The sequence below is a fragment of the Corylus avellana genome, chromosome 11 (assembly GCF_965113065.1).
Source record: "Corylus avellana chromosome 11, dhCorAvel1.hap1.2, whole genome shotgun sequence".
Taxonomy (NCBI): Eukaryota; Viridiplantae; Streptophyta; class Magnoliopsida; order Fagales; family Betulaceae; genus Corylus; species Corylus avellana.
Window position 1 is genome coordinate 5,250,077 of NC_142500.1, and position 72,089 is coordinate 5,322,165.

The 72,089-nt window shown below is 35.1% G+C and overlaps 4 protein-coding genes and 3 pseudogenes across 4 annotated transcripts; 5 read left to right on the forward strand and 2 right to left on the reverse strand.

Annotated features, from left to right (window-relative positions):
* The first annotated feature begins 15,668 nt into the window (after positions 1-15,668).
* LOC132165148 (umecyanin pseudogene) lies at positions 15,669-17,925 on the forward strand (annotated as a pseudogene).
* An 866-nt stretch (positions 17,926-18,791) lies between these two features.
* LOC132165143 (umecyanin-like) lies at positions 18,792-20,830 on the forward strand (annotated as a pseudogene).
* A 1,155-nt stretch (positions 20,831-21,985) lies between these two features.
* On the reverse strand, positions 21,986-22,719 carry LOC132164901 (umecyanin-like). The gene is made up of 2 exons (XM_059575413.2): positions 22,491-22,719; positions 21,986-22,391 (listed from the first exon to the last, which is right to left on the reverse strand). The coding sequence occupies exons 1-2, from the start codon at positions 22,675-22,677 to the stop codon at positions 22,075-22,077; spliced, it is 504 nt and encodes a 167-aa protein (XP_059431396.2). The 5' UTR covers positions 22,678-22,719; the 3' UTR covers positions 21,986-22,074.
* Positions 22,720-24,119: 1,400 nt separating this feature from the next.
* Positions 24,120-24,861, forward strand: LOC132165141 (umecyanin). The gene is made up of 2 exons (XM_059575636.2): positions 24,120-24,403; positions 24,503-24,861. Exons 1-2 carry the CDS (start codon positions 24,220-24,222, stop codon positions 24,817-24,819), a joined length of 501 nt encoding a protein of 166 aa, XP_059431619.1. The 5' UTR covers positions 24,120-24,219; the 3' UTR covers positions 24,820-24,861.
* A 684-nt stretch (positions 24,862-25,545) lies between these two features.
* LOC148583026 (uncharacterized) lies at positions 25,546-32,359 on the forward strand. The gene is made up of 3 exons (XM_088511783.1): positions 25,546-25,585; positions 31,402-32,217; positions 32,325-32,359. The coding sequence occupies exons 1-3, from the start codon at positions 25,546-25,548 to the stop codon at positions 32,357-32,359; spliced, it is 891 nt and encodes a 296-aa protein (XP_088367909.1).
* An 8,826-nt stretch (positions 32,360-41,185) lies between these two features.
* Positions 41,186-42,407, reverse strand: LOC148583027 (uncharacterized; annotated as a pseudogene).
* Positions 42,408-55,765: 13,358 nt separating this feature from the next.
* LOC132165144 (uncharacterized) lies at positions 55,766-56,787 on the forward strand. The gene is made up of 5 exons (XM_059575639.2): positions 55,766-55,843; positions 55,922-56,014; positions 56,092-56,193; positions 56,280-56,640; positions 56,744-56,787. The coding sequence occupies exons 1-5, from the start codon at positions 55,799-55,801 to the stop codon at positions 56,785-56,787; spliced, it is 645 nt and encodes a 214-aa protein (XP_059431622.2). The 5' UTR covers positions 55,766-55,798.
* The last annotated feature ends 15,302 nt before the right edge of the window (positions 56,788-72,089 follow it).

The following is a 72,089-nucleotide window of genomic DNA, read 5'->3' on the forward strand; positions in this document are numbered from 1 at the left end:
CAATCGATTAAAAATCATACTTCATGAAGCGGAGGTCACTAGTTCGAATCCTTATTTTTTCTTTTATGTGGATATGTAAAAAAAAAAAAAACAAGGTTTTTATGTTATTTATTTATTTTTGGTTCTTATACTTTTTTTTTTTAAGGACAAACCTTTTTTAAAAACTCTATAAGGGGTTATATATAAGATACATTTTTACCGTTCGACCATTTAATTTACTCCTAAACCCTATCGATTAGGGTATGATCAAATTAATTTACCCATAAACCCTAATTAAAAAGGAAAAATTGTTAGAATACGTCCCAGTAAATTTTTAAATTTGAAAGTGATAATTGCAAATGCACCCATACTTTGAGGGAAAAAAAAAAAAACAACAAAGACATATTTTCAACCACCACTTACCTATCATATAGACTTTTTCTTGTCGTATTATGGTGGCCGGTATGGGATGAGAAAATTGCAGCATCTTTTAGGTTTCACACGGGTGAGTTGGTTTGACTGGAACACTTGAATGAACAAGAAATTGTTCGGTTTGATGGAGCATCTACTTCTTCCATGAACTGACACGTGGAAGCCTTTATTAAATAGAGGCGTTAATAAGATCGTGATTATCCCACTGTGAGGACGTACTTACGTCACTAATTTGTAGGAATTATAATTCTGATCAACCGGGGAAATAGAAAAATTAAATAATAAAAAAAAGTTGATTAAACCTTCATTAAAATTAGAGAAATTAGAACAAAACCCACCACTCTAATTGTGGGACGGAAGGTTTATAAGAAGTAGTTTAATTGATTTGAACTATATATAATAAAGTAGAAGTTATTAGTTTATATTTTTTTTTTCCAATTGGTATTAGGCTTTGCAGGAAATTATTATTTAAAATTTTCATTTCTTTTTACTATATTTAAAAATATTTGGTAGGGTCGTGATTTATAACACGCCAGACAATTTTTTTTTTTAAATATTTTAATGAAAAATAAAAATTCCCGGCGTGTTGATTATCTTCACCTGATTTGGTAAGGTTTGGTTGTAAGAAAGGGACATTAATTATTCCCCGTTCAACCGTTACAACAAAAATGGTCATATAATGACACGGGATGTGAACAGGGAAATTAGAAGACTTTTTAGCCCGTGACTACTACCGTACGGATCTCAGAATGTTCTGGATTTTTTTTTTAATATATATTTTTTTAAAAAAAATCATGAATATAATAGGTGAAAACAATGAGTCGCAGCTTATTAAATAAATATTAACTAACCAAATACAATGTGTGACGTAAATCATTCTTTCCGAAATCTATCTTTCTCTCTGAACAAATATTTTCTTCAAAACTGATGCAGAGTTTTTACTTTTTATAAGACTTTCTTAAAATGTGTTTTAACGTTGTAAATGCATTTTAACTCTGAGAAAGACTTATCATAATGGGTTCTAAATAGAAAAATGTTAAACATCTCAAATTTAATCGTATAAAATAATATTATTGAGTATTTAACCTCTTCTCAACTATGGGTCAGAATGTCCTCAAGAAGGTAGTCCAATCGGTTGAGACCACACCTAATGAAACGAAGGTCACTAGTTTAAATTTCTTCTTCCCTCTTGTGCGGACATATCACCAAAAAAAAAAAAAAAAAAAGCCTATGAGTCAAAATCCAATAGTGTTTAACCTCCAATCATCACTAGATCAAAATTGATAAGCATTTAACGCCTACTCATCACTAGATTAACATCGATATGTGTTTAAATGTCATTCACTCCCTCCATCTCATCACCATATCAGAATGGATAAGTGAACTCACACTCAAAACAAAATAATGAATAAATGATTAACCCTGCTACTTATGGAAAAAGATCCTCTCCATTTTAAAATTTCTCTATTTCTTTTATTTAGTGCATTTTGAAGGGTAGTGTTGTCCAAAAGTTTTAATAATGGTAGTGCATTAAATGCAATACCCTTCAAAATGCACTAAATGGAGGAAATTGATGAATTTTGAAATGGAGAGGATCCTATTCCGCTAATCATTGGATCAAAATTGATAAGCATTTAAACCCCACTTATTCATGGGCCAGATTTAGATTGAAATAATTTTCCAAAATCTTTAAACCCGATCTTTCATTTTTTCGAAATTCATACTTTCTTTAAAACTCATTTTCCTTTAAACAATTTTCTCTGAAATTCCTCTTTCCTTAAATAATGTAAATTTCAATATAATATACTGTGCACATATGAACATACTATAAATCGTAGGGCCAATAGTCAGTAAATATGTATGCCAATTCATGGCATGTAAATCAAATTTCAATATGGTTGAAAATTTATACTTACAACTTTTACTTCAAAAATCCTTCTACAGTGTTCCCAATTCATAAGCTATAAAAATTTGCATTCACGTTATGACTATACATTAGAATTTATACTTCTTCATAGTCCTAAGATTTTATCGGACTTTTAAATGTCCTTTACTTTCAAGAAAAGTCACAAATTTTCATTATCGAAGGAGCTTGTCCGGACGAGGTCCAAACGAGATACCGACGGGGCTCCTTAGATCTCAACCTTATCTGAACATGGTCCAAACAATCCTTCCAACTAAGCCTTTTTGGTTCTCAATCCGTCATATAAACATCTTGTCTAGAAGAGGTCCAAACGAGGGCAACAAACCCTAGGCTACCATGCACCTCGTTTAAACGGAACTTAAAAGTCGTCCAGATGATCACCATGTATAACCTTTTTCTCCCTAAGAAATATATCCCAACTCAACTTCTAACACATCAAAACATCTTTCTTCACACATATTCAATTTATTAAAATCAAACATGCATGTAAAAACATCAAATTTTACTTGACAATTCTCCATTTTTGAGAAAACCCTAATTTTTCTTATTTCCAACAACAACAACATGATTATCACTACTATACCAACAATTAATTTATTTATCATGATTATACCACAATTGGCATAATGATTTGATCAAAAAAGATTCAAAGAGAGTATAACAAAAATGTGGGTTATTCAAAATATATATATATATATGGGTTAAATTCACTTTACCTTCTAAAGTTTCAAGGGTTTTTCAATTCAAACCTCAATGTTTAAAAATTGGCAATGTACACCCCTAATGTTTCAAAATTTTTTAATTCAAACCCTCCATTACTAATTTTCGTCTAATTGGACGAAAATCATCCCACGTGCGTTCCACGTGAGAATTTGATGCCCTCTATTCCAATTTTACCCACATTAAAACCTATAAAATTACGTAATTACCTTCAATTTCATAGGTTTTAATGAGGGTAATTATGTAATTTCATAGGTTTTAATGAGAATAAAATTAGAATAGAGGGCATCAAAATTCTACGTGAGACGCACGTAGGATGATTTCCGTCTAATTAGACGAAAATTAGTATTGAAGGGTTTGAATTGACAATTTTTGAAACATTATAGGGGTACATTGTCAATTTTTAAACATTGAGGTTCAAATTAAAAAACTTTTGAAATTTCATAGGGGTAAAGTAAATTTTTCCCAAAAAATATATATATCTCTTGCAATCTTCTTTAAAAGCTTCATTTTCTAGAACCTAAATTAATCACTCAAACTCTAAAACTCTTAAGTACCCTTGGAAACTCAATAACCCTAAATTAATCCTAATAAGATCGCAGTACTATCGCTCATCCCATCTGTCAACTCCGCAGGTGACTTGATCATTCCTTGTCTGAACAAAATATCTTCCTTGTCCAGATGTGACTTGGTAAATTCATGCTCCCAAGTTTCCTCTAGCCTCGTTCGAACGGGGCCTATGGCTCTTTTGGATGGGGCTCTTTAATTTACAATATTTTTAAGTCCTAAGGCCAAGGTTTTAACTCCTAATTAATCAACCTAAGATCATCAGTCAAGTCATGCTTAACCTATTATTACGTATTCATGGAGCGTTGCAATTTTATTAACCTTAGTGACGTTTGCCTATTGCAATTAGTTTTATTTTTCCCTTTAGATTCAAACGATTAGTTGATTTTTTTTTTTTTTTTTTTCAACACACACTAAAATAAGAAGTAAAAATTGATTGGTAGCATATTCGATCAAACAGGCTTTTACCCGATATGGGAAGCGGCTTCCATCCTAGAGCTAGGGTCAAAGATCAGTCCAAGCTAGGATCAGCTCTCGAAAGTCCAATGAGTGGATACCTAAATGCCAAGTATGGCTTGTTGTTTCTATCTACTATTATCTAAAAATAATCAAGCCAACAGTTCATCACAAAAGAAAGGACTCACTGAGCCGAGCATGTCACAAGAGCGAGGCGAGGTTTGGAACCCTATTGCGAGAGGGACAGCTCGTGAGCCAGGCTTCTAGAGATGAGGCCTTTTGGCGAAGCCAAGTCAATTTCGGGCCCAAAGATTCTAGACTTTAGTAAATGAGCTTGGGATTGGCACTTGAAACACAACACTGGTTGCGAAGCAGATCAACCTTGTCTGAACCTAGAAGTCCTTTTATTGGATTTGAATTTTATCCTGAATCGGTTAAAAACTTGCCTTTTCATCGGTCGATCTTGTTCATAATCAGCTGTTGAGTCTGTTTCATTGCCTTACTATAACGGAACCGATGGAGCGGTAAAATGAGTAGAGATCGAAAAGAACACCAACACTTTATATTTATTGGGAGAGCCCAAGTACTCTCTTTCGGATCTAGGAAACAGTTGGACAAAATAAAATAAAAAAGTATTGGGCGTTGCTCTACTATGCGCCGAAAATACAAGCCTATTTAAAGGTGCTAATGTAGGCATTAGAGCTCACTCTCTTGATCTCATAATTAGAATTGATGAGAAGGTTTAGAAGTTTCAAAATGTAACCTCCACTTGTGGATTGAAGGAGTTCCAAGAGGAATCAAATCAGCCCCTAGAAAGCTAGCTGATTTCAGGTATGGCTCTCATGCCTGTGCAATGTTTTGCTATGCTTTCATGATATTTGTCCATGAGTTTTTTCAATGAATCTTTGAGTTATATTCCTAACAGTTCTCATTACAAAGTTGAAAATAATACTACAAAAATAATAAGAGTGAAATTATATGATTATATACAAGTTTTACATGAGTTTAAAGCCTAAATTCCTGTTTAACTTCGATTTACTTAATAAATGAACCGAACTCAAGTTGTTCATCAATAGTTCAATTCATTTGTCACCCTAACTAGAAACAATGACTATATGTTCCCAAACAAGTCAATTCATTACAATAATACTCTTTTGTGGGGACAAAAACTAAAATAAAAATAGTAAGAGAGGCTCTGCCTAATTCTCTCTAGAATTCTTCTCTCTTTTCTTTTAGATAACACCAAGAAGAATTTTAAGAGGAGGAAAGATTTAGATTTAGATCTTTTCTCATCCCCTTTTATGGTAGCAGTGCTATGTGTCTTCTCTGTAGGTTCATCCGGTCTCAATTTCTAGCAGGTTGCTTTAAATCTAGTTTGTAGATCTGGATCTAGATCCAGATCTAGTGTCTTCAGCCTTAGATCTGATTGTCTTCTTCGGCTAAGGTGTGTCTTTCGAAGGGATGTCTACGATGTCGTGCTCTTCTGCTGCTGCTTGAAGGGTTTTTATTTTTTACTTTTTTGTTTGTCCTGGCCTTCAGGTTGAGGATGGATTTATTGTCCTGTCATTCGGGTTGAGGATGAAGTAGATCGATGTGGGGGCTTAACTCTCACAGCTGAATTTTTAGTGTCTAGTTATTTTTTATTTTTGTTTTGTATTTGAGTTACCTATGTCCTAAATCTAGTCTCTACGAAGCAGATCTGTTCCTTAAATGTAATTGTACATGGGTTAGCAGAAGCTTGAAGTCATTTTTATGACTTTGTAACCTTCATAGCTATTAGCTATGATTTTTCAGTGTTGTATGCTCAGTGATATAAGAGCTTTATGCTCGTGAAATTTCTTCAATGAAAGTTCCATATTTTTCAAAAAAAAGAAAAAAAGAACTTGTTTGTGGGAAATCATCAAAAAAGACACCCTCCATGGTGTCCATTTTACTTGTTTAATAGTTAAATAAAGTTTTTCTATGATCGAGAGAAAAAGAAGAGAGAGAAAGAGAACAAACATGTCCAATAAATGATTAATAGGAAAAATATCTAAAACAAAGTCTTCTTGCTTTAGTTTAAGCATAAGCATGTTATTTAAAAGCACTAGTACGGATTTTTCTTAGGCTTCCTTTACTTCGACGCAAAGTGGTTTCTTGAAAATGATTTTTGTATTTTATAGTGTTTACTTCACTTCCACGCGAAGTGGTTTCTTGAAAATGATTTTTGTATTTTATGATGTTTACTTCAACGTAAAATAGTGGTCAACGGAAAATATTTTCCTTTTGACCGAAAATTCTTCTTTATTTTTTCGACTTTCAGCATCTCATTCTCAAATCGACGGACCTTGCCAAGACCCGTTCAGAACCTCTCCGGGACTTGCCCGGGACCCACTCGGGACTTGACTGGAACTCACCCAAGACCCGCTCAGGACCCCACCAGGACCTGCTCGGGACTCAATCGGACTTGAATAGGACCCGACCGAACCTGCCCAAGACACGTCCAAGACTCGGTCGAGACCCGACCGGGACCCATTCGGGACCCCACCAGGACCTGTCCGAGACTTGACTAAGACCCGCCTGGGACTTGACCTGGAATGGGCCAGACTTGCCCAGGACATGACCCGGGACCTTGTCGAGACTTGCCCAGGACCCCGACGAGACCCTACCTAGACCTACCTGGGACCCGCACTGGGCTTGCCCGGGACCCCGACGGGACCCACCCGGGACTTGACTGGGACTTGACCAAGACAGAACCGAGACCCACCCGAGACTTGACTGTGACCCACCTAGGACCCCACCAGGACTTGATCGGGACTCTCTCGGGACTTGCTCGGGACATAACCGAGACCCAGTCAGGACCCACCCGGGACTTGACCGGGACCCACCTAGGAGGCTAGGACTTACCCGGGACCCGCTTGGGACTTGACCGGGACCCCGCCAAGACCTACCCGAGATTCAATTGGGACCCTGTTGAGGACTTAGCCGGGACTTGACTGAGACCCGGGCCGGTCCCGATGGAAAATATTTTTAAGGAAGTCATTTTCGCTGTCGAAAATATTTTATAGTGTTTACCGTGCGCACGGAAAATATATATATATATATATATTTATTTTCCAATAAAGTCCCGAGTGGCTCTTAGGTAGCTCCCGGCGGGATCCTGAGCATGTACTGGGTAGGTCATAGTCAAGTTCAAGTGGGGTCTCGGGCTGGTCCCGACAGGGTCTCGGGCAAGTCCCAGGCAGGTCCGGTCAAGTCCCGGTCAAGTCTTGGGTGGGTCCCGGCGAGGTCCTAGCGGAGTCCCAGGCAAGTCTCAGGCAGGTCCAGATGTCGTCCCGGTCGGGTCCTAGTGAGGTCTCAGTCAAGTTTCGGTCAAGTCCTGGGCGGGTCCCGGGCTGGTCCCGTGCGAGTCTCGGTCAAGTCCTAGCGGGGTCCCGAACAAGTCCCGGCAATGACCTTATTAGAAAGAAAAAAAAAAAAAAAAAAAACTATTCTCCATACATGCGGTAAACACTATAAAATGTTTTCGACAGAAAATATTTTCAGGAAAAATGATTTTCCTTAAAATATTTTTCGACGAAAACCATTTTATGTTGAAGTAAATTGAGCTTTAGATTTTCCTTAAATTTAAGAAATTAAACTGCTTTTTGCTTCCCTATTTAAATAAAGTTCACAGTAGCTTTCATTATACTTTTCCTATGCCATTTAAATATTCTTTCAAGTAAATGTTATGATGGAAAAAGTGAGAGGAAAGAGAAACAATTTAAATATTATTTTAAATCAATTTTAGAACAAAGAGAGATGAGTTAGAGAAAGCCTTTTTATATTAAAATAATGTTAAGAAAAACACACCAAGAGAGTCTATTACAGATAATTTTTTAAGTGTTTTTCTTACATTTAGAAAATAAAATAAAATTTAAGGAAGCTGCTCCTAATATTCTAAACAGAGACCCTCCAATATCACATGGAGTGATTAGTAGTACTGTGGAGCCATGCATTATTCCAATTAGCTGCCTTGCTTAACAACTTCTAGTTATATCCTGATGCCTAGGTAAATAACATGAGAAAGTGGAAAGTAGGGCTCACAAGATCCACTCTTGCTCTCTGAGCTCCTCTAGAAACTTTATTTCTTCTTCTTTCCTTAAGCTTCTCAGTCTGCTCCCAACCCTGTTCCCTCCTTCTTGGATCCCCCACAAACAGAAATGGGATCTCTCATTGCCCAAACAGAAGCTTTATCCTGGGAGGACCCTTCCCCCTAGTTAGAAACTCTACCCCTTGAGCAAGTTAAAGATGAATATCTTCCCCTTGTAGGGCATATCATTTCTCAGAAAACTCATAACAATCAATCTATCAATGCTTCTCTCATCAAAGCCTGGCCCTTTGCCGTTCCCTTCCCCTTTATTGTGCTAGGACCAAACCTATTCCTTTTCAAATTTTCAAAACAGGAACACATCACCAGGATACTCGACCAGACTACCTGGGATGTCAATGGTTCACTTCTTGCTCTTCAAATATGGTCTCCAACTGCTATCGTAGGAGAACTTTCCCTGAAAGATGTCCCTTTCTGGATACAAGTGCATGGGCTGCCTCTGTGCAATAGGACTTCCAGAAATGTTGTAGCCATTGGGAAAGGCTTGGGTCATCTCCTGAAAGTAGATGAGGTCAATGGTGCTTCCTCCACCTTTCGTAGCTACCTTAGAATCCTGGTAGAGATTGATTCTTCGAAGCCTTTGAAGCCTGGCTTCTCTTTTGGTAGACCTGATTGTGAAATTACATGGGTGAGCCTTAAGTATGAAAGGCTCGATGTTTATTGCACTGATTGTGGTTTGATTGGGCACAAACAGTTCTTCTGCCTAACAACTCAAGCTGCTAGATTTCCTGCCAGGTACAAATCCTCCCTCAAAGTCAATATACTCTCCAATCTTCTTCCCACTCAACCCTTTGATCATCGTATAGTAAACACACCCCAACCTGGTTCTTCTCACGAGTTAAACCGAGGCCATGAGTCAACCCAGCTCCAAATATCTAGCACCCCTCCCAATGCTAGCAAACCTGAATATTCCCTCAAACCTATCTCTAACCTGACATCCCAATACCCCAAGCCTTCCCCAAACACGCCAAAGTCAGCTCACCACCTTTCATAAATTGCTCATCCTACCAAACATGTCAGCAATCCCACCTCCCCTACCACCAAAAACATGGACACACCCCTCCACATTCCATTAAATGCTCTTTCACTTTTTCAGAAACCCATTCCCCTCCTTGCCAACAACTCGTTGGATTCCAACCAACCACCTGATCCCTCCATAATGAATCTAACTCCTCTTAGGCCCATAATCGCCCACTTAGACTTCTCAGCCCAAAATCTTCAGCCCAAGACTACTTAAAACTCCTCTTCTATCCCAACGGTTTTAACAGCAGCAGCACTTTTGGTCACTCCCGCCAAAAAACTCCTCTCTTCCTTCAGAAAAGCTTCCCGTTCCCCTAAAATACCCTCTCTCACCATCATTGATGAAACCCAGCTCTGTAACCCCAGTTTCCCTACTTCCTCCCCCAGCTCTCCCTCTTCCTCTCCAAAGAACAAGAAAAGAATGAGAACCTTTGACCTGCTCACCCCCTCAAAAAAGGTCTTGGGTTTCCCTCTGAGCAAGAAACTCTCACACCTCAACCAAAAGACTTTTCTTTGCCCTTTGCTCCAGGTCTTTCTGGAAAGACCTCAGCTAGAGCAATGTTCAAAGTAGCTCGAAAAGGTAAAAATAAAATGGTTACAGTAGTGGAGGCTGCTGAAATTGATGTCAAGTTGAAGGGAGGTTGTGTCAAGCCTCTCCAACACCAATGAAGATCTTATCTTGGAACTGCAGGGGGCTCTCCAGGCATGCTGCAATTCGAAGCTTGAGGGTGCTGATCCGTGATCACTCCCCAGATGTTCTCTTTCTTTCCGAAACCAAATCTCCCCCCCCCCCCCCTCATTCCCAAGTCTCTACTACTTTGAACAGACTTGGATTCTTTCTTATGTCTCAAGTTGCTGCTTGCGGTGCTAGTGGTGGTCTAGTTGTTACCTGGCGGCCAGGTGTGGATCTTGATTGCTTCATCACAAACAAGAACAACATCTCAGCATGGTGTTACTCAGATCCCCCACACTCTCCATGGATTCTCTCTTGTGTCTACGGCCCCCCAGACAGAAATGACAAACAGGCATTTTGGGATTCTTTCACCTCTGTTGGTGAATTTTTTTAGGCCCCCTGGCTGTGTATAGGAGACTTCAACTCTATTTTGAATCAGTGAGAAAAATTTGGTGGTAGGCCTGTTGTCAATTCTAGTAATTGCTATTTCAGAAATTTTATTAATCAGTTTGGTTTGATTGATCTTGGGTTTGCTGGAAACCCCTACACCTGGTGTAACCATAGACAAGGACCTGCTATCATTAAAGAAAGACTAGACAGAGGCCTGGCCTCCCCAAATTGGATTCACTTACACCCTAAATCCTCCCTCCTTCATATCCCTGCTTTCAACTCAGATCACAGCCCCATTTCCCTAAACACAAACAACCACTCCTTTTTCCTCCCAAGACCTTTCAGGTTTGAGGAGTTTTGGTCCAAAGACCCCTCTTGTGGTAAAGTGATTGACACTGCTTGGAAATCTCCTGTTTATGGTAATCCAGCCATCTATCTTCCCAAAAAGCTCAAACATACCAAAAATTCTCTACTGAAATGGAATGCTTCTGACTTTGGAAACATTCAGAAAAACATAAAGGCCACTCTTCTTCAGCTTGATCTAATTCAACAATCTCCTCCTTGTAAATTCTCTTTTGATAAGGAAAATCAATTGAAGCTTGAATTAGAGCAGCTTCTCAAGCATGAAGAGACTCTTTGGCGTTCAAAATCCAGGGACTCTTGGTTGACTTGTAAGGATCTTAACACCAAATACTTCCACACCTCTACTCTCATCAGAAGGAGATCTAATGCTGTTAACTTTCTCAAGTTAGATTTTGGTGCCTGGGTGTCCTCAAGTGCAGATATTGTGAGAACTTTCACCAATCATTTCACCACTCTATTTTCCACCTCTAACCCCATTATTGAAGTAGAAATGCTGGACCTCTTTTCTCATGTTGTCACTGAGGAGGATAATTCTTCCATCTGCTCCATTCCCACTGAATTGGAAGTTATTCAAGCTCTGGCCAGCCTTGGTCCTGATGGTTTCCCTGCTCTCTTCTACAAGAAATACTGGAGCTATGTCAAGGAAGATGTGCTGAACTTTATTTGGAACTTCTTCAAGAATAATCACCTTCCTAGGGAGCAAAATCACACTTTCTTATCCCTCATTCCAAAGGTTAGTGGGTCTCACTCTGCTCATCAATTTAGACCCATTAGTCTTTGTAACATTGTCTACAAAATCATCTCAAAAATCCTGGCCAACAGATTAAAACCTCTTCTCCATAAATTTATCTCCCCTACTCAGTCGGCCTTTATCCCCAATAGGAATATTCAGGATAACACTATACTGGCTCATGAACTCATTCATACTTTTAAGAGCAAGAAAGGTAGAGGCGCTTTTTGTTTCTCAAAATGGACATGGAGAAGACCTTTGATAGAATGGAATGGAGTTTTCTTCTTGCTATCATGGAGAAACTTGGTTTCTGTTCTATTTGGATTAATTGGATAAGAGCCTGCATCTCATCTGCCTCTTTCTCCATTCTCTTGAATGGCAGCCCCTTTGGTTTCTTATCCTCTGAGAGAGGTTTGAGACAAGGAGATCCTCTTTCTCCTTTCCTCTTTACCCTTGGCTCAGAGGTTTTCTTAAGACTGATGTTTAGAGAGGAAAGAGCTGGTTCTATAAGAGGCTTGAAGATATCTTGAAACAATACTGCTATACACCATTTGCTTTTTGCTGACAACCTGCTTATTTTTGGTAGAGCTAACCTCTCTGAAGCCACATGCATAAATTCTTGCCTTGAGAAGTATTGTACATGGTCTGGTCAGTTGATTAACACAACCAAGTCCTCCATTCGGTTTAGCAAAAATTCTAACCCCTCTACCATCTCCTCCATCTCAACCATCTTTCCATACACTTCCAACCCCACTAAATCTCTTTACCTTGGCCTACCTATTCTGTTGGGAAACTCGAAAAGAGGTGCTTTCAATTATATCCTTGATAAGGTGTTAAGTAGGATGGAGGACTGGAAAGCCAAAACCCTTTCCCAAGCAGGCAGATTGGTTCTTATTAAATTAGTTGCTACTACCATTCCCTCCTATGCAATGAGTACCTTCTTGCTTCCCTCTTTCTTCTGCTCTCAGTTGGATAGAAGTTTCAAAAAATTTTGGTGGGGTTTCCCTCCTACAAAGTCCTGAAATCTTTCTCTAAAAGCATAGGATTCCTTATGCCTCTCTAAAGACGTAGGAGGATTGGGAATCAGGAAGATGAGAGAGGTCAATTTAGCATTTGTTTCAAAGATTGGTTGGAAGCTCCTATGCAATGCAGACACGATGTGGGTGGCCCAGCTCAGAGGTAAGTGTCTTCACTCTAACTCTCTCCTCACCCCCTCATCCCTTTCTACTTCCTCTTGGCTGTGGAAAGGCATCACAAATTCCATCTCTATCATTTCAAAAGGTGTTTGTCTCAAAATCCACAGACAATCCTCTCTCCCCATTTGGAGCTCCCCTTGGATCCCCACTCTTTCTTCTTATATCCCCATTCCCTCTCCTCATCTAGTTCAGCCTCTCCCTAATCTATTGATCACTGACCTCTTTTCCTACACCCTTAATTCCTCTGAAGCCTCTTGGAACATTCCCTTGTTGAATTGCCTTTTTGATTCCTCTAGTGCTAGGGAGATACAGAAAATCAGGATTTCTCATTCTTCTTCTGAAGATTACATATGGACTCCTTCCCCCTCTGGTCTGTTCACTTCTAAGTCTGCTTACAAGCTCATAACTACCCCTAGGATCTCCACAGCCTCCTCTCCTTTAACCCCCACCCAATGGAAAGCCCTATGGAAGCTTAGGCTGATGGATAGACTAAAATTATTCCTCTGGAAAGTTGCTTGGGACATTGTCCCCTCCAAGACTAGGATCAATGTTGTGTTTCCCATTCCCCAAGCAGACTTAATCTGCCCCTTATGCAAAGTGGAAGAGGACTCCCTTCATCACCTCCTTTTCATATGCTTTTTTGCTAGAATTTCTTGGAGATCTTCCCATTGGCCTCTTGATTCTATGAAATGGTCAGCTCTTACTTTGCCTAATTGGATCAGCGGAATTCTATCTCTTAACAAATATTTTGGTATCCCTTTAGTTGACACTGGTCTTTTTCAAATTTTTGCTACTATGCTATGTAATACTCTTTGGTTTTCTAGGAATCAAGCTATCCACAATGGAGTTTTCCCCAAAGCTTCTAAGCTTGCTGACAAAATCATGAGGTTATTCTTAGATCACTATGCAGCTTGGAAAACAACTTCTCAACCTATGAGAGAAAGTTGGTCTCCCCCTCATCTAGGTAGCTTCAGGATCAACTTCGACACTACTACAAGAGACCAATTTTCTATCCAAGTTGCTGTATGCAGAGATACTAATGGTTACATCACCAAGAGTTTGTATCAATTCAGCCCCCCTTGTGAGCCCACCTATGGTGAAGCACAAGCAGCCCTGCTGGTTGCAATTCTGGCTAACTCTTAGAAGCTAGGAAAATTTGTATTAGAAGGAGTTTCTACCATTGTTATTTCCTTTTTACAGTAACCTTCCACTGTTTTGGATTGGCAAATAGATGGTGTAATTTCTGATGTTTTATCTCTTCTTCCTTCCTCTTCTTAATGGGAGGCTAGGAAAGTTAACAGAAGTGCTAACTTCTGTGCCCATTATGTGGCTTATTGGGCCGCGGCTAGAGTTTTCTCTGACTGCATTCCCACATTTTTTTCTCATCTTTCTCCCCCCTTTCCATCCCCATATGTAGTGGAAACGATCTACCCCCCACCCTCCCCTCTTAGTGAGGGATGTGTTTTGTTGTCTGTTTGTTTGTTTTTCTATGAAGCAGTTTGTTAGCAATAAAAAATAAAAAAATAAAAAGAAACATGAGAAAGTGGGGTGGCATAACATGATTGAAAAGAAGTTGATTTTGAATTTTGAAAAATTGAATCATAGTATATATCTAAGAGTATTTTTTGTAAAATATTTTGTTATTAAGCCTAGTTTCAATTGATTATGCTGCATTTTATTCTAATCTTACATCTTAATATTTAATTAATGGAACCCATGCATGTTCTACTAGGAAGTCAATCGTCATGATTCCTTTACCAATGAGTGCAATAATTTAGAGTTCATACGTTTTGTGTTTTTTAAAGGAGGTGGGTCCAATCACTTTTTTCTTTCCTTTTTCTTTTTAAACGAACGCAATTTATTCAATGGAGTCAGTAAAACTTCAAGTCTCACTTGGAGTTTAAAGAAGGGGTCATCTAATTTCACCCCCAATGACGTCTTTCCTGGAAGATTACATGGTCTTTGGTTGGAAAACGAGTAAATATAAAAGTAAATAAAATCAAAGCATTCACCGTCTGTCAAAGTTTGGTGCCGGTCGCCAATTTTGAAAGAGAGGCTTTGTTGCGCACAATTTCTAAAGGTGACGAAGACCCCATGCATCCATTAAACTACTCTCGTTGCTTCATCAGGTCCTATCACTCCCAATAATCCTCGCATCAATTTTAGTGATTAAAAAAAAAGAAAAAAAAAGAGAGAGATCAGTGCATATATATAACACGTGAATAATACAATTTTTTTTGATATATATATATAACAAGCTAACAAACGAGTGGACCTTCATACGAGCTTGTTCGTGAACATTAACCGATCGAGTTGAATCGAGTTTTGTATATACATTTAACGCCTCACCCCAATAACATAATATTGTCCGCTTTTAGCTCTCTCGAACTATACTTCTCAAGAGGTCACACATCCTGGTACTAGTCTCGCAGAAGCTTAACTGTGGAGGTAGCACCCCACATTGCCTGGGAATAAAAATGTACTTATAGGTATACTTACACAATTCTTGACAACAACACATTTTAAAGTCGTAATGACCATGCATGAATCTATCAGAACTCCACAGTTAAGTGTACTTCTGCAAAAGTAGTATCAGGATGAGTACGTAACCTCATGAGAAGTCTGATTTGAATAAGCCAAAACAAATGATATTGTATTATTGAAGTGGAGTGTTACAATATTATAAGCGTGCAAGTATTGTTTACTAATTGAGCATAATTTCTTCTTCATAATCGACCCGTTTAATAATCGAGTTAAGTTATTCATTTATATATAGCCTTTGCGATCAAATAAGCAAAAACGATTAAAATACCCCTATCTGCAACGTGACTAGAAGGTACATGAATGTGGCAAAACCTAGTTCCATCAATTGTCATGGGGATGGAAACTCATACCTAACTGACCTTTGCAGGGTGAGCTTTGACTGAGGGGAAAGATATAGCGATGACCATACGCAACTGCACACGTATATATATATATGTGATCGCTCTCTTCTATCCATATCCAAAAGCTTTCCTCATCTCCCATAGACAGTTCTAGAGAATCTTTCAGAGAGGGAGTGTCAGGGACGACTTGTGGAACACAGCAACATGGGCAGCCGGATGGGTTTGATCGGGTGGTTGGTCATAGTGGTAGCTATACTACAACTGAGGGGTGCAACTGCTGAGACAGTTTATACGGTTGGGGACAGCCTCGGCTGGGCTGTTCCCCCAAACACCTCCTACTACTCCACCTGGGCTACAACAAATTTACAGACATTCCTTCTTGGCGACTCACTTGGTAAGCAATCAATTAAGCACGAAACTTTTTTCTTTTCGAACAACTTTTTACAGAATTTATAGTCTCTAGCTAGTTCGAATACATTTTGTAGTTTGTTGCATCCTCAATTCTATTATTCAAAATTAGCAATTTGACAAGTTTTATTTGGTGAAGTAGTGAAAATAATAATAATAATAATAATAACTTGAATATTTATGGTATAAATCCAAACCAAAATTTATTAGATTTTATGAAGGATACAAAATCTATCAAAGATCACGGTTGCTTTGAGTTGAGGCTTTGTCCTTTCCTCTAATGGGATGATGCTCAAGAAAGTTTCACAATCAATGATCTTGCATGTAGAGGAAAGCAAACATGACATGTTTGTAAAGTGTATTTTGAGAAGCCATCAATAATTAGATAGTGACTTGGGTAATTTGAGTATTGAGCAGTACGTACCCCTAAATAATATCTTGATCCATATGACATGTTGAAGTCTGTGGATATTGTGAAAAATAACTAAATAATACATATATTTAAAAAATTAAAAAAGGGTGTGTGTATATATATATTAAAGAAGAATAAAAAAAATAGATAATTTTATTAATTATATAAAAAGAATTAACATTTTCTATAGGTTTTAATTTTTTTAGAAAAATATTTTAATAGGCTAATATGATTCTAGTTTTTTACTTTTTACTTAAGAAAGACACCAAGTTCGATGCGTTTTTTATTTTAATTTTTTTAAATTAGGGTCAATAGTTTCAACTCAAAAGTTGACGCTAAACATATTATCAGCATAGACAGACCCTAAATGTTGACGTTGATGTGTTTTATATTACTCGTTTTTTTTTGTTTTTTTTTTATTTTTTTTTATTTTTACTTAGGGTGAATAGCCTTGACTCAAAAGTCAATGCTATTAACTTGTTATCAAGGTCGAATTTTTTGGGCCAACGTTGACTTGTGTTTTGTTTAGGCCCAATAGTGTCGACTTCTATTGACCTATTAGCGTCGAATCTTGAATGTTGACACTAATAATGTCATTAGAGTTGGCTTTGGGGGTTAACGCTTATGTCCTTTCAATTTATTTATTTTTTTGTAATTTTGTTATAACATTAGCGTCAACATTTTGATATGTTATTATTAGCGGCAACTACACTAATAGCTTACTGCTTCAATTCATGCATGGTAAAAAATTCTCGCCAGGTTATTAGTAGCGACATATCGATGTTGACAAAAAGTTGACAATAACATTTTTTTTTAAAAAAAAACATTAGCGTCAATGCTAAAAGTTAACCATTAGCAGTGACTTTTGAAAGTCAGCACTAATAGTGTCGAAACTAATGGCATAATTTCTTGTAGTGTGTTCTAAGAAAATGAGGGTTTAAACCAAATGTTCAAACTCATGCTATAGTTTTGATCAACCAAGCATGCATGAAACTTTTCAAACAACTTTTTACTTAATTTAAAAGTCTCTTGTTCGAATGATGTCTAAGTTTGTTGAATCCTCAGTTTTTTATAATTATTTATATATAATAGGTGATACTTAATTAACCTAAGTTTTTTCAAAATTTGCTGTCTCTCGGACACATTTTGTTAGGTGAATAAGTTGTGAAAAATATATATATACACACGAGTTAACAGTTAGCGGGCAGTTAATAACATGCCTTTTCACATGGAAATGAGTTGGTTTTCTATAAACTTTAAATATCCAGGATTGACATCATGTTATATGAACAAAATAGAGAGATTGACGGATATTGTTTTCTGGCCATCTAATGACCAGAATTCAACTGGACGGGGACGCACATTGTGGCAGAAGTATCAAAGGCTGATTACGATAACTGCACGAAGGTATCATCTGGCTCTGCCAGCCCATTTAAATTTACTCCTCCAACTGTCGGCTCTTACTACATCATCTGCACTGTGGACGACCACTGCGAACGAGGTCAAAAGTTTTCTTTCACCGTTAATGGATCGTCGGCTGAACCGCCCACCTCTGCCGCTTCATCTCTAACCCTCAGTGCCTTATTTGCAGTGATGTCGACCACTTTCATCTATCTTTTTCTTGGCTTATCTTTAAATTAATTAATGTCCCCAAACTATAACGGTTGTTGATTATTATTTATATGTCTTCTTGTTGCTTTAGTGCTTACGTACATATATGCATGTTACATGTACTCTATTATGTAATATGTTACAATAAAAACAATTTATTATTAGTACTGTTTATTGATTGCAAAAATATATATTGCAAATTTATTAAGACTATCATGGCATTGTTTAGAACTTCAGAAGATTATGGAGTTTACCTGTATTGCAAAAATATTTTTGATTAATAAAATTAAGGGAAAAGTCTACATACCCTCTAAAACTATCATTCAATTAACAATATCCTTAAACTTGATTGCATCGATCGTTTTTAAATAAAGCGTCCATACAGGAAAATAGAATTTGATTCTATATATGTATGAGTTGAGGGACTTGGGCTAAGAGGAGACAATATTTTCTACAATTATTCCTGCCATAATTGCAAATTGGTGAACAGTTATCAAGTTTACGAAATGGATTTGTAAGATTAAGACAATATCCCCGTACTCAGTTTTCAGCCAACCTGTACTCCAGCCAGCATTAAAATCTGGGAATAACTTGATTTAAAGTGATCGGATTGCCAAGTGCCCTGTTGGAGGGCAGTCTACCACAAGATATTTCTTTTATTTTTGTAAAGACATTTATTCTAAAAAAAAATCAAAAGATAGTTTTTGAGCTAAAGAATCTGATAAAAATATATTCAGTTCTCAAATGTAACATGTCACATTTTAATAGATGTCATTTTTTAAGCGTTTCGATATCTAAAAATGACTTGCAATTTCATAATACGTGAGGGCAACTGGAGACAGCTTCACAAATATATATATATATATATATATATATATATATATATATATATCAACATGGGCTTGAGCAGGTGGTCGGTGGTTGTGGTAGTTATAGTGATGATGGGTACTGCAACTACTGCAACACTTTGTGAGATTGGGGACAGTGCAGGCTGGGCTGTTCCACCGAGGAACTCCTGCTACGCCATCTGGGCTACCAAAAAGACATTCTTTCTTGGTGCTTCTCTTGGTAATTAAGCTCTATCAACTCCATCAATTTTGGTCATGCATGCATGTAGTTTTGCTCAATCAAGCACAGTTTTATTTTATTTTATTTTTCTTTTCCTTTCAAACAACTTCTTACAAAATTTAATGTCTCAATTCTTGTATTTATAATAGGTAATTAAGCCTTAGAGTAATGCTATGTACCATCTTTTTATTCTCTTAAAATCCTCCTAAAACTTATATGACTTTTAAAACCACCTTTAAGTTTTAGATAAATCATATTTGAATTTTGATTACCACATGTCAGAAATGCATAATTAATTCATTTAACTCAACGGCTTTGGTTTGATCCTTTGAGACTCAACCTCCTAAAAATGCTTACCACATGTCAAAAATACATTTAACTCTAAAAATTTTAACAAACAACCTAAAATAAAAAGTATATAATTAAATTTTTTTTTTCACCTTTATGTCATATCAAAATATTGAAAAAAAAAATTATAAAAAAAAAACACTCTGTAGAAAGTATTAACAAACGGAACTTTTTTTTTTTTTTCTTCAATTTCCATGATGATTACAAAGGAAATTTGTGCTCCTCGGTTCCTCACATATATAGCTATATATACTGAAAGCAATCAACTTCAGTGATATCAAAGACCTTACTTTCATCAATCAATCGGCTACTAGTCGCTCTAAAAACAAATTCACTTTCATGAGTTTGAACATTTGATTTGAAGTCTCGTTGTTCTCACAACATTTTGATAGATTTTGTATAATTAATTCCTAAAATCTAATGAATTTTGGTTAGATTTTATACCATAAATATTCTAGTTAATTTTTTTTTTTTTTTTTTTTTACAACTTATTAACGAAACAAAACTCAAGTATGATTCATCTAAAATTTAATGGTGATTTTAAAAGTCACATCAGCTTTATGATGATTTTAGGAGGATAAAAAGATGGTACTTAACATTATTCTTAAACCATAGCTATTTCTGATATGAAATGGCACCTACAATGAAGTGGCCGGTTCATCTTTTCTTCGGCTAGTGTTTTCTCGATCAGTTCATAGAGCTTAATTTGGCAGTACTTTCTTGCAAAGATCTGACACATGAGACCATTCCATTTCATATTCCATATATCACAAATTGCACATGTAATATCTATTTTAGGACAAAACTCAAGGAATTATGAAATAATTTCTTTTATTTTATATATAGTAAACTATGTAATACTAAGAGCATTTCTTTGTCCCACGTCTCTTTCCAAAAGATAATGCACACAACTATGAACTATATATATCTTATTTCAAATAAAATATGATATTGTAAAAAATAATTGAATAAAGTGAAGAAATTTGTGAGTCTAACTCATCTCATAAAACCAATCCAATAAGAGAGAGTTGCTCATTCCTTATAACATGTCCAAGATCTTGTCCACAGGCAATATGAGACTATTTCTCAACATAAAGAATGGTAGCAAAAGATTGAATTTTTATTTTTATTTTTTTTTCCAAACTTGGGAAGAACTCTAGCCTTTTCTTATTAATAGTTTTTTTTCTTTCTTTTTTTCTTTTTTTACTCTTTTTCATTCTTCTGGTGTTCAAATGGAATGGGACACAAGACGTTGTTGAAGTGACAGAAGACAAATACAATAACTGCAGTACCACTACTCCCATCGGTGCCATAAAAAAAAACCAGCCCCGCAAATTTCACCCTCACTTCCAACGCTACCCGCTATTTCATCTGCACCGTTGATAACCACTGCAAACTTGGCCAGAAGGTGACCATCAGAATTGGAGAGGAGACGGCCTCTGCTTCATCTCTGAGAGTTGATGCCTTGTCTGCAGTTCTCTACGGTGCCATAGCCATCTCTTTCTTTACATTTTTCTGAACTTCTCTATACCATGCATGTATGTTAATTAAAATATATGGAGAATAGAATAACTTATGTACGTGAATACTGTATTGCTGTTTGTTGTAATTTTGTACAAAAAGACCTATTTATGGTTGAATAAAGCCAATTAAAATAGGAAATGCAATTAGAGAATTAATGAAAAATATTGTAGAAGAAATTCACTCTATACAAGGAAATAATCAACCTATATATAAAAGAGGGACATGATTTGGTGAACACATAACCCAATTGATCAACACATACAATAAGGACAAAGGCGGAGAGTATCTGCAAGAGATAGTGACACATAAAATGACAATTGATCTCAATGTGTTTAATACATTCATGAAAAACATCATTATGTATAATTTTAACTGTACTCCAATTGTCCCATAATATATGAAAGCTAGATGTTTGAGGAACACTCATATCCCGTAGAATCCAATGTAGTTAGAGTAGCTTAAAGGTGGTGTTAGCAATGACATGGTACTTAACTTTAGTTATATTGTTTCTTGCTACGCCAAGAGAAAAGGAAATCACCCACTAAAAACCATTAACCGCGCACTAAAGAACCATAACATGTAAAACAAATAGGAAGTTGTTCTTTCCCTTCATTGTTTTTATATTTAAAATATTCGTTGACAAGGGTACAACAGTGCTAACATTCTCGACATTATTATTTCTAAATTATTATCCTCGTACATACAATTAATGTTGATTGCTTTTCTCATTATAAAGTCAATTCACAGATTTTTATTTTCGCTGTAAAAAAAAAAAAAAAAAAAAAAAAATCCAACAAAAGTTGCCTTGTACACGGAATGGACCATTTTTTCCCTTTGGAAAATCTCTGTTACGTGCTGCACTTGGACTCACATAAATAGACGACGTGGCTAAAAACTCCATAGAATAGCTGGAGAAAGAAAAAATCCAACAAAAGTTGCATTGGATACACGGCATGGGATTCCAACTGCTGTCGTAACGTCATTTGCACCATCCGCAACCATTGATATAACGTACGTACGTTGACATGGGACACCCCACAACATTAAAAACGATGAAACGACAAGATAATCAATTGTTTTATTGTAACATATTACAAAATACAGTACATGTATATGTGTAAAAGCACTAAAGCAGAAAGAAGATCACAGATATTATTTTCGTTGCTAGCTAGCTAGTAGAACAATGAGCTAGACAGAAATAAATAATCAACTACATATTATTAATTAATAAATTTAGACTTAAAAGCCAAGGAATAGATAGATGACTGAGGTGGACAGCACTGCAAATAAGGCACCGACGCTGAGAGATGAAGCGGAGGAGAACGTGGGTGATTCAGCAGGCGGTGATCCAACGGTTGGTGTTGAAACGACGGTGAAAGCCAACTTTTGACCTCGTGTGCAGTGGTCATCAACGGTGCAGATGAAGTAGTAAGAATCGGTTGATGGAGGAGTGAATATGACAGGGCTGCCTATATAAGATGATACCTTGGTGCAGCTGTCGTATTCATCCTTTGAGACTTCGGCCACAGTGTGCGTCCCCGTTGTCCAGTTGAAGGCTGGTGATCATCAATATAAAACAATATATTATGTCCATAAAAAAATTGATGTCAAAAAGGAAAAAAAGAAAAGAATATTTGTTGGAGTTGATAGCTTACAAAGTTTGTCGCCGAGAAAGAAAGTCTTGGTGGAAGCCCAGGTGGAGTAGAAGGAGGTGTTTGGGGGAACAGTCCAGCCGACGCTGTCGCCAACCTCGTAAACTGTTGCAGCAGTTGCACCCCTGAGTAATATTATAGCTGCTACCACAATGCCAAACCACCCGATCAAACCAGTGCGGCTGCCCATGTTGCTGTGTGGTGTTCTCGACAACTCCCTGATCTAAATCAAAAAAAGATACAGAGAAACGGTTTATTTGGATATGGATAGAAGAGAGCTGATATATATACATACTTGTGAAGTTGCGTATGGTTATTAACCTTTTACCAAAGATAGAAATTTAAAAAGAGAGAAGCTGCCGTATGGTTTGGCCCATTCAATTCTCCGTCTGGGCACCATTACGCGCTGCTGAAGAATTCAAAGTGACGAAGAGAATAGTTTGTATATTCAAACAAGCAAGTTCAAGTACCCGGCCACCATCTGCGGCTCTTAATTGAATATATATATTCTGGCCGACATATGTAGATCATTCAACGGCCCAACAATGGTGACCGGGTTAATTTTAATGATAATCGTGAAGGGTGGTCGATCGATCACGTGGCAAGCATCTAGCCCAGCCAGCTTAGTAAGATCAGCCTAACCTGAAAAGAACGGAGTTATGTCCTGGGCTGTCGCCCATTGTTTGAAATGGACTGGGCTGGATTATTGCTCCTCAAACAACATCTATTCAAAGTGACGAAGAGAATAGATTGTCAATGATGGGATTCAACATTGATTCCATCTATAAGGCTATAAACATACCAATTCTGAAATAAATGTGAACTCAAATAACATTGTGAGAACACTACTTTATATATGAAATCTACAATCGTTTTGATTGGAATTAAAGAGATATGACATATCCCTCTGCGATAGGTTCAATGGAATGAATTATTCTACGATAGCTTCAATGGGAATGAATTATATATTCTAAGTTTCGTGTTTGAGTATTTTAGTAAATTAAGAGTTACTAAAATGGGTAATGCTAAAGGGAACGTGCACGCCAGTGTTCCCTATATCATGACCCTACTAAAATAAGATAGGCTCATTGAAATATAATTTCAAGAGTATAAGATCGATCACAATAGAGAAATTAAACCCGAGAACTCAAGGATTAAGAAATAGTGAATAAAGTGATGAAAAATTTATAACCGACTTTAATTTCTTTATGGATATTTCATTGAGGTGTCAAGTGCAATTATAAGAAATCAATAAAGCTGTTGATGAATCAAAATAAACACTAGAGTCATAGTAGAATAAATTATAATTAATGATAACAAAAAAACATACAAGTCAAGAAATGACAGGTATCCTAAACTCATTTTAGCTGCATGGGCTAGATGATTGCCACGTGACGTGACCATCCTTCACGATTATCGATCATTAGAACCCGGTCACAATTGTTGGGCTGTTGAATCTGTTCTGGGCGAGAATATTCAAGTAAAAGCCGCCGCAGCTGCTGGCCGGGTTGAACCGAGTACGGAGTACCAATTATATATATATATTGTCTCTCTCTTTTTAAATTTCTATCTTTGGTAAAAGGTTCATAACCATACGCAACTTCACAATATGTATAAATATTAATACAATCGCTCTCTTGTATCCATATCCAAATAAACCATTCCACTGCATCTCGCATAGACAAGTTTAGAGAAAAGTATATACATCTTTTTGATTTAGATACACAGCAATATGGGCAGCCGCACGGGTTTGATCGGGTGGTTTGGCATTGTGGTAGCTATAATATTACTCAGGGGTGCAACTGCTGCAACAGTTTACGAGGTTGGCGACAGCCTCGGCTGGACTGTTCCCCCAAACACCTCCTACTACTCCACCTGGGCTTCCACCAAGACTTTCTTTCTCGGCGACAAACTTTGTAAGCTATCAACTCCATCAAATATTCTTTTCTTTTTTTCCTTTTTGTCGTCATTTTTTTTATGGACATAATATATTGTTTTATATTGATGATCACCAGCATTCAACTGGACAACGGGGACGCACACTGTGGCGGAAGTCTCGAAGGATGAATACGACAACTGCACCAAGGTATCATCTTATATAGGCAGCCCTGTCATATTCACTCCTCCATCAACCGGTTCTTACTACTTCATCTGCACCGTTGATGACCACTGCACCCGAGGTCAAAAGTTGGCTTTCACCGTCGTTTCAACACCAACCGTTGGATCACCGCCTGATGAATCACCCACGTCCTCCTCCGCTTCATCTCTCAGCGTCGGTGCCTTATTTGCAGTGCTGTCCACCTCAGTCATCTATATATTCCTTGGCTTTTAAGTCTAAATTTATTAATTAATATGTAGTTGATTATTTGTTTGTCTGTCTAGCCCATTGTTTTCTATGTGTGTGTAATCTATTTAATTTGTAATGTGATACAATAAAACAATTGGTTACTATTTATCGTTATTGGAGTCAAAACGACCGCGTCTCAATTTTTTTTTTTTTTAGTTGATCAACTAATCGTCAATTTCCCAAAATCATATAATTTCATGGATTATAAGTTTTCGGACACTAAATTATAGTGCTTATACGAGTCGACAGTGTGGTGTACGTTGGAGCCAAGAACTAAGACATAATATTAAAATAAATAAAATGGTTTTTTCTTGGCAATCTAATCGATCTGTTGGGAGACAATTAAAAAGATGATTCAATATATTTTAGAAACAATTTTTTTCTCCTCACAGTTAAATAATGGATTTTATTGTAAATTGCACCTTTAAACTATATACTCATCAGAGGGAAAAACATTATTCTTGAAATAATGAATAATTACTCACTGGGACAATCATACAGGACCTATGCTGAATTAGCTTATAACTCTTCAATTGGATAATGATACTTTTTTAAATAAATATTAAAATATATACTACTTTCGGCCAATTGGTCTTTACATTTCAGAATTTTCCTAGAATTACATTCAAGATAAGTAGAGTACAAATGCTTTAATTTTGTGATTAGATGTAATTGAAGAAAGACAAGATAATAGTGGAGAGAACCGCAGTCATGAAGGCACCAACGGTAAAAGATGAAGCAGAGCTAGAAGGTGCATGTGTCAAAACAGTAATACCGAATTTCTGGCCACGTTTATAGTGGTCGACATCTAGGGAGAATAGTAAGAACCGTAGGTTTCCAATGGTATGATTACTGGAGTCAAAGCAAAAACTGTTCCAGCTGCCTCTTTTGTGCAGTTAAAACCCAATTTGTTTTTAGCGACATTTTCTTCCAAGTAGTAAAGCTTTTATATATTTTTTGAGAACGGTTAGAACATTTGAAATGTCCCGGTCCTACCCCTAGTTAAGGGACATAGTAATATGGACCCTAAGGTTAGTTGGGATTGAGTTGAGCTGGAGCAGGACGGGTTTCGAACCCAAAAGGACCTTTGGGCCAATTTCTAGCGTGGAGCATCGATCCTTAGCCCTAGATGATCGACCCTCTTGTGACCAGATGCAATTTTAGGGTATTCTGAAGCTCTAGTGCGACCATGAAGTCTTCATATTACATGTCCATCGAGATAATGTAAACGCTACCAAGAATCAAGAATATGTAATATCTCGGGTAAACCACATGGAGTTGAACTATGACATGATTCTCATATTACAGCATCTATTATATATATATGTTGTTATAGATATTTTAGCAGAAGACGGATCCCGAAAACCATCTGATTGTTGTGAGGGATTTGATCCGGATCATTTTTTAGGATTTGGACCCCGTGTGGCTCAAGTTCATATGGGATGCTAATGGATCTACCCGCCAGGATATGATAGATATTATCGATCTTTATGTTGTACCTTGTTAAATGTAGGCTTTAATTATGTTTTCAAAACAGTAAATGTGGTATGTAACATATTTTAATGATTGGTCTTTGACCGTGGCATTTGGGAGCTAATCTATGTTATAATGCTTTAAGCTCACTCATGTGATTTATTGTGATTGTGAGTTTAAATTGTAGTTATCTCTACCATCGGTGAAAAGTCTTCTGCTACAGACTCTCTAAGGAGATAATGAGATCCTTAAGTTTCTTCGTGGAATAAGATCAACTGAAAGGCAAACCATTGAGCCAATTATTACTACTTATTTGATTTCATTGGGGCGAAATTAGCTCATTAGAAAGAAAAAAAAATAATAATAATAAAAATTGACAACACGCTTTTGCCTGGCTATTGTATTATCATATAACAATACAATACAAAAAAAAAAATAAATAAATAAAGAAGGTATAGTTGTTAATGTGCTTTTTTTTTCTTTTTTTCCTTTTTTTAAGTGTTATGAAATGTTATAAATGGTGAAAAAGAATTTGGAGTATTTTATGTTTGAAGTTATTTACTAATATCTTTATTTTGAAAAAAATAAAAAATAAAAAATAAAACCAAAATCAAAATTTTAGTTTTATTTTTTATTTTTTTCATCTTGTGCAAATATTTTTGTCATTTTAAGTCGCGAAGTGGAGACACTATAACCCCTATGATAAATTGGCGGGAACATTACAAAATTAAAAGATAGGGGATATAGCAATTAAACATGGTGGTAAATTGAGAGAAATATGTGAAAAATGGACTGCAAAATATATGCATCGTGGTCCCATATTAAGATTTGGCAATCCACAAAATTCTATCATGCAAGGTACGTGTATATATATATATACCGATAATGGTCCAATTTCTAGCATGGAGGATCGATCCTTAGCCCTAGATGATCGACCCTCTTGTGACCAAATGCAATTTTAGGGTATTCTGAAGCTCTAGTGTGACCATGAAGTCTTTATATTACAGGTTCATCGGGATAGGAGTTGAACGATGACATGATTCTCATATTACAGCATCTACTATATTTATATTGCATTCATAATTAAATTAATAAATTATGACTCACATTAATGTTACATGTCATTTATAAACTAAGATCACCATATAATGGCATGTACGTCATGTACATTTATACTCACTAAGTCGTCAGACTTACTCTTATATCTATTTCCCTATATATATATATATATATATATATATATATATATATATATATATGTTGTTATAAATATTTTAGTAGAAGATGGATCTTGAAAACCATCTAGTTGTTGTGAGGGATTTGATCCGGATCATTTTTTAGGATTTGGACCCCGTATGGCTCAAGTTCATATATGATGCTAATGTAGCTACCCGCTAGGATATGATAGATATTATCGATCTTTATGTTGTACCTTGTTAAATGTAGGCTTTAATTATGTTTTCAGAACAATAAATGTGGTATGTAACATATTTTAATTATTGGTCTTTGACCGTGGCATTTGGGAGCTAATCTATGTTATAATGCTTTAAGCTCACTCATGTTATTTATTGTGATTGTAAGTTTAAATTATAGTTATCTCTATCCATTAGTGAAAAGTCTTCCGCTGCAGACTCTTTTAAGAGATAATGAGATCCTTGAGTTTTGTTCTTCGTGGAATAAGATCGACTGAAAGGCAAACCATTGAGCCAATTACCACTTAATTGATTTTATTGGAAAGTTACATATTGTGTTTAAGAAAAGTAATAAAATAGCTAAGATGATAGCTCTCAACAAAGTTGGTGATTACAGCGGGGGATTATGGCAAGCTAGTGGACTAAAAATTGTAGTCGAAAGGTCTTATAATAAATGACTAAGTTAGGAGCAAAATGACTCCAGGCAAACAGGTAAACTTTATATGGTGGGGGAGGTCAAACAGTCGCTAAGATGGGCTGAGAAGAGCCTTGATATGAGAGGAGTGAAAAGAAGATAAAATCTAAGACTCAAACCAAAAGGACAACTACGATGCATATTCATTCATTCACTATTAATTGTTATTGCTTTAATAAATCGACAATTCTTTTATATTATTGAATCAATTGACTTATTTGTTTGCCTGTGTGATTGTGGTAACCTTACAATTACATAGATATTGTTGTAGTGCTTACAGGTTTGGATGATTTGGGTAATCTAATGGGTGTGCTTAGATGTCTTTTCTTGAAGTGCTCAAGGATCTCAAGCTTGTGGAGTTTTGACTTGAGTTAAGTTTGTCAGTTAGATTTTTATTAATGCCTTGTTTGGCATGTTTTAGTACTTTTGTATAAACGATAATGTTTTAATTGTAAATAATTTATATAATGAATTAGAAGCTTCGGTACATTCTTTTGAAGTTTATGTTGTCTTTTAGAAGAACAAATTTAGTATTGTATTTTCCGTTGCAAAATTTATATCTATAATGTTGTAACATCACGTGGAAATTAAACTGGTGATTTTTGCTTACTGTTTTTCTGGTTCAAATATCGGGGCATCAAAAAATGTTTGAAAGCATGCTAGGGTTTTTCTGTTTTCTTAGTTGCAGTGTTTAAACAGTGTACCACAGGGCCTTTGACTTATAATCTTGGATCTACTTCTATAAACACCATGGTTGAACATTATTCGACCGCGACCAAACATCTCTTTGGCTCCTTGTGTAACACTTTCATTCGAACTAGCTTTGACCGAGATAATAACTAAGGCCCTTTGAGGTATTTTGTAAAACTCAGTTATTCAACCTTGTTTGAATTTTTTTCAACCACCCTTGCGAATGAGCCTCTCGGAAGCTTGAATTTTAACATACTTAAATTCCTCGTTCGACCGTCCTTTGACCACCATTGTGACTAAGCCTCTCGGGAACTTAGATCTTTTAGATGTACCAAGTTGCACTCGAACTCCTTTGACCGGTAGTCTCTGATCTTTAGTTTTCACCACAATTTGGACTCCAAATCAAGAACCAACTTGACAGCCTTAATTAGACTCATAATCAAACTAGCTTTGACAATGAATTTGAGTCAAACTTTATTTTCGATGCTAATTCAGTTGCAAATTTGCCAGCTAAAAGACCTAGCAGTGTTGAATCAAAATCGGTGCAAATTGGAATTTTCTGTCACCCCTGTCAGTGTTCGCAATATCTACGGCAACTTAGTACTATGGCATAAAGCTGAAGTCAGTCTTCACCTTCTCTAAGTATACCCTGTAAGAATTTAATATCCCACATGACATGGCACATATGAGTATTTATTAGGCTTCTTAAGTTATGAGATTATTTAATCCTAATCCTTAATAAACTGTTGGTTAATTAATTAAGAGAAGTGGTTTCCTATTAAATTAACTCTTACTTTGATGGGAAGTTGAGTTATAAAGGAATAAAGGAAACCGGTCCTCTCTCTGCCCTATAAATGTACGCAATTTCCATCATCTTCGTGTACCTTAAGTGGGTCAAGTGAGAGAAACTGATTTCTAGTATTTAGGCTTTTAAAGAAGAATTAAAGAAGCAATGGATTCTGGTATGTTTTCTTTTATCAATTTATTGTGAAATTCATGATAGTTAAGATCTTGAAGTTATAGTATGTTATGTCTATTTTATGTTTTACATGTGGTATCAGAGCCTTAGTTGTAACTTTCATGATTTTCCATTAAGAAATATGTTAAATATTAATAGTTAACCTCTTAATTAAATCCGTATCTATCGTAATTTATTTTTGCATATGCCAATGTGATGTTTTTGTATTTGTCACTTGTGTATGCAAAACTAAAACGACTAGATGCTAAATTGAGGTTTCTATAATTATAGTACATTGAATTTGGAATCTATATTTATTTATGCATGTCATGTACACCTATTTCGTAATTATGATTTATGACATGTGACTGATTAATGATACTCTTCATGAAACGTCCCAACATATAGGTATATTGGTGATCTCTTTTAGGTTATCATTTCTAAAAGAGTTATTGCGTGGACAATAAAGAATTGGGACCCTACTACACGAATTGCACTTGCTATTAATTGTTTGTATTATTATGGTATAAAATAAATATTTTGCTGTTACGGTTTATGTCATTTTGCTAATATATTCAGAAGCCATTTTGGTACGTGTTTGGCATATATGATTCTGAGTTTGGCATAAAGTGCATAATTACAAAACATATGCACCATTAAAAGCATGAACTCGTGGATGTTATGTGCAATAAAGGCTAGTTCAGTCTTTATTATGTACGTATGAACGATAAACCTTCTCAATGTTTATTGTGTACACATGTATGTCTTTATTTCTATATGATTAATCGAGCTCTTTCTTTTATTATGCAAAACTCTTAGTGCACAGTTTAGAAATATCATTTAATGCAAATTATAAATATTGACAGATGCAAAAGTTTTATGTAAATATATTTGCTATTCGCAAAATTCATTGCTCCAAATTTACTGTTGCTTTAAAGAATTGAATTAATGTTATGACAGTAAATGTTGTCTTTAAGAGATTGATTATTTTATTTCATGTATTACTTTTGTTATCTATAAACATGAATATTTATGTGAATCAATGTTAAAAAGGCATATTATGACTATTCGGTTTGCATTGTCATTATTTCGAATTGAGATCTATATTATGAAATAGTTTGGTGATCACCAAAGTGACCCAACTAAAAGGATACATAGATTTCAAGTCGTATGTTAGAAACTTAATACCCATATCCCAGGTATTAAGATAATGGCATTGCAAATTTTTGACGGTTTTTCTAATCACATGAATATTTTGGATAGGCCCAAAGGTGCACCACCTTTCAAGTGATTGATAAACTAAGATGGGATAATTAATGTGCATCCTTAATTGAGAGTTGGAACCGGATACCCAAAGGTAACGGACCTATCGAATTACGGATGCATTATTAATTATTCCTATAGGTGAAAGGGAATCACCATAATGATCATATATATATTTTTAGTATATCGTAATTTCCACCCAAAGGTGAATTGCGGTAGTACTACTTAAAATATTATTTTATTTTTGATAACTCATAGCATTAATATAGTGAGCATTTATTTTATTGCTGTGTCAGTTCCTATTTCGCTACATTCGCATGCTTCATCTGTTCCGATTCTTAATGGAACAAATTTCTCTAACTGGTCTGAACAAGTTCAGTTTCACCTTGGTGTTCTGGATCTTGATTTGGCACTCCGGACTGAGAAACCGCCTGCTATTACTGATTCAAGCAGTGCGGAAGAAGAGGCATTATACATGTCTTGGGAAAGATCGAACAGATTGAGCATTATGTTTATGCGAATGAGCATAGCGAATAATATTAAGTCAACACTTCCTAAATGTGATAGTGCTAAAGAATTCTTTACAACTGTGGAAGAACGTTTCCGTTCAGCTGACAAGTCTCTTGCTGGGACATTGATGGCTGAACTTACCACCATGAAATTTGATGGTACACGTGGGATGCATGAGCATATCCTTGAAATGACAAATCGAGCTGCTAAATTAAAGGCTCTTGGGATGAATGTGGATGAATTTTTTCTTGTACAATTTATCTTGAATTCCTTGCCTTCTCAATATGGGCCATTTCAAATTCATTACAACACTATTAAAGATAAGTGGAATGTAAATGAATTGGCCAGTATGCTTGTTCAAGAAGAGGCAAGACTTAAGCAACAAGGATATCATTCTGTTCATCTTGTAAGTCATGGAGCCAAAAAGAAGTGGAAGAAACCTAAGAAGGGCAAAAAGATAGAGTCACCTAAAGTTAATGGACCTCCTCAAGTAATTGAGGTTCATCAAAAGGGACTAAACAGTGTTAAGTGCCATTTCTGCAGAAAGTTTGGGCATGTTCAGAAAGATTGCCTCAAACGTAAGGCATGGTTCGAAAAGAAAGGTAAGCCTTTAGCTTGCGTATGTTTCGAATCAAATCTTACTGTTGTTCCTTCCAATACTTGGTGGATTGACTCAGGTTCTACTGTTCATGTTTCTAATTCGATGCAGGGCTTCCTTACAATCCAGAATTTAAACCCAAATGAAAATTTCATAGTCATGGGAAATGGGGTTAAAGTTCAAGTTGTTGCCATCGGAACCTTTCGTTTGTTTCTAGATACTGGTTGTTATCTAGATTTGTTTCAGACTCTTTATGTTCCTTTTATTTCTCGAAATTTGGTTTCTTTATCTAAACTTGATCTTGATGGTTATTCCTTTACATTCCGCAATAAAAGATTCAATTTATTTAAAAACACCTCTTTTGTTGGTTCAGGGAATTTATGTGATGGTCTTTATAAATTGAATCTTAATAGCCATTTTGCTGAAAGCCTTCTAACTCTGCATCATAATGTTGGAACTAAACGTAGCCTGATTAATGAAAATTCTTCCATCTTGTGGCATAAAAGACTGGGTCATATATCCAGAGAAAGATTAGAAAGATTAGTAAAAGATGAGATTCTTCCGAATCTAGATTTTTCTGATTTTGGTGTGTGTGTGGATTGTATTAAGGGAAAACAAACCAAACACACAAAGAAAGGTGCTACAAGAAGTGGAGGACTTCTTGAAATTGTCCATACAGACATTTGTGGACCTTTTGACTCACCATCTTTTAGTAGAGAAAAATATTTTATCACCTTTATTGATGATTTTTCACGTTATTGTTATATCTATTTGTTGCATGAAAAATCTCAAGCAGTAAATGCTTTGGAGGTATACATTACTGAGGCTGAAAGACAATTAGATAGAAAAGTGAAAGTTGTCAGATCAGACAGAGGTGGCGAGTATTATGGAAGGTATGATGGATTGGGTCAATGCCCTGGCCCATTTGCTAAACTCCTTGAAAAGCATGGCATTTGTGCACAATACACTATGCCAGGTACGCCTCAGCAGAATGGAGTAGCTGAAAGGCGTAATCGTACTCTAATGGATATGGTTAGGAGTATGTTAAGTAATTCCTCTTTACCCATTTCATTGTGGATGGAAGCCCTTAAGACCGCTGTATATTTATTGAATAGAGTCCCTTCTAAAGCAGTTCCAAATACTCCTTTTGAACTGTGGACTGGAAGGAAACCAAGTTTAAGACACCTGCATGTTTGGGGTTGTCCTGCGGAGGCTAGAATTTACAATCCACATGAAAAGAAATTGGATTTGAAAACCATTAGTGGTTACTTTATTGGTTATCCAGAAAAATCCAAAGGGTATAGGTTTTACTGTCCTACACATAGTACGAAAATTGTTGAAACCGGTAATGCCAGATTCCTTGAGAATGGTGAAATCAGTGGGAGTGATAAATCACAAAATGTGGTTATTCAAGAAGTTAGGGTAAAAGTCCCACTACCCATAACTTCTAAAGAAGCTGTTGTTCCTACAGTTGTACAATCATTTGACATTGTTGAACAACAAGTTATTGATCAATCACTCCATGATGAGATTATCACCAATGAACCAATTATAGAAGAATCACAAGGAATAGCATTAAGAAGGTCTCAAAGAGAACGAAGATCTGCTATTTCAGGTGATTATGTTGTTTATTTACAAGAATCTGATATTGATATAGGGACAAGTAAGGATCCGGTTTCATTTTCACAAGCCATTGAAAGTAATGATTCTGTTAAATGGATTGATGCCATGAATGATGAGTTGAAATCAATGGACCAAAATAAAGTTTGGGATCTCGTTGAATTGCCTGAAGGATTTAAGACAGTCGGGTGTAAATGGGTCTTCAAGACCAAGTGCGACTCACATGGCAATATTGAACGATATAAAGCCAGGCTTGTGGCCAAAGGTTTTACTCAGAAAGGAGGCATTGATTATAAGGAGACATTCTCTCCTGTGTCTAAGAAGGACTCACTTAGAATCATTATGGCTTTGGTAGCTCATTATGATTTAGAGTTGCATCAAATGGACGTGAAAACTGCATTTTTGAATGGGAGTTTAGAGGAGGAAGTCTATATGGACCAACCTGAAGGTTTCTTAATAAAGGAAAAAGAGCACATGGTTTGCAAATTAAATAAGTCAATATATGGACTTAAACAAGCTTCCAGACAATGGTATCTTAAGTTCAATGATACCATTACTTCCTTCGGTTTTAAGGAAAACACTGTTGATCGGTGTATATACTTGAAGGTTAGTGGGAGCAAGTTTATGTTCCTAATTCTATATGTTGACGACATATTGCTTGCTAGTAGTGATCTTGGTTTATTGCACGAAACCAAGGAATTTCTCTCTAAGAACTTTGAAATGAAAGATATGGGTGAGGCAACCTATGTGATAGGAATAGAAATATTCCGAGATCGATCACGTGGATTGTTAGGGTTGTCTCAAAAACAATATATTGAAAGAGTTTTAGAGAGATTTGGCATGGAGAACTGTTCATCTAGTGTTGCTCCAATTCAAAAGGGGGATAAGTTTAGTCTCATGCAATGTCCACAGAATGAATGGGAACGTAAACAAATGGAAAGAATTCATTATGCTTCAGCGGTAGGAAGCTTGATGTATGCACAGACATGCACTAGGCCAGACATCAGTTTTGCAGTTGGTATGCTGGGGAGATACCAAAGCAATCCTGGAATGGATCATTGGAAAGCTGCAAAGAAAGTGATGAGGTACTTACGAGGAACAAAAGACTACATGCTCACTTTTAAGAGATCTAATCACTTAGAGGTGATTGGCTACTCCGATTCAGACTTTGCCGGATGTGTTGATAGTAGAAAATCAACTTTTGGTTATCTATTTTTGTTAGCTGGAGGAGCAATCTCATGGAAAAGTGCAAAACAGACCATCATTGCTTCATCCACAATGGAAGCTGAATTTGTGGCATGCTTTGAGGCCACTATTCATGGCTTATGGTTGCGGAACTTTATTTCAGGACTTGGAATTGTCGACACTATTGCCAAGCCACTGAAAATTTATTGTGATAATTCTGCAGCTGTGTTTTTCTCCAGGAACGACAGATATTCTAATGGTGCTAAACATATGGAGATTAAATATTTTGTCGTTAAGGAGGAAGTTCAGAAACAAAGAGTGTCTATAGAACATATTAATACAGAGCTCATGATTGCAGATCCATTAACAAAAGGGTTACCACCAAAGACATTTAAGGAACACGTTAACAGAATGGGTCTTAATTGTAACCCGTTGTGCCCATAATGTTTATGGATTGCATAATGTTTGTTTATGTTATTAGACATTTTTAAGATCTCATTAAATATGTTTCTGATTTTCCTGTTTTCCATTTTGTACGTACATATAAGATTGGATGAATGACAACAGGGATAGTCTTTAAAAAAAAAAGACATTTTTGTGGACCATTTTTTAGACACTTCTCATTTATGAACCATGATTGAACAGGTTGCTAGTGTTGTGGTACATGGAAGGGACTATGTCGCCTTTTGATGTACAACCGCCATGACTCACACTAGTAGGTTGTTTGATTGTGGTATTTATGATGACCAAATTAAAGTAAGGATGGATTAGATTTTTGCGCACCTAACGTTAATCTCATTGAGTCTAAAACAATATTAGTCATATGGGCCAAGTGGGAGAATGTAAGAATTTAATGTCCCACATGACATGGCACATATGAGTATTTATTAGGCTTCTTAAGTTATGAGATTATTTAATCCTAATCCTTAATAAACTGTTGGTTAATTAATTAAGAGAAGTGGTTTCCTATTAAATTAACTCTTACTTTGATGGGAAGTTGAGTTATAAAGGAATAAAGGAAACCGGTCCTCTCTCTGGCCTATAAATGTACGCAATTTCCATCATCTTCGTGTACCTTAAGTGGGTCAAGTGAGAGAAACCGATTTCTGGTATTTAGGCTTTTAAAGAAGAATTAAAGAAGCAATGGATTCTGGTATGTTTTCTTTTATCAATTTATTGTGAAATTCATGATAATTAAGATCTTGAAGTTATAGTATGTTATGTCTATTTTATGTTTTACATACCCCTCCCCCCCCTCCCCCCTTTTTTTTTTTTTTTTTTCAATAGGTCTAATAAAATTACTACTTTATATCACCATTATCAATTTCGTCCACATTAATTCAAAACATTTCGTATTGATGGGGCAGTTGGGTAATCATGCATCCTCATATTTATTTTCTATTGGGTACAATTTTCTTATATTACTTTTAACTTTTTCTAAGGACTTTAGAGGTTACTTTCTTCAAAATAAAGCCTCAATTGATTTTCTACACATTCTCTTAGTAATTAGCTCATTAGAAAGAAAAAAGATAATAATAATAAAAATTGACAACACGCTTCTGGCTAGCTATTGTATTATTATATAACAAAACAAAAAAAACAAAAAAAACAAAAAAACAAAAAAAAAAGAAGAAGAAGAAGAAGGTATAGTTAATTGTTAATGTGCTTTTTTTTTTTTAAGCGTTATGAAATGTTATAAATGTAAAAAAGAATTCGGAGTATTTTATGTTTGGAGTTATTTACTAATATCTTTATTTTGAGAAAAAAAAAAGAAAAAAAAAACCAAAATCAATTTTGAGTTGTTGTTGTTTTTATTTTAAAAAAAAAAAAAAAAAAAAAAAAATTCTCTTTTTTTTTCGTAATTTTTCATCTTGTGCAGATATTTTTGTCATTTTAAGTCGCGAAATGGAGACACTGTAACCCCGATGATAAATTGGCGGGAACATTACAAAATTAAAAGATAGGGGATTATAGCAATTAAATATGGTAGTAAATTGAGAGAAATATGTGAAAAATGGACTGTAAAATATATGCATCGTGGTCCCATTAAGATTTGGCAATCCACAAAATTCTATCATGCAAGGTATATATATATATATATATATACCGATAATGGGCCAATTTCTTATTGACGAAGTTATGATATTTGTGGAGCTTTTTTTTTTTTTATAGGTTAAATGTCAAAAAATTGTAATATTCTCTATAAGGAAATGCTAGGTGTTCTTCTAGTGTTCTCCTGATGTCATTCCAACTGTGATTTGACTTTTAAAATCATCAATAAATTAAAAGTAAATAATAATAATCTCAAACTCAACGATAATTTTAAAAGCTACATCATAGTTGAGAGAATACCTAGCATTTCCCTTCTCTATATATCCCCGATCTATTTTATTGTGTTGCATTTAACAATGTACATGATATTACGTCATTTAAAAATTTCAAATGAAGTGGCACTATATTTATTGTGATCCTCTCAATTTCAAGTGAAATAGAGATGAACCATTTTATCATCCAAATTAGACTTCATACCATGTAACGGTGTATATATTGCCTATGTTGCCACGTCATTTAAAAAGTTTAAATAATGTAATACTATATACACCATTAGATATTCACCATGTAATAACATATACAATACCATTAAATTTTGTAAAATCTAATTTTGATAACGAAATAGATCTTTCCATTAATTCATTCTTATCTCTATTACAAACTTTGGATTTTGAACCTTAGCCACCTCTATAAAGCAACATACGATGTGCAAACACTTGTATTAAATAGTTGGACAAAAGCCAAAATGACATTTACTCCCTAATACACTGGGAGATTTCTAAATTTTCTACCTTCGTCCATGGTTGCCCCTTCCGGCCACTGGAGGACTTGGAGGCGGGTTTGCCGGAACTCGATCTAGTTCAAAGATTGTTCGTTGTTTCACAAAGACAGCTTTGGGCAATTCTTTCTCATCTCTTGCTGCATAAGCCAACTCCGGCATCTTCTCACCTAAGTGTTGCACCAAAGTAATTATATACCACGAAATATTCATAGAAGAGAAAAATAAATAAATAAAAGAAACTAGCAATTGGCCTTAAAATTAAGATGAAAACACACAGTTCAATTAATTGGAAGTAGACACATGAAATAGACCGCGGGTGACGGGTTCATTAGTGTTGATCGGGAAGGAAGTAAGTGAGTCTGTTTGGCCCTGCGATTTTGTGGGTAAAAAGAGTATTTTTATACAAAATCGCAAGAAGGATGTGTACTCTTACCAGCGGCAGACTTGTTCCATGCAAGATGTAGGATAATAAATACCAGAAAACCAAGCAAGAGGTGTCCCTTCATCTCAGGCCTCATGTTGCTGCTATATGGGGAAAGCTGTGAATAATGCAATAATATATACTAGTTTGTTCATCTTTGTGCAGCATATATACTGCAGCCTTCCCGTCGCCTAGTCTTTCACGGTACCGGCCGGTCAAATTTGGAGGGCTTGATGGTCCTTTTCAGTGACTTCTTTGACACAATTTTATTTTATTTTATTATTTTTTTTTTTTTTTGCACAAAACAGAGAGATGAGATTCAAACTAGTGACCAGCTCTTTATAAAGCATAGTCTCAGCTGATTGAATTACCTCTTAGACTTAACACATAATTAAGATGATAAACATAGTTCAATTGATTTTTATTTTTTTTTTACTTGTTCGCAATAAACGGGGAGAAGAGATTCAAACTAGTGATCACCTCTTTATGAAATATAGTTCCCAACTGATTGAGTTACCCCTTGCGACTTGACACATATAATTAAGATGATAAACACAGTTCAATTGATTTTTTTTCTTTCCTTTTTTTACAAATATATATAAGTCCCTTGCATGTGTTGCTGGTCCTTGAAGACCAGATGTTTTGTCTTTGGTGTGGATATCCTATACCTAAAGATGAACTGGATCATACAATTCAAGACTTACCAACTTGGTCTTTAATGGAGACTCAAGGATGAGAATGGAATATATATGTGTTGCTGCTCCTTGAAGACCAGATGTTTTTTCTTTGGTGTGGAATTCCTATACCTAAAGAATAACGGGTCATACACTTCAAGACTTACCAACTTGGTCTTTAATGGAGACTTAAGGATGAGGACGGAATATATATATATATATATATATAGGGAATTCACTGGGGGGAATGTTCCGATACTGGATCCTCTTCCTATGCTAAAGTTAGTTCCTTTCTATTCTTTTGTAAACATTGGGGGGCAAACAAACTTGAAAATGACTTTCTCCAATTTGTATTTTTTTTTTTTTTTTTAATTATAAGGACATAGTTGAAATAAATTTTATTTAAAAAATATATGCTTCTCACATGCTATTTAATAATAATAATAATAAAAAATAAAAAAAAAATAAAAAAAACATGTATTTTTACATGAAAAATGACACATGTCATTTTTATAGAATATGTTTGATAAATTTTCTCTAACCTATTCTATAAAAATAACATGTGTCACTTTGATCATTTAAATCAATCAAGGTGTTATTTCTTTTCAATTTAAGACCATCCCTCATTTTCTTCCTTTCCTTTTACTGAGCCAAGTTGAAAAATCATCTAAATTAAGTTCCAACTACAAAAATCATACGACAAGAGTTTTTATTTCAAACTTCATTTAATATGTCAAGTCGAATAATCTAATAGAAATCTAATAATAATTAAAGTGTACGTGCCCATATATGTCACACACTATTTAATTAGATACAAATTAAATTAACATAAGTTTCACTAATTAATTAAATTCATGTGCCAAACTATACCCATGTTGTGCCATTCATACTTGGGACATTTTACACTTAACTATTGCCATGTTCTAATTACATGAAATATGTTAAGACTGAAAATTTGAAATTACCAGTATTTTGCTGTCTAAAGACTAAATTTGTTAGCAATTTGGATAGTAATTATGAGAAATTTTATGTGGAACTCACTTGTTCGAATAAATTTTCGGCTGCACAATCATCTATCCGAACAGACGAGTCTCTCATAATTACCATCCAAATTGCTAGCCGAAAATCTCAATTTGTTAAAAAGGTCCATGTAAAAGCAATTGCTCCTACCACTCCACCTGGGCTTCCAGCAATACATTCTTTCCCGGCGACAAACTTTGTATGCTATCGATCGACTCCATCAAATGGTCATTTCTTTTTACCTTTTTGGCATCATTTTTATGAACAAAGGATTATCTATCTATTTCGTGGCTTTTAAGTCTAAATTTATTAATCAATGTCCGCAAAATTATAACAATATATATTTGATTATTCTATTTAATTTGTAATATGATACAATATTATTAAAACAATTGTTTACTATTGTTTACTATTTGTCGTTGGAGTCAAAACGTCCACGTCTCAATTTTTTTATTTGATTTTATAGTTGATCAACTAATCCTCAATTGCCCAAAATCATATAATTTCATGGATTATAGAAGTTTTCGGACAGTATGATCCAGATCCTCTGGAATTCGTAGGGGAATTCTTGTTTTTGAAATTTTAGATCTAGACCATCCATTTTCATCCAAGAGCCATTATCCTGCCACGTGTCTCATTACTAATAAAATAATAATAAATTTTTAATGATATTAATAAGAGATATGCGATAGTGCAATAAAAAGACCATTTTTATTATTTTATTAATAGTGAAACACATGTCAGGATAATGGCTATTGGATCAAAATGAATGGCTTGAATCTTAAATTTAAAAAACTAGTTAAAATTTTCTTAAAAATTTCAGGAGATCCGAATCCGTAAATTAGTGCTTATACAAGTCCGATAATGTGGTGTTGGAGCCAAGAACTAAGACATAATATTAAAATAAATAAAATGATTTTTTTTCTCGGCAATGTAATCTGTTGGGAGACAAAAAGATGATTCAATATATTTCAGAAACAATTTTTTCTCATCATAGTTAAATAATGGATTTTATTGTAAATTGTACCTTTAAACTACAAACTGAGAGGGAAAAACATTATTAGCTTATAACTATATATCCAATTGGATAATGATACTTTTTTTTAATAAATATTAAAATATATACAACATTCGGCCAATTGTTCTTTACATTTCAGAATTTGCCTAGAATTACATTTAAGATAAGTAGAGTACTTCAAATGCTTTAATTTTGTGATATTTAGATGTAATTGAAGAAAGACACGATAATAGTGGAGAGAATTGCAGTGAATGCACCAACGGTCAAAGATGAAGCAGAGATAGAAGGTGCACGTGTCAAAACGGTAATACCGAAATTTTGGCCACGTTTACAGTTGTCAGCTACGGTGCAGAGAAAATAGTAAACCGTAGCCTAGGTTTCCAGTGGTACGATTACTGGAGTCGAAGCTAGAACTGTTCCAGCTACCTCTTTTGTGCAGTTAACGTATTCGTCTGCTGTATGTAGTATTCCTACGGTATGCGACCCAGTCCAGTTGAATGCTGGTCATCAACGTAGATGAAGAAACAGATGTACGTACATGATCAGTACCTCTCTTTGTATTTTCTTATTATTAAAAAAAAAAAATCAATAAACAATAAATAAAAGAATTCATCTTTGCATACGGGTATCAATTTCGTGTACACATATATGCTGAGTTGACATGTTCAATCTATTTACCATTAACATTAACTCGGTGAAAATTGACACAAAACAACGTCATAATGCAACAAAAAAAATTTCAATGTTTGCGACGTAACTATTAAAGTAAAATTCTACTTTTACCCCAATTTTTCTAGTAAAGTGTAGTAAATTAGGATACAAACGATGCATGAACTTGCAGTGGCTTAGATCAATTAAGACATAATTAGAAATTGCTGCAAATTCCTATTGTGATTTGGTCATTAAGTTTTTTGTTCATTAAGAAATATGAGTCAAAACCTATATATAATTATAAATAAGAATTATTTCTAAAAATTTGGTGATTTTAGTGTAATTAAATTGGCGGTCTTCTCTTTGGGAGAGAGTTATGTTATAGATGGGAGGCTTTTAGAAAGGTGTGAAGAATTTTTTTTCAAAGAACTAATGGATAGATTTGAAACTTGAGTCAGTTTGGAATTTTGTTTAAAAATTGAGCTGTCTATAAAAATAAAATAGAAAAAAATATTCTTAAAAAGTCTAATTTTCAAGCTTTTTTAAAACGTAGTTTTGAGTTTTATAGAGAAATAAATCCCAAAAAAAAAAAATAATAATAAGTTTTTTCACTAAAAGACCCACTTTTGCCTACCGACAACTTCTTAAGTATGAACAATATTAATACTTATCCTAAACATACTTTGAGTTGTTTAAGATAAGTATCCATTGCACCCTTCAGTAAAGCCACTACAGCGATCAAGCACACAACCAAACCCATGTGGCCACCCATTTTACGGTCGGGTTTTCCAGTCATATCAAAACAAATTCAATAAACTCAATGGGCTAATTTTGTATCAAATTCGTAAATCGTATTAAAAATTGTCAAGTAAACTCTCGGCGAAGTTTGAAACTGATAGAAGAAGAAGAGAGCTCACCCAAAAAGGATATGTAGTTGTGAGTTGCTTTTAATTACTCATTCTCAAATTTTTATTTTCATGTTGAATTATTAAATCCACCCTTTTTCATTACGTGCTGCGCTTGGACACATACAAATCGACTAGGGCTCACAACGTACGCGTGGCTCAAAACTGGATAAGATTGCCGGAGAAAGACAAACATGATATGAATTAATAGTTAAACAACCATCTCAGCAGCTGTCCTTAATTCCAACAGCTGTCGGCGCTTCATTATCATGCATCATCCGCGACCATTATTATCGGAAATCTCCGTTTTATGTAAAATTTATCTGTCTAACAGTATGTTTAGAATTGTGTTTGAGGAGCCTAGCATTTAACACTTAAAAAATTTATTTGAAAAAAAAAGTAATTGTTTGGTAAAAAAAAAATTAAAAGCACTTTTAAAGATTTAAAAAGCTTAAAAATGGATAAAGCACACTTTTAGCAAAAACTTAAAAATGAAGCTTTTACCAAATTTTTTTTTTTTTTTTACTTAAAATCTCTATTTTTCAAACGCAATCTTAAAGAGACTCTAAATAAATTTTGAGCTGCACACAGTGGAGGAGCCACATAGGTGTTTAGGGGTGCCGTGGATCTAATTTTTTTTTTTCCCCCAAAAATTTGAAAAAAAATAAAAATAAAAAAAAAAATTCCAAGGATTCTACTTTGAATGGTAAACTTTAATAATGCCCAAACTTAATACATATGTATGGTAACCAAAAACAAAAAAAAAAATCCTTATCTAATACATATGTATGGTAAACTTTAATATTCATATGATTGTTTATTTTATTGTTTAATGTTTATAAACTTTGATTGTCTCTTACGAGATCGTGATTTAACTTGAAAATTTTAGGTTCATGAATAAACTTTAGGTTTATGAATTGATTGATTTAACTTGTTGAGAGTTTCAATTTAGATTTGATACTTGATGATTTTGTACTTCTAAGAGACCATAAAGTGTAGTTCTAGACATTCTTTTTTTTTTTTTTTTTTTTTTTGGTATTTGTCTTTTTGATATATATAGTGCCGATATGTTACATTTCTAATATATTAATTTGAGCACATATTTATGAATTTTTATAGATATTTTTTTGTAATGCATATATTATGTGAATTACCAAATTTTTAGGGTAGAAAAAATTTTAGGATGCCAAAAAAATTTCAGCTGCACCCCCAATATAGATTGTCTAGCTCCGCCACTGGCTGCACAACTAAGAGCATGTTTGGTACTGTATTTGAAAAATAGAGTTTTTAAGTCAAAAAGAGCTTTTGAGCAAAAGCTTCATTTTTAAGTTTTTGCCAAAAGTGTTTTTTGATCATTTTTAGGCTTTTTGAACCCTTAAAAGCGTTTTTAATTTTTTTTACCAAACGAATATTTTTTTCTTCAAACAAACTTTTTGAGTCTTAAAAGTATTTTTAGACCTCTCAAATGCAATCCCAAACAAGCCCTAAATATCCAAATAAATGAGTGATCTCTCATAATTACTATCCAAATTGCTAATCGAAATCTCGATCAAATAAAAAAGGTCCCATTTGCTTTAGGGTATGCTTGAGTGTGCATTTAAGAAGCCTAAAAATTTGTTTAATACTCAAAAAGTCGGTTTGAAAAAAAAAAAAAAAAAAATTACCCGTTGGTAAAAAAAAATTGAAAGCGCTTTTAAGGGTTCAAACAACTCAAAAATGACCAAAACGCATTTTTTACAAAGTTTACAAGCCCTAAATATCCAAATAAATGAGTGATCTCTCATAATTACTATCCAAATTGCTAATCGAAATCTCAATCAAATAAAAAAGGTCCCATTTGCTTTAGGGTATGCTTGACTGTGCGTTTAAGAAGCCTAAAAGTTCGTTTAATACTCAAAAAGTCGGTTTGAAAAAAAAAAAAAAAAAAAAAAAATTACCCGTTGGTAAAAAAAATTGAAAGCGCTTTTAAGGGTTCAAATAACTTAAAAATGACCAAAGCGCATTTTTTACAAAGTTTACAAATAAAGCTTTTACCAAAAAGTATTTTTTTACGTAAAAACTCTACTTCTCAAATACAATCTCAAACACGCTATTAAAGTAGTTTTCCATGGATACCTAAGTAATCTTTAAAATTTTGGAAGAGTATTTTAAACGATAGTTATGGTAAAAAAGTAAGGAGCTTCCTTTGGCATACACTTATCAAGCCTTGTCCATTTGAAATATATAATTTTTTTTTCACCAAAAACATTTAATAGTTATTTTAGTAGATTGTTATACAATTGCCACATAATTTGATGACCTAATAGTAAAAATCAACCATTGAATCTGTATTTGAAAAAAATAAATAAAAATTCAATGGCTAATTTCACTATCACGTCATTTCAATTCTCTTGTAATCCTAAATAACATTATTATATAATAAAATATGAGGAAAAATATAAAATGGCCCCCAAAACAACCAGTTATTTTCAATTTAGCCCCCTAATGTTCAAAATATAATAAAGTAGCCCACAAACTACCAATCAGTTGCAATTTGGCCACCACGTTAGTCATTACTGTCAAAATGGATGGAAAATTCAAAACGACGTCGTTTTGTTGAGGTTAAGTTACTAAAATGTCCTTTTTGAAAAAAAAAAAAAAAAGCAAAAAACGTTTTCTCCCTCTCTCTCTCTCTCTCTCTCTCTCTCCCTTTAGCCCTCTCTCCCCTTTAGCCCTTAGGAAACAATTTCTCTCCCAAAACCATTAACGCATTTCTCTCCCCCACCCAAGCTGGAAGCCAAATCGGAGACGCCACAATAGGACGACGACCAACAGTGCCGCTGCCCACCATTCGATGCTTCTCTCCTCAAACACTCCTCTCTCTCCCCCTTGCCCTCTAGAACCCAAATGGATTTGCTACTGAAATAATCGACGATGCCCACCTACCATGGCACCGGCTTGGACAAGTATGTATACTTGTTTACATATAAAGATTAGATTTTTCATTATTTCTGATTTACTTGCCTAAATGGGTTGGCTTTGGTTTTTGTTTTGATTTGGGTTTGGATTTGTTTCTTTATCTATGATTGGTGGTTGTTTTGTTTGATTTCGAATATGAGTAAGAATTTTAGGGCCTCCGTCTCCGCCCACCACAGGCACTGAGCACACCGGCGCTCCCAACCCACACCATGCCGTACACTCAAGACCCAAAAAAACACCTAAAGAAGTTCTCTGTTTCCTGTTTTAAAATGCTCTTGCTAAATACCTATGGTGTTTAGGATGTGTTTGTGTGAATTTTTAGCATGAGTATCTTTGGTTATAACATGCTCAATTTTAGATGCATACTGCCTACATGAAGTTTTAAAATTGATAATGCCTTATTCTCTTAAATTGTGGTTATGTTTTTTTTTTTTTTTTTTTTGAGATGTTTTGATACTAATTTCATTGGTCTTGCTGATTAACATTCATTACAAAAATGATCTGCATGTATCTGGACATTTAAGCCTCAATATAGTATGCAGCAAATGCCATTTAGAATGTCATTCAACATTCTTATGAAATTCTTATAGGTGCTATGATTTCAGTAAGTTATGATTAAGTAACCAAAGATGAAGCTGATTCTTGTTTCTTGTTTGCCTCAAGATGGATGAAGCTAAACCTGCTCAAATTGAAGATGACCTTGAAATGTGAACCAAAGTGATAACTTAGTCGAAGATCAAAGGAACGTCTACATTTCAACGTATTGAGTTGTTGTTTTTGAAGTGCCTTGTGCTGTATTTTTTTTTTTTTTTTTGGGTTAATAACTTTTTCGATACCTGAGTTTTCACTTTTTTATTTTTTTCCCACTGAGTTTTAAAACATGACAAATCTAGTACCCAACCTATGGGGAAAAGACAAAATCAATACCTCCGTTAGTTCCGTCAGTCCTACTTAACGGGTTTAGTAGGAAAATCAACAAGGAAAGCTTGGAACCCTAAAAAGTAAAAATAATTAAAAATTAAAAAAAAAAAAAAAATCGAGCTGCCTCTGTTTGGTTGCCGAGAAAACAAGGGAAATAATGTGTTGCCGAATTGACAAGAATTTATTTTTATTTCAGACACTATTACATGTCCAAGTTCTTTCGGGTAATTTTAAAGACTAGTTCCAAGCTTTCCTTGTTGATTTTCCTACTAAACCCGTTAAGTAGGACTGACGAAACTAACGGAAGTATTGATTTTGTCTTTTCCCCATAGGTTGAGTACTAGATTTGTCATGTTTTAAAATTCAGGGGGAAAAAATAAAAAAGTGAAAACTCAAGTACCAAAAAAGTTATTAACCATTTTTTTTTTTCTTTCTGTTCATGTAATTTTTTTGATGTTATGTTTTTAGCACCTTTTTATGCTATTGTATCCAATCGTGGAGATACATACTAGTTGGTAATGTAGTATGCTTCATTATAGGAGCATGTAGTTGTTAATGTAGTATGTTATTTGGTTGGAACACATGTATTGTATTGTTGATAGTTTTTTGAAATAATAGTGTAGATGTGATTACACTTGTATTGGCAAAATGTGTGTACATATATGGAGAAGGAATTTTTTTTTTTTTTTTTGATAAGTATATGGAGAAGGAAATATTTACATTTCATTTGAAATGAAGAGGAGCCTATTCCTTATTCAAGTAAAACAACAGAACCAATTTGACAATAAGATTTGATTTCTATCTTCATAAACAATGTTCATTTCTGTCAATAACCACCTAATATGTCAAGTTAACAATATGGATACTTGGCTTGAAAAAGAGAAGAAACGGGAAAAATCTAAACAAAACACTTGGTTCAACTTGAGCCAACTGATGTTTACACAATAATTCTACATTGGACGTCCAGGTTAAACATCTCTTCATGGGTTACATTAGGATGATCTAAACTACAAATACATATCCACTTCTTCCTCTCCTTAGTAACAAACCCAGTCCAGTCAATGCAACAAATGCAGCAAGTGCTTGCCAAAAGTATTTCTTACACAATACCTACCAAAAGCATTTCCTATATGGAAAACAAGGAGAATTTTGTTAATAACAAGGAAAATAGCCTAATAAAATTGAAGAAGAATTTCGTTAAACCATAAAATCAAATATTAACAATATTATTAAAATCAAATTCTTCTAAATTCACAATCTGCCCTATAAAATCAAACCTAAGAATTCATCTTTCTCAACAAAAATCACTTGGTCAAGCTACAAGAAAAGAACCTAAAAAACCCATAAAACTACAACACAGATCCTCTTAAAACCCAAATAAGAGGCATAAAGAAAAAAGAAATACATGGATGTCAAACATTCTCAAATGTGGGTTTATAAGCAAAGAGAATAAGGAAAAAATGTGGGTTTATAAGTAGAAGAATCAAAAGGAAAAAATGACAAGAAGAAAGAAAGGGCTACCTTTCTTTGAAAAACATAGCTCAAAAATGTCGGTTAGGCATTTTGCCGAACACAAGGTGTGCATAGCAATTTAGGCAAGAGAGAAGAGTTCATTACCTTTCGAAATTAAGCCTAGATACAAAGCAAACAAAGTTTGCAACTCAACCACAGCAGAAAATAAGAGAAATAACAAAGAAAAACAAGAAACTTCAAATTTTCAATTGCAAACCCAACTTCTAAACCCTAGGATTTAAATCTCTTCAAAAACATCAAATGGGACAAGATTGAGGTTTAGAAATCATACCCACAATCTAAAAAACACAAGCAGACTATTGCTTCAAAAACCAAAACCATTCAATCAAGCAGTAATCTGAAAACAAACCTCCCAATGTACAAAAACCACTCTCCATGGTCTTCGTCATCTTGAAAGCCTCCAGAAACATGCGGAAGGTGGGCACCCCATTGTCAGCATTCCAATAAAAAAACCCCTTAGCCAGAACTACTCATCCAAAAACAAACATGTAAAACAACAACCAGAAATTCAAATGCCAAACAATAACCAAACAGAAAGTTAGTTACCAGAGGGAATTAAAATCGAAAATCAGTTGCCAAAGGGAATTAAAATCAACAAACGAAAAGAATAGAGAAAAAAAAGCTTACCTCTTTTGGTGGCCCGGCTCGTCAGTCGGAAGGGAGGAGCTCGTGGGTTGTGGGTTGAAGGGAGGAGAGGGAGGGAAAACAACGGTGGGAGAGGGAGGAGCTCGTGGGTTGTGTGGGATGACTCCAGATTTTTTCCGGAAACTTCTGCGGTCCCTAGCATTACTCGCGAATCCCCTGCTCCTTTCCCTCTTCCCCCTTCGCCAGAAGGGATTTTTAAAGCAACACGACAACGTTTTGTGGGCTTTTTTTTAATTTTTTTTTTCCCAAATGGGCATTTTAGTAACTTAATCTCAACAAAATAACTTCGTTTTGAATTTTCCATCCATTTTAACGGTAATAACTAACGGAGTGGCTAAATTGCAACTAGTTGGTAGTTTGAGGGCTACTTTATTACATTTTGAGCATTAGGGGGATAAATTAAAAATGACTGGTAGTTTTTGGGGTCATTTTGTATTTTTCTCTAAAATATATATATATATATATATATATATATATATATATATATTGTTAGTCTCACCCTCAATATCTTACAATTATAGAAAATGGAAAAGAAAAATATCTTGGATTGGATTCACTATTATATTTTAGAATTGACCCCCAATGTCTTTAATGGGTAGCTCGATTGACTGGAGACCGACCGATCAAAATGTCCATTATACCATTACATCAGATTTTTTTTTAAAAAAAAAATGAAGGCTTTGTCATGAGTCTCTAGATGGAAGGAGACCCCACTACAAAATGACTATTTTTTCTTGACTAGCGTTTTCTGACTTGTCATGATATCTGACACGTCAAAAAACTTTTCTAATGTGGCCTTTATGACGTGTGTTGAAGGTTAGAAACGTAGGGGTCAATAAATTTTTTTTTACAGACATGTCACTGTTTAGCACATCAAAATTTATTAATGTGCTACTGTTTGCCACGTCAATAAAATTTATTGACGTGCCAAACAGTGCAATGTCAATAAATTTATTGATGTGGCATTCTTTACCACGTCAATAAATTTGTTGACTTGGTAAAAGCACCACATCAGTAAATTTACTGATGTGGCACTTTTACCACGTCAATAGATTGAGTCATTAGGTTTTTTGTTTTTCTTTTCATTTTTTTTTTAATTTTTTAAAATACCAATTTTGAATTTATTTTTTATTGCAGAAATTCGGAGTTGACCTAATACACATTTAACGAACTATATATTCATGAAACAACGTTAATCATCCATCAAAAATATACTTGATGGAGCGAACTACCACATTAAACCCTAAACGAATTTTTCATTAATCATCCATAAAAAATACTTACTATTCATGAAATGACCATCCACATTAATCACAAACATGCAAGTTCCATCAAGTATCACAAACACAAAATTTCTACAAAAATCACAAATAATCAAACTATATCGGTTACCCCGAATCTAGACATAATTACATGTAATGGTAAACATCAACAAAACAAGAACAAAATATTTATAAGTTTATCAACTACAAACTGACAAACAAAGCTCATTCCAGGTCAATAGCTTCCTCATTGTGTACGACCTCTCCGCATTACCTGGACATGATAAAACAAACAATCAGCACCCAATACGTACCCTTCTTATCAAGATCCTAAGCCAAACACAAAGAAGGGCACCGTAACAACTTTAACATATATATTAACCAAAATGACATTAATTACTATAATAAAACAAAAAATACTTCCACTAGAAATAATAACAAACCTCATCATCATCATCATCAATAGTTACAATATCAAAAACAATATTTTTTATTGCAGAATTTCAGAGTTGACCTAATATACATTTAACAAACTATATATTCATGAAACGATACTTGATGGAACGAACTACCACATTAATCATCCGCCAAAAATATACTTGATGTAACAAACTACCACATTAAACCCTAAACGAAGTATTCATTAATCATCCATAAAAAATACTTACTATTCATGATATGAACTCTCACATTAATCACAAACATGCAAGTTTCATCAAGTATCACAAACATGCAATTTCTATGTCAATCACAGACAACCAAACTATATATATTACAATGAATATAGATATAATTACATGTAATGTTCAACATCAACAAAACAAGAACAAAATATTTATAAGTTTACCAACTACAAACTAACAGACAATGCTCATTCCAGGTAAATAGCTTCCTCATTGCACAACCTCTCCGCATTACCTGAAAATGATAAAACAAACAATCAGTAACCAATACCTACCCTTCTTATCAGGATCCTAAGTCAAACATATAAAAGGGCACCATAACAACTTTAACATATATACTAACCAAAATGACATTACTATAATACAACAAAAAAATGCACTAACTAGAAATAATAACAAACATCATCAATGCAATATGTATCTCTTACAAAGTCCATAGGAAAATAATATATTCAACAACATTAGACGCAAAAACATTACTAAAGTTTAATAATATAAATAATAACAAATATCATCATCATCATCAATAATTAGAACATAAAAAACAATACTAAAAGCAATCAAATGTGTCACCAAACCAACGAAGAAAAAACAAATTGCAACAAGAGTTGCACTATATATATATATGTGTGTGTGTGTGTGTGTGTGTTAAATAACACACATACTTCTTCATGTGTAGCCTTGGCAAAGCTCTTCGACTCGGTGTAGTGAGGCGTTTGGTTCATAGGCCGCATTCGCTTCATATACGCAGCATATTCCTACACAATTAACATTGTTAATATTTCAGCCTAACACATTCATTTTAATAAAACTAAACAAAACCCAATAAAATATGTGACTTAATTGATTCTCTTCACTACATTATTTCTCCAATAATATATCCACATTTGTGCTGTTGTATGTGGATAACATAAGTTCCCATACCCTAACATTCACTATCACCGCAGTATCACCCGACTGAATGTGAAGACTATGCTTAAATTCATACTTCCAAGTCTTAAGCTTGTTTCTCATATCTTAGAACACATCCCTCTTTATCGCCACGATATCGTACTCAGGCGGGACATAGAAGTGCTTTTGCATAAATTAAAATATTTATATTAACAATAAGGCATATATTTGACAAAATCACATACACATAACAATCATAAATACAATAATATTTAATTCAAACATACCATTAAGGCATCCCATATATCCTCCTTTCTACACTCCAGTACATTCTTCCACTCGTCGCTAATCTGTACATAATTGCTGCTCCTGACAAGCAATCCGGTCATCCGTCTAAATTTCGAAGCACTTTATCCCACAAGCTACCACGCGGGGTTATACTCACACACGATCCTCTGCCCATCGGGGATCTCCCACAACTTGTGCCCTACCTTGACACTCAATACATGATAGCAGGTGGTGTCATTTTCATTTATACCTAATACATTAATGATTCAAATAAGTTAGTTACAAATTAAAACTAACTACATAATAAAATAACAAAAATATATTACAATTTTTAGCACATATACTTACTTATCATCCAAACCTCGTCGAGCGCCAACGGGCGTGTAGCAGCATCATTGGGATGTGTGTCCTGCACGGCACCATCCTCATCACCCACATTGCTCTCGGGGGAGCTGTGTCTCATCACTATCATCCACTTGTGGTCCGGTGGTGTACGGGAGCCGATCAAAATAGCCATGTAAAATGATCCCTAGATCGTTCAACGTCGTGAAGTCGAGTGTGAAAGGTGTGGATGTGCCCAACTCAGGTGGAGTATGCTAAGAATCTCCATGAACGTCACTAGCAAAGCCGAAATCCTACCCCGCATGGGTCTACCCTTCCACATCATGTGGAAGTACTGGTTGATACCATTTTGGCTCCATATCAGCCCGGGGGGATGAGCCCGACACCTGGGCACCCGATGTCAACCGAACGGTGGGTTGCCTCTGTACTTTTCTCTTCTCCCTGCAACTCATATCTTCTTTCAAAGTACATTACATACCGAATTAGTATTTAAAATAAGTAAATATGTACAAGCATATATAAACTAATCACACATTTAAAATATTAAACATATACTAGTTACTCAATTAATTATATATCATTTACTCATTGTACATATAAATTTCATGGTTAACATAAAAAAAACAATTACAAATTAATGTAGATATATCTTTAAAAAAAAAAAAATCAAAGATATGGGTGTACACCAATTTCATTAAATGACATACGCTTCAATTGGTACTAAATTGGGTTGGACATAATCGACATCATCAGGTGAGTTAACATGATCATGATTGTTACTCAAGAGGGGGGCTCAATCTCGTGGTAATTGATACTAGAATCGTCAAGCCCTTGACCTGACCAACATCGTACACGTTTCTAGGTTTAGTCCTTACAGCGCAAGCCCAATCTGGGTTCTTTTCATTTTTGACGTAAAATACTTGGTGAACTTATGAAGTTAGCACAAACAGCTCATCTGTAGTCCTCTCTTTAGTATGGATAAGGTTTATGAAATTGACAAGCGTTATGCCATACTCGTCAACCTTGTACCCCTTGTCCCTCATGTTGTCTGCTCAATCACACTTGAACATAATATACTTAGTCCTATCATAGTACTCAACCTCAATTATTTGAGTTAACTTCCCGTAATACGTTTCGTCATTAGTAATTGGCACACACACGCCGCTATTTTGAGTCCTTTTTTCGATATCAACTGGAAGAGTGCAAAATAACTTCCCGTTAACCACATATCTGTTATACTTGACTGTTGTTTCCTTTGGCCATCTACAGTCACTACAAGAAAATTGGTCTTTAGCGACCATATTTTTAGCGACGACTCAAAAGTCGTCGCTATTTCTCAATATCAGTGACGACAATTTCTTGTCGTCGCTAATTCCATTAAAAAAAATGTGAAAACAACGACGACTAGATGTCATCGCTGATATGCAGTCTCTAATGGCGAAATAATATTTTTTCATATGCTCTAAAAGGCGCGCCAAAAAATTTGTGACGTGGTTCAAATCTTTAGCGACGACATTTGTCGTCGCTAATAAGAATTGCAATTAGAGACGACAGTGTCGTTGCAAAATAACGAAGAAAAAAATCGAAATCCTAATTAGCGACGACTAAGTCGTCGCTAATTGAAATTCTTATTAGCGACGACAAATGTCGTCGCTAAAGAATCAAGGCTTGTCTGTGCGGCAAATGTGGGAAGGAGTCAAGGCTTGTCTGTGTTCTCTCAACGAGTTCGTCTTTTAGGAGCAGCAAAATTTGTAACACTTGAAGATAAGATTCTCACAAGGGCTCGATGGTATGTGCTTAACAATTGTGACGAAATCACTTCGTACATTCGGTAAGTGTATGATTTATAGTGTTTTTTTTGTTTGTTTTTTTTTATTTTTATTAAAAATTATGATTACTTGAGAATATAGAGGAATACTTATGTATTCTTTATGTAGTGAACACTATGACAAGATTGAAGGAGAAGGCACTATAGACATCCAACATAAGCATGAAGCCGAGTTCGAAACATGGTTTCGACATCGTATATGTGGGCCTAATGCAGAAAATGTGTTCAAACAGTTATATGATCTTGCATCCGGACCGGATCATCAAGTTGTAATGTACAAAGGTTGTATTCTGAATGGGGTTAGATTTCATATAAAAGACTATGAACGAACTCTACGTACCCAAAACAGTGGTATAGTTGTTCAAGGTGAGCATAACATGAAGGATATTGAATTTTATGGTGAGTTGAAGAACATTTTGGTGTTACGTTATGGTCGAAATCGCATGTATCTATTTGAGTGCGATTGGTAGGATGTTGGGCATAGAACGGGAATACAAACAGATGAGCACTTTACAAGTGTGAATACATCTCGTACATGATATGCATCTAACCCATTTATCCTAGCATGCCAAGCTTCACAAGTATTCTACTTGAAAGATCCCAAATTTGGTGGTAATTGGCAAGTAGTGCAAAAAGTTACCAATAAAAACATATACAATGTTCCAACTGTTTTAGAGGGAGAGATTGAAGAAGATGACGAAGGCATTGGTGATGAGGAAGAAGATGATGAATTAGTTGAGGGTAATGCACCTGTGCAACAAGGAAACAATGTAGACTCAACTCCGTTACGTAGAGATGATGTGGAACCAATAGCTATTGATGAAGTATATGTGCACCTTGATGAAAGCATGTTCCTCAATGATGACTTCTCTAATCAGGGGCACGAAACAAGCTCTGATGATGAACAAGACCTTGTTGATGAAAGCATGTTCATCAATGATGACTCCGCTCATGAAGAGGAGTTATCTTGCAACTCTGATACAAACTCTGATGATGATATGTGTTGAATATTATTGTAAATGAATATTTATTCTATGGTAAGATGATACGGGCTATATATTTGTCTGTCTCATTACCAATCTTTCAATTATTGTATATGTTTATATTTTCATATTTTCTTATTCATTGTTTTTATTGTGGAATCAGTTGTACGCAATGAAGATCATGAATCGAGGAAGATCGCGTGTGTCCATGGCTCGTTCTACACCATTGCATCTCAATGATGAAGTTGAAAATGCAAGTTTAGAATCACAAGTGCCTCTTGAAATTGATGTAACACCATGTTAAACGATGACTGAGGGGCCCTCCAATGCATCTTGTAAGTGCACATATTTTGTCTATGTTATTGTATAGACTATGAACAAAATACTTCACCAAAAATACTAACTATGTTTCAAATTTTGTCTTACAGCTGTTATGTCCAACAAGAAGAAAAGAGGTCCGAATAAATTCACTAAGTTCAATCAGCTTTTTAAGGATGGTCGTCCTATTGAGATAACAATCCCTCCCAAGGCAAGAGGACCTGTAGGAAAAAATGTGAGTTATTTTAGTAGGAGGGTGACACATGTCGTTCGTGAACACGTCAAGCTCTGGCATAGTTCTTGGACTCGTGTCCCACCAAGTGAGCAGCAACGGTTAAGAGCTCGTGTTTTGGTGAGTTATAATGTTTGAGGTTATGTTATTTACTACATATAATATAAAATGCTAAGACTATTGTTATTTATAATATATAGGCTGAGTGGACTTTAGACGAGCATCTGACTAACTACATTTGATCTATTGAATTGGCTTTATCAAATAGTTATAGAACACTTCGTCATGGATTTCACCGTCATTTTCTTAAATTCGGTGGTGATAAAGACTTAACAATCGCGAAGACAAAAGTTCAAAAGCTTATCTCACAGCCCATGTGGCTTAAGACATGCGAGTCATTTGAAAACAAAGAATGGAAGGTAAATATTTTTAAACTAAATTGACAACAAATCTAAAGGAGTATAATTTTGTAATAATTTAGTGAAAATTTGTCACAGGACAAGTCCACACGTAATAAGAAGAATAGATCGGAGTTGAAGACCAATCACACATCTGGCTCTAAATCTTTTCTTAATCATCGCCATAGTGAGGTAACAATTTTATACTATTACATTATTTTAATAATTATGTTTAGAGCATATGTTAATTATATGTCTATTATGTGTAGGTAGGAGAGGATGAAGAAGAGCCCAATCTAATTGACTTTTATAAGATCTCTCACACAAATAAAGACGGGAAATTTGTGACTCCGCAGTGTGAAGAACGATACGTAAGTAGTTGAAATTTCTGCTCTCTGTTAATATCTTGTCTCACATTGTTATACGGCTAACCTGTTGATTTTGGTTGCTTCTGAAGAATTTGATGGTAGAAAAGTTGGCCGACAAAGAGGTAGAAGTAGATGAAGAGGAAATATTTACACAAGCTCTTGGTGGGAAACGTTCTGGTCATGTTAGAGGGATGAGAAAATTTGTCATACCTACTCCATCCTCTTCTTCGCAAGTATATGGCACCCAACTCAACCTTGATTTGGAGGAAACAAATAGAAAAATAGAGGAATTGCAAAATGAGTTGGTGGAAAAAGATAGAAAAAGAGATGAACAAATAGAGGAACTGCAAAATGAGTTAGTGGAAAAAGATAGAAAAAGGGATGAACAAATAGAGGAAATTAGACAAGAATCAAAGCGCCAATTTGATCTCCTAATGTCACGTGTTTTAGGTAAAATGGTTGTGTGATAAATATGTTTCGTTATGCTTTAATTGAACCCGAACAACTAATTTATTACTGATGACATCTTTGTTTTCTTTTCTATATGTTGTAGGAACACAAGGTTTGAATATTGCTCATTTTGATTGGAATGTTTAAAGAGACATGAAAATGGGTAAGAATTTTGCTCATTTTGTGATTTATTTACTACTTTGATGGAATTTGGATGATTGATTTTCGGATGGAAGTTTGATTTTGGTTGAGTCTTAATTTCCTTGGTCGATGTGTTGAAAAACAAGTGCAGTAACCAATTTCCCCCTTATATATTAGACAGTTTAGAATTTTGTTGATTTCCTTGTCGATGTGTTAAAGTATCAATCAACTCCAGTTGATTGTTTCTCCTTTTAGGTAATTATAATGTGCAAACTAGAAAATTGTATTTTTCCATCAGCAATGGCTGCAAATTGATGTTAGTGAGGAATGTGTTCTTTTATTGAGATTGATTTATTAATTATCTAAAAAAAAGTTAGGAATGTGAAACTAGGAATTTGGGTCTTGTTTATAATTATAAGGAAACTTCATTTTGGATTTACTTATTTTGTGTTCTCTGGGAACCTCTGCTGTTATCTTAGGAAATTATTTAAATTTACAGCTTATGAGGCATTTCTACACTTGCGATAGTCACTCAGGGCGTTTTGGTGTTCGATTTTTTTTTTTTCTTTTTCTTTTTCTTTTTCTTACCAAAACCAAACATATGCAAACATCATTCTCTCCTTGCACCGTTACTGCTGCTGGTTGTGGAGTAAAAGTCTTGGCGGTGCAGTTCTTCATCTTGTGGGTCATTTTGTTGATGATAAAATTTAGAGGAAAGAAATAAGAACTTGGATTCTCATAATGGTTTTTGGTTAGAAACTGGGTATTGTAAATATGCCCTATCATCTTTCATTTCGTTTTCTTCAGTAATCAAACAGGAATTTTTTATTTTTTTTTTAATTATTACATTAAGTCTGCTTGTGGTTCTCATAAGCCGCACTGAGGTTCATAATTTTCTTTTATTTGGGTTTTGTTCGTGTTTTGTATGATTTTTCGGATCTGATCTTTGTATATATTAGGTTGCTTAGAAAAGTGAGGAAGAATGGAAAATAAGCAAATATTTTATTTCTTACTTCTCAGTTTGTTGAGCTGCACGCCTGGCGCCTGCACTATGTGTGTTTCTTTGTGCCATGTAGGGAAAGATATTTGATTTCATTTTTAGATATTTGATTTGGTTTTTCTTAAGGTGCCATGTAGGGAAATATTTTTTCCATTCAAATAAATCTTGTTCTTTAACTTTAGCAGCCTGTTCATATGGCTTTCCATTGTCCCAAGTCTCAAGCGCCGCAATTTCTTCATTGTTTGGTTGGGAACCTGTTGCTTTGTCTTGCCATGATTTACTATATCAATTATGGTATGAAATTCCTCTATGCTGTGATACATGATGGACAATGTTCTTTTTCTATTACATTTTTTCATGTTTGAGTAGCAACTGTTTGTCCAATTATGTGGTTATTATATTAGACACGCTTGTAGTTTTTAAGTGAGTTTTCTTGTCCAATATATGCTCTTCTTCTCCGTGCAGTTACATATGGTATTGATGAGTCGTACAGGTTATCAATTCTTACATCTGGAAAGCCTTCTTTGTAATCCTTTTTTTTGCTGCTTAGCTACATATGAAGTTTAATTTCTCAATGAACATTGTTGTTGATGTATGCCTTCTTTGGCACTTGCTTAAAACTTGACAATTATGTAGTTTTCTCAGGCCATTTTTTAGACTTCTTCCCTTGTAATTAACTCTGTTTCAGACCTTTTAGCATATTTAATTAGAAAAAGAGTTCTTAAGTAAGCTTTAATATATTGTTATGTTTAGATCATTTATACCAAACAATTTAAAACATTAATCGGCCAAAAAGAAAAGCATTTGATGTTGACGACGACGATCATCAGCAACACTGATGTGTGGGTCATTAGCGACGACGACAAAAATGTTGTCGCTAATGTGTGTGTCATCAGCGACGACATTTGCCGTCGCTAATGTATGCTAAATATTGTTGCTGATATGTGCATCATCAACGACGACAAATGTCGTCGCAGATGCGTGTGTCATCAGCGACGACACATGTCGTCGTTGATGACAAACACATCAGCGACCCCATCGACTTTATGAGGCATTTTCAGTGACAACCTTTGATAGTTATTAGCGACGACATTTGTTGTCGCTGATAATTATTAACAGCGACGACATGCATTAGTCTTTAACGACTGACTACTTGCAACGACTGGGAGTGACGACCGTAGTCGTCGCTAATGACCATCAGCAACGACATTTGGGCTTTTAGCGACGACTCGGGGTCGTCCCTAAAGGCTGATTTTCTTGTAGTGAGTGCATTACCAGTTTCTCACCCATTTACTTTCTGCGTTAATCGTCCAATCCATTGACCTGCGAGTATATTACGTACAATGGAGGACAAGAAGTCAAATTGGTGAGAAAATTTGAATGCAAAACAGATATACTCGTCATTTAATGGGTAAGAAGACATTAGTCTTACGTAGTCACAATACCAATCGACAAATTGTTCGAAATGTTGGCTTTCCAACTAATCGTCTGTCGTTCGCCCTCTAAGAGTTTCCATGTCAATCATACAATTAGAAATTAGATTCATTATAGTGCATTACAAATTAAGGTTGTACAAGGAATGGCAAGGCATGTGCTAGTGACATGACTCACGTTCGTAGCGGTAAGAACTTGTCGAAGTGAAACAATATATATCGATGAATCTGTGCCAATATGATACAGTTGAAGATGACTCGTGTTCCCACCCCCTTACAACCACCAGGGTTTCTTTGGGCCCTATTATGAAACATCAATGTGTCATCCAAATACATCAAGCATAATGTCACCAACTCAGTTGCTATGTAGCCCTCCGCAATGCATCCCTCGAGCACCGCTTTATTGCGCACATTAGATTTGAACCCCCTAGGCTCCTGTATATGAAAATCAATCAATCAATTGCAGTTATTTATTGTCTTTTAGTGGTGGGCAAAAAAAATAAAAAAATAAAAATTTGATGATCAAAATTTACCTCTCTCCCGAATACATCCACTTATACTGTACTAGTCCACCCAGTCGGCATTTACAGACAAGATGCACGACAACATGAGCCATGCTAGTAAAAAAATTTGAGGGGAATACATGTTCAATCTTGCATAAAGTGACACAGGCTTCACTCTAGAGTCGGTCCAAATCATCTAGTGTCAACGTAGTTGAACATAAGCCCCGAAAGAATGTACCCATCTCAACCAAAGGTCTGACCACGTTACCTGGTAGTGATCCACGTAAAGCAATAGGTAGAAGCTGTTGCATCAGTATGTGATTGTCATGACTCTTCAAACCCGTTATCGTACATTCTTTAAGTCGTACACATCTAGAAATATTCTAGGCATAACCACCGGGCACCCTCGCATCCCGAAGCAATTTCAAACAACTGGTTTTATGACATCGTGTGGCAAGTTGGGGGCATATAGATTTTTCCATTCTTCGTAAATGAATGAAATATATGTCTCAAACCCATCTCTTGAAAGTCTTTGCGAGCATCATAGTTGTCCTTTGTTTTTCCTTTTATGTTGAGTATTGTACCAAGAATGTTGTCCATCACATTTTTCTCTATATGCATCGCATCAAGGTTGTACTGCAGTAAATTATCCTTCCAATACGGCAACCTAAAGAAAATACTCTTCTTCTTCCAAACTACATGACTAGTCCCTGGTTGTCGTTTATTGGGAGTACTCTTCTTCCGCTTCTCTCCCTGCTTCTTACTACTTTCTGGCTTTGACTTACGGGCATCCTCATCCCCAAATAGCATCCCTTTTAACTGTCTTAGGATTTCAGATCCACTTAGCACATCGGGTGCATATTGTAGTTCCTAGTTACCGTCAAAAGTTCTTTTGTTCTTCCTCCACGGATGATCCAAGGGCAAGTATTGCCTATGGCCCATAAAACACCATGTGTGGTCGTATTTTAACCATCTAGACCTTGTTGAATGCAAACAACAAGGACATGCCTTTACTCCCCTAGTAGGCCATCTTGACAAATCTGCGTATTCTGGGAAGTCATTAATTGTCCACATCAATTGCACTCGCAACATAAAGTGTGTTTTAGTGGAGACATCAAATGTACGTACCCCTACATTCCATAATTCTTTCAATTCCTCAATTAAGGGCTGAAGGTAAACGTTTATATTCATTCCAAGTGAACTCGGGCCTAGGATAATCAGGGATAATATGAAAAACGTTTGTTTCATGCACGTCCAAGGAGGCAAGTTGTATGGTACAAGCATTATGGGCCAAGTGTTGTGGGATGTACTAAGGTTCCCAAAAGGATTAAATCCATCTGAGGTTTGTCCAAGCCTTACATTCCTGTTGTCCGCTGCAAATTTTGGATATAAATTATCAAATGACTTACATGCTTCACTGTAGGCCGGATGTCTCAATACGCCATCCTTTGTGCGGTTGTCTGCATGCAACTTCATATGGGGTGATGTATACTACGACATAAACAACCTCTGTAGTCTTGGTATGAGTGGAAACCACCACAACACTTTCACCGAGCGTTTCTTACTTGACGATATGGGTTGACCATCCTCATCTAAATGAATTTCATCTTTCCACTTAAATTTTTCACAAACTGTACATGAATCTAACTCCTTGCTACCTTTCCAGAATAACATGTAGTCATTACGACAAGCCGGAATCTTCCCATACCCGAGTCCCATGTCCCTTATATATTTTTTTGCCTCATAGGTATTAACTGGCAAAGCTCCATCATCCGTAGGCAACAATTGATTGATGAACTCAATGAGAGATGAGAATATCTTGTTACTAATTCCACCAACACACTTAAGTTGTACAGATGAACAATTGCGCTCAACTTGCTATGTTTGGTACTATCATATAGTGATGTCTTTGCCTCTTTAAGCAACTCGTGGTACTTTCGGACGTCAACTTCATCCGCTTCTTCGATTATGATTTTTTCATCACCCTGCACAACGACATGAGGTTCACAATTGTCTTCCTTAACATCGTGCATACCGAACACATCACGCAACATAGCGTGCATATTTTCACCCTAATCACTGCTTCCACCTGCTGCATCTGTGGCAGGACGATTCGAAGGAGATGGTTCAACATTACCCCGTATTGGCTTCTCATCATGTAATATCCAATCCTTATATGTAGGAAGTATGCCTTTCCCCCTATCAAGTGGGCGAGAACAACGCCTAGCGGATAGCGTTGGTTAAGTCGACACACCTTACACGACCAGTAAATCTTTTCATCAGGTACTGTGCGTTCCCAACTGCGAAGTCCACAAACAATCTACAGCCGTATCTGTATTCCTTTGTACCCCTAGGCTTTGTTATCCAACTCATATCCATTGTTGTCTACGAACATTAGAGACAAATATATGCTACTTAAAAGTAATCAATAAGTACATACATATTTAATGAAATTTAAATGCAAACTTAATTACTAGCTAAGGTTGTTGGTAATTTATTTATCTTTTACTCATGAAAATTTCCTAAACTTAAACAAAATAACAACTATTCCAAATAGGGACCATCAATAATTATCATCTATCTAGGCTAGTTGTTTTCATATCTTTTTCAATAGGGAAAGGGTTTACTTCACGCATTTTTTAAATTTTTTTTTTTTTTTTCACATTTACATTATTTGATTTTGTTTAACCGCTTATATTCTTTTTTCACATTCACATTTTCTTTTTTTCCCAAATATTCATATGCATTTGTTAGATATTGGGGACCCTAGTTAAATAAAATAAATCTAGCTAGGGTACGCGTAGTCTTTTCTTCTTTTTTTTTTTTCTTTTTCTTTTGTCAAAATTTTTGGTCGTATAGCATTTATAAAATTTAATAGGGCAAAACCTAAACAATATACAAGTCAAATTTAAATGCATTTATTATTATATATCACTAAACAAATAAAATAAATAAATCTAAGTTAATTACTAGTTGTAAAAATATAACAATCAAAACCACATGGTTGTTCATATATACCACATATCAAATAACAATCATAACACATAGCATGAATCACCTAATTAATTAACAAATTAACAATAATTAACTATCTCAAACAAAGCAAAAATTTAAATAATTAACACAAAAAATCAGTTAATATATATATATACACCTGTGAGGAGCTCTTGTAGGAGCTAGAAGCGGAGGGAGAGAGGATGACGGCCGGAGATGGCGGAGAGAAGGACGTACGGCCGACAGGTTTAGTGGCGGAGGAGACTTCATGAGAGAGAAAGCTAGTGAGCTTGAGAGAGAGTATACGGGCCGGGTGGAAAAAAAAAAAAAAAAAGCTTGATTGAGCTTCAACTTGAGAATGGTGGAAGAAAGGAGAAAAAGAAGGTCGGAGAAAAAAGATGAAGGAGCTGGCGATAGTCGAAGAGGCCGGGAAAGAAAAGAACAAAAAAAAAAAAAAAAAAATTCAAGTGCGCCTCAAATATTAATAAGGCATGGCGCACTGTAGGGGGGAGAAGGGTCGTGCCCGGGGGTTGGCTCGAGGGGGATCCTGACGTGCCAAATGTGGCACGTCAGAATTTTACTGATGTGCCACATTTGGCACGTCAGTAAAATAATGACGTGCCAAATGTGGCATGTCAGCCCTATTATGACGTGCCACATATGGCACGTCAATAAATTTTTTTAAAAATTTAATATATTTAAATATTTACTTTATAAATATATAAATAATTAAATACAATACATTACATTAAAATAAATAAATTAAAATTTTGTTATAACTAAATTTAATTTTTTTTATATTTTATAATGTAATATGTACGTGCACATATATATATATACTAAGAAAAGTAGAGGCTTAGAGAAAATTAAGAAATCTAATTTTTTTTATTTAATTAATTGTGGATACTTAACTAGCTTGTGGAGTTCTAACACGCAAAAAGTTGATATAACTTCGAATAATTTAGTATGATAAATTAAATTTTATTAATATTTGAACTGTCTTTTAAATAAAACTATGATAATATAGTTAGGAAATTACCTGGCATGCAGTACTCAAGGTTCATAAAATTGTATGATTTTCTCTTTAATGTATTTATATTATCAAATTCATAAGATGGCATGGCATTACCAAAAGATGTTTAAGGCATTGACTAATAAGATAAGTGCATGCCTCTCTCATCGTGCAGGCTGCGTGCAGCTAGCAATTAGACTGCTTTAATGTAGGAGAATGACATTCAAAGGAAAATTAAAATAATTAAAAAAGAAAGAATTGATAAATTAAAAATCAATTTTCTAACCATCTTTTAACAATTCCCATATAGTGGTGATCAGTGATGAATATACTAAATTAATTTGCAGAACGAAGTGATCCATTAAATATGTCATATATGTTGATGATTATTTCTTCAAACCCATTGTTATTTTCGAAAGGATCTCTAGCTAGGTCTATATATATGTATACTTAATAGTTATATAATTAGTTATTTGAAATAGAATTAATTAATGGAGGGAAGCATATTGCATGCATGCATCATGATCATTATATAATTAACTTAGAATTAAAAAAATGATCGATAAGCTGATGCACATTATATAATAATTTTAGTTATATATATATATATATATATATATATATATATACATGATATACGTACACTACATGCCAATTCCAATTGGTATATATATATATACCTAATTAATTAATTAATTAGTTTGTGCAAAATTTAACTTAAATTCATAAATTATGAATTACTATATTGTTTGTATAAAATTTAATTAATTATTAAATAAAATTATTCACCTCTCATTTTAACAGGTTATTATTTATTGACCTGTGAAATTTCACACGTCATAAAATATTGACGTGTGAAACTGGCAGGTCAATAATTTCCTGACGGTGGCAATTTCACACGTCAAGAAATCCTGACCTATGAAATTGCCAGGTCAAGAAATTTTGGCCTGGTGAAATTTTTTATTGACGTGTAAAATTGCTACGTCAGCAAATTTCTGACGTGGCAATTTCACACGTCAATAAAAAATTGACGTGTGGAATTACCACGTCAGAAATTTTTGATGTGGTAATTTCACACGTCAATAATTACTGACGTGTTAAACTACCACGTCAGAAATTATTGGCATGGCAGTTAAACACGTAATTATTGACGTGTAAAATTGCCACATCAAAAATTTCTGACATGGTAATTTTACACGTCAGTATTTATTGACGTGCTGAAATTTAACACGTCAATAAAATATATAATTTTTAAAGTTTTAAAATTCTAAAAAATTTATTGACGTGGCAATGTCTAACAGGTCAGAATTTATTGACGCGTGGGTATTGCCAGGTCACTAATTATTGACCTGCCAACTTTGCCACGTCAAAAAAATATTTATTGGCGTGACAAAATGCCATGTCAATAATTAGTGACGTGGCACAAATTTATTTACTATAACCACGTCAGAAATTGATAGTTTTTTGTAGTGCCCACAGCCTAACCATGAGTCTCCTTTGGAAGGAGACACACGATATGGCATGGATCTTTATAGCCAAAGACCCAATACATGCAGCTTGGACATGTGTCTTTATAGTTACAAAGGCTTTTTAATTTTTTAATCTAAGTGTAAATAATTACATTTTCACATATCTGATAAGGGTATAATGGACAATTTCAATCATATGTGGACACGTGATACATTTTCCATCTAAGATATCAAAAATTGCTAATAGAGGGAGAAAGTGAAAGTCTTGACTAGTAATATTCACTCATCCATCAAACGGTTCTTACTACTTCATCTACACATAACACATTGTCAACAAGGTCAAAAGTTGGCTATCACCATTTCAACACCAAACTTCAATATCGTTGGGTCGCCAACTAAATCACCCACATCCTTATAACTCTTTGTGAGGTTAGAAGCCCGTCATGACAAAAGAGGTTAAGAAACGCTTTAAAACGCTTTAGTTAGTTTCGTCATTACGACATCAAAATCCCGTCATGATGAAAATCCTAAGACCTAACAAGTGTCACAGAATTAGCAATGAAAACCTAGCATTTCACTATAACAATGCACAGCTGCTGTCTTGATAATGAATAAAGAACAATTTCGTTATGAAGTTGTCATGAAGCCGTTATGACGACTTGTTACGATCTTTATAACTTTTGCGGCTCTTGTATAAATAGAACTTTACGCCCTGTTAAATATATTGGATAATATATTAAAAGCGGAAGAAAGAGATCGAGAGAAGAGAGAGAGAGCGAAAGCACACAATGGACTACATTGTATTGAGTCTTAATTTAATAATAATGAATACAGAGATCTCTATTTATAGAGAGGCAAGTAACCTAATAGATTAAGGAAATGTAAACCTAGTAGAATAAGGAAAGGTAAACCTAGTAGAATAAGAAAAGGTAAACCTAGTAGACTAATAATACCTAAAGAAGTAAATAATAAGTAATATTCTTAACATCCCCCCTCAAACTCAATGTGTAAACTTGAGTTTGGATAAACGAAAAGGAAAAGAAAAAGGAATTCGCCGAAAAAGCTGCTTGTGCCGAAATAATTGCCGAAGCAACACCATAAAAGTTGTTAGAGACCGGTGAATTCTGCCTGAATTTGAGCAAAGCATTTAAGCTGGAGTTTGGTTCACTTGGTGGATTCTGCCTGAATTTGACTTGAAAACCATATACTAGTAATGAAGAAGCTTGCCTAGTCGGTTGAGAAAAGCAAGGCTGGTTAAAAGGGGCTTGTTTGGCCCGTAACCCTTGGACCGTCTCGCCTTGTCGGCTGAACGAAAGTCTGACCCATCTAACTAGTAGATCGTCTCGCCTGGTCGGCTGAGATAAGCAGGGCCGGTTGAAGAGGCTAATCATGCCTGAAACCCTTGGACCGTCTCGCCTTGTCGGCTGAACTAAAGTCTGACCCATTTAACTAGTAGACCATCTCGCTTGGTCGGCTGAGCTAAGTAAGGAGAAAAATGGCCGGTTGAAGAAGCTAATCATGCCTGAAACCCTTGAACCGTTAAAATGTCTGACCAAAAAAAATTCTCACTAGTAATGGATCAATGGCCTAGGAGAGGCTGCAGTGACCGGTGATGGCGGCATTTGACAAGGCATAATTGGGCCGGTTGAAAGGGGCTTCTTTGGCCCGAAAACCCATGGACCTGAGGAAAGATTGGTCTGACCTGAGAATGCCTACCGCAAGAAGAATGAACCGGATTGAACTGCGCCAAAGAAAAGGCTATGGAACCGAATTGAACAAGCTTGAACCTCATAAAACAAACGCCTAAATTTGGAGAAGAATCTTGTTTTCTGCCATATAGAGATGCTAAAAGCAAAAAATAGACTACAAATTTGAAATTAGGACAAAAAAATTGAGTAGAAAACACCTGGTCAATTTTTTCAGTGGTCAAAGTCAACAGTCAACAGTCAAAGTCAATGCTACAAAAGTCAACCATGTCAAGGTGCTGACGTGGCAGATAGGGCTGACGTGGCACAAGGCTGACGTGGCCCATAGAGCTGACGTGGTGCTGATGACGTGGCACTCTGGTGCGATGGCGCGTGCGGTACACGCACGAACGAAGGCGGCGTGGTCTTGGCGCGTGGATCTGACGTGCGGAACTTCTATGGGCGCGTGGAGGCGCGTGCGGCATCGTATGGAGGATATGGGACTTGTTCTGGAATCACCGAGATGAAAGCTATCGATTGGTGGCCTTGGAAAAGCGATCGGACCACCGTGGCGGCTGGTGGCAGAAGGGCAGTGGCGGAATTGCCAAAAATTTGGACGGTGTGTGAGGGCGCGTGGAAGCTCCGATGGGGCTGTGTGGGGCGGCTCTGGGACGGTTGTCTTCCGGGTTTTCAAGCGGTATAGTGATACACTGAAAACCTCGAGGAGAAGATAGAGAACCGTGAGGAGCAGAGAGAATGATTCGCCAGATAACACTAGCGGCGCCGGAAAACGTCAAAGACGTTTATCGGAGGCCACAGAAAGGTAGCTCTGATACCATGTTAAATATATTGGATAATATATTAGAAGCGGAAGAAAGAGATCGAGAGAAGAGAGAGAGAGCGAAAGCACACAATGGACTACATTGTATGGAGTCTTAATTTAATAATAATGAATACAGAGATCTCTATTTATAGAGAGGCAAGTAACCTAATAGAATAAGGAAATGTAAACCTAGTAGAATAAGAAAAAGGTAAACCTAGTAGACTAAGGCCCCGTTTGGTTCGCGGATTAGACCCTTGGATTAGACTAGCTAACACTAGGTATAGCTAGTCCTTTGTTTGGTAACACTCTATTCCTAGGAATAGTTATTCCCATGGGATTACTAATCCTATATACAAGGGGTTAGCTAAGCCACTAAAAAACGAGTGGCTTAGCTAATCCTTTCCTGTGGGATTAAAATTATCGTGTAAATTGCCCACAAAAACCCCACCCTTCTAGCACCCACATCTCTCAAGGAGACTCTGCAAAACGATCTCCATCTCTCAAAGAGCAACGATCTCTCTTCTCTGCGCAAGCGATCTCTCTCCCCTTCTCTTCTCTTCGATTTCTCTTCTTTGTTTCTTGGTTATTTCATTCTCTCTCTATTTCTTGGATTTTTTTTTTCTCTGTAACGTTTCTCTGTTTTTTTTTTTTTTTTTTTTTTTTCTTTTGATTCTCTGTATCGTTTCTCTTTGATTCTGTTTAGGCTTTTTAAAAAAAAAAAAAAAAAAAAATTTAAAAAAATTAATTTTTATTTATTTTTATTCTGTTTCTCCATCTCTCTTTTTCTATATTTTCTCAGTTTGATTTTTAATTCAATTATATATATATATATATATATATATATATATATATATATATATATATATATATATATATAACCTATGTTCAAGCGTACAACCTTTGTTCAAGCGTATATATATATACACACACACGCTTGAACACAGGTTATTCATACCTGTTCAAGCGTGTGTGTGTATATATATGTACCCAAAACGTTTCTGAGTTTTTTTTATTTTTCTTCTATTTTTTTTATTTCTTTTGATTCTTTGTATTGTTTCTCTTTGATTCTGTTTAGGGTTTTTTTTTTTTTTTTTTTTTATTCTGTTTCTCCATCTCTCTTTCTCTATACTTTCTCAGTGTGATTTTTAATTCAGTTATATATATATATATAAATGACATAACTAAAAAAAAAAAATTTATAGTAAAATTGTTTATGTTTCAAAAAAAAAAAAAAAAATGAAAGTCCTTAATAATATAAATTGTATTTATATTATAAGGGTATTTTAGAAAATAAGATCATAATACAATTCCATTCACCAACATATTGCACTGTACCAAACAAAGGAATAGGATTAGGTAATCTATTCCAACGTTACAACCAAACAAAGGAATAGGACTAGCTAATCTATTCCCAGTGGTAGCTAATCCTAGTGATAGCTAATCCTTTTCCAATGGACTAGACAATCCGCGAACCAAACGAGGCCTAATAATACCTAAAGAAGTAAATAATAAGTAATATTCTTAACACGCCCATTTGTTGAGATAAGCAAGTGGATTGAGTTTGACCTATAGTAAATTTCTAGAAGTTATTGTTTCTTTGATTCCATGTGGAAATGCGGACTAAGTCTTGACCCTTCCTTCTCTTGATGTGTTGTGTATTTTACTTCATCTACTCTATTTCCAAGAGAAGATGTGTTGAGGCTTGAGTTCTCATTCACTTGATGTAGTGTTGTTATTTTAACCGCACCATATACTATCTATATCCACCAAAGGTTTGGTGAGAAAATGTACTACAAGAAGACTATTGAGCTAGCTTGGAGGCAAGCGGGAAGCTTGTTGTCTCACAAAGTCAAGAATTTACAAAGGATAGTAGGTATTCCTTGTGTTTATAATCTAGATTTTCTTGTAATAATAATTTCTCAAGTTTGGTTGCTCCGAAGTAGATTTTCTCTTTGATGTGTTCAAAAAGTTTTCTACTTCATCAACAGAATCTTGTCTTATGGATGTCGATTAATTTTGTTATTGTGATGTTTAGGTGGCCTTATGTTTAAATAATTTTAATTTATGATAATTATTGCTTATGTGCTATTATGATACTTTATGATAATTATTGCTTATGTAGGGATAGAACTGTTCCTTGGGTTCCTTCAGCCCCGCATCTCATACCATTATTATTAGGTTACAGCATTGTGGACCGTATTCCTCTACATTAATTTCTTATTCACATTTGATTATTTTACACATTATTATCTTATAATGTTACCAGTACTATGGACTACTGCATCATCTCATGCCATTATCAACCTATTTTCTTATCCACAATTCTTAAACACCTTTTCATAACATGTTTCTTAACACATGTACCTTAAAGCATTTCATCGCTTCAAAACCTTTGTTTTCATAACCATTTTCATCAAGACAAAACTTTTGATTTCATAAACACTTTCATCCCATCTAAACCTTTAGTTTATATGTTTATGAAAAAGAGTTTTACTCCCTTTAGTAAGTACTCGTTCTTATATATATATATATATATATATATATATATATATATATTCTCAATATGAAACTCACAAATGCACTCACAACTGGGAAAAAAACCAAAAGTTCAATTTTAAGGGGGGTGAATTGTTTAAAAAAAAAAAAACTCTAAACCCCCTGCCAACCCCCCCTTAAATTTGTTCCTGCTCACAACAATTTCTCACTCACTTGTGAGTCTTTTTACATTTTCAAGAATGTCTCGCATCAAGAGTTGTGGATGCAAACACAACTCCAAACCCGACGCATCCAGACACCTGGACACCCGTCCTAAGAAATTAACCATGGCTCTGATACCACTTGTTGGAGAGATAAAGCAATTGGATAGTTTTATCAAGAGTACATTTATATACATAATTAAATACCAATCTAACCCAAAAGCCTAAGCTAATGAGCTTGAGTCTACTTAAGTACATTAAGTATTATTTTTCTTTATATTTTTTATATATAGGATTCAAGACTCACAAGTGCACTCAAATATATATATTGGAATGGTAGTGGGCTTCGCACAATAGGCCTAAAGAGAGCATAGGCTCCAGAGAGTCCAAGGGCCCACAAAAGAGAGGACCACAACAAAATCTACAAAGATCGTGCAGTTAAACCAACTACACGTGTCAAACAGATGATCAAACAACCTCGATTGTCCATTCTATCAAACAACCTCGATCTTATCAAATAAACTCAAATACAGTCAAAACTGCCAGGGAGCCTTTCCAGAGGTGGTTACGGAGGAAATCTGCCTAGTCAACAAACTCCATATTTTGGGAAATCTGAGAGTCCCTCTAGAACTTGCATACACAGCCACTCTATAAAAGGAACGTACTACCAACTTATCAAAACACACCATGAAATCTCTATATACTCTCATCTTGATATTTAATCTCTCCATAAATTTTAATTTAGGCATCGAAGGTGGAACGGCCGTCTCGCGAAAGTAACAATGCCTCCATGCCGACCATGGGTCACCATGGCTAGTGTCTAGTGGGAGGAAAGTTGGCCTTTTTTTTTTTTTCTTTTTGTATAATTTTTTAGTAACAGGGGTATAATAGTAATTTACTGCACTAAATCAATCTGTTAATTATTGAAGTTGCAAGTATGAGATGGTGTGGTGTACATGTGGCACAATCTTATAAGAGATGGTGTGTCTATTTGCCCATGTGGCAATATGACCGTTATTTTTTAGAAGAAAATTTGACAAAGTAGTAATTTGATAAAGAAAAATTATTGGTATCAATATTTTTTCTACATTTTTATCATTTATAAATCAACTATTAAATTTGTAAATTTATGTGAATCGTACATAAATTAACGATGAATCTCACAAATCTAAATCTATTAAATTCTCGTGAAGTAAAATTGTCACTTTTTAAAAGAAAATTTGCTAACAGTTCATGGAGTTTGACTTTTTGACAAATAATTCCTGAGTTTTGAAAAGTGACAACTAGAAAACTTAGGTGCTCCTACGTGTCTATGAAAATACAAATTTACTTAAAAAATAAATAGAAAAAGTAGTTTTCTTTGGCTAGCCTAGGGGTGGCCACCCGCATTTGGATCCTCTCCGGTCCATTTGGACCGGAGGGGAGGGGATCCCGGTCCGTGGTGACCCCCACATGGCCAACCTTTTTTTTCCTATTTTCTCACTTTTTCATTTATTTTTAATGCTTGATTATTTTCTTTTTCTTTTTCAATTATTTGTCATGTAAGAGTAACACAAGGAATGGTGTCACTTTTGAAAACTCAATGAGCAATGTCAAAGGGTCAAACGACTCAAACCCAAAAGACTGATTTAGCAATTTGTCCTTTTCTAAAACCCTGAAGGTTTTTTTGATAAAACTAAATAATCTTTAACTA

Bases quoted from the DNA above. Each gene is read 5' to 3' on its own strand.
- LOC148583026 (XM_088511783.1), top strand. From the start codon at position 25,546: ATGAAGGCACCAACGGTAAAAGATGAAGCAGAGCTAGAAG. The intron at 25,586-31,401 runs GTGCATGTGTCA...TTGCTGTGTCAG, and splicing joins AGATGAAGCAGAGCTAGAAG to TTCCTATTTCGCTACATTCG. The intron at 32,218-32,324 runs GTAAGCCTTTAG...AATTCGATGCAG, and splicing joins GGCATGGTTCGAAAAGAAAG to GGCTTCCTTACAATCCAGAA.
- LOC132164901 (XM_059575413.2), bottom strand. From the start codon at position 22,677: ATGGGCAGCCGCACTGGTTTGATCGGGTGGTTTGGCATTGTGGTAGCA. The intron at 22,392-22,490 runs GTAAGCTATCAA...GATGATCACCAG, and splicing joins CTTTCTCGGCGACAAACTTT to CCTTCAACTGGACAACGGGG.
- LOC132165144 (XM_059575639.2), top strand. From the start codon at position 55,799: ATGTGGCTTAAGACATGCGAGTCATTTGAAAACAAAGAATGGAAG. The intron at 55,844-55,921 runs GTAAATATTTTT...AATTTGTCACAG, and splicing joins TTGAAAACAAAGAATGGAAG to GACAAGTCCACACGTAATAA. The intron at 56,641-56,743 runs GTAAAATGGTTG...TATATGTTGTAG, and splicing joins CCTAATGTCACGTGTTTTAG to GAACACAAGGTTTGAATATT.
- LOC132165141 (XM_059575636.2), top strand. From the start codon at position 24,220: ATGGGCAGCCGCACGGGTTTGATCGGGTGGTTTGGCATTGTGGTAGCT. The intron at 24,404-24,502 runs GTAAGCTATCAA...GATGATCACCAG, and splicing joins CTTTCTCGGCGACAAACTTT to CATTCAACTGGACAACGGGG.